Genomic DNA, 71,306 nt, shown 5'->3' on the forward strand with positions numbered 1-71,306 from the left:
CGGACTGTCCCACGACCAACTGCTCTGGTGGCTCCGTCTGTCCGTATGACAACTCGATCTTCTCCATCGAGGGCACTTTCGCTCAGGACGTGCTCACGGTGGCGCCGTCCGCGGCCGTCCACGACTTCACGTTCGTCTGCGTGGACGTAGACCATCCTTCTGATGACATGCCAGAGGCCGGGATCCTCGACCTCAGCCGCGACCGGAACTCGCTGCCATCGCGGCTGGCCGGCCCCGCCACCTTCTCTTACTGCCTACCGCATTCCCCGAGCTCCCCGGGCTTCCTCTCCCTCGGCGGCGACGCCACCGTCGGAGAAGACAACCGCACCTCGCACGCGCCGCTGGTGAGCAACGGCCACCCCGAGCTGGCGAACATGTACTTCATCGACCTCGTCGGGATGAGCCTCGGCGGCGACGACCTCCCGATCCCGACGGGCACCTTTGGCAACGCCAGCACCCTCCTGAACGTGGGGACCACCTTCACCATGCTGGCGCCGGACGCGTACACGCCTCTGCGCGATGCCTTCCAGGAGGAGATGGCGCAGTACAACCGCTCGTCGCCGGGGTTCGCCGGCTTCGACACGTGCTACAACTTCACCGGGCTAGATGTGATACAAGTGCCACTCGTCGAGTTCAAGTTCGGCAACGGCGAGAGCTTTCTCATCGATGGGGACCAGATGCTGTACTTCGACGACCCCGCCGTCGGTCCTTTTGGTATGACCTGCCTCGCCTTCTCCGCCTTGAAAGACGGCGGCGGTGTCCTGTCCGCCGTGATTGGGTCGTATACGCAGGTGTCCACAGAAGTGGTGTACGACGTGGCCGCAGGAAAGGTTAGCTTCATCCCAGGGAGCTGTTAATCAACTTAGGGATTAAGGATTGGATGAGTTTAAATTCCAAACAAATTAAAATCCTTCACAATATTTTCCAATCTCATCTAATCTACATGGAACAGGAATGAGTGAACAAGGCCTTATATGGTGTTGTATTTTATACACCTTCCATTTAGGCTTCAACTTATATACTACTTATTTTCTAATTTCCACTTTGGTTCAACAATGTCGTTTACTATAATCTATTACCCCTTCCATATTAATAAAGGTTAATCTTTGCTTGTGAGTTGTGACGATGACTCATGTAACGTATTACTTGATTCATGCTTTTGGTTGATATAATCCGTATGGGACGACTGCAAGACTGCTATAGATGGAGCCATAGTGCACTGCACTCATCCCAAGCGCCAGAAAAAAGTTTAACGGGCGCTAAATTAAACTGGTACAGTATAAAAACTATTTCTATATTATATTGTGTATATTTTAGATTAGAAAAGACTCTAGTGAAGCTCCATAAAATCAGAAGCGGTAGGGAGGCTGGAGCCACGCCCACCCTACCGTTGGACCCGTCTCTGTAGCCAAGAGACAGACTTTTCATGAAGAGGTTGTCTCTACACGACCTTCCGTATATATTGTCTCTTAACTGCATTTATAATATTGTATTTATAATATGAGTGATTTTAAATACATTCTATTATATTATTCAGTTTATTAGGTTTCTCTTATTATTTTAAATACATTTCATTAAAATGAGTCTTTAACATTAACTATTATTAAATATTAATATAGATCAAATCCACGTTTATTGAACATTATATTTCACAAGTCTGAAATACATCGTTACGTCCGGGTACAATGATACTGCTCCCCATTTCGGTGTGCTTTATCGTGTCGCGCGCGCGTTACCAGATTACAATATTTCCCCGGCGGTACGCGCGCGCGCGCATGTACGTAGCCGGTCGCCGTCGCCGGTAGTACACGATCGACCCGGCTGGGCAAGAGGGAAATGACCCAGCCCCGGGTACTCTCGCGCTACCATTTCCCGGCGCCGGACCATGCTGCAAACCAACGCCTCTGCTCACGTACGTTCATGAAACTGTAGACTGTTTTGAGAGGTCTCGTCTCGTGGCTCTGCATGTCCAGCCGGCGCCCGGCGCGGGCACATGCATGACACGTACGTACGCGCGCCGCACCGGGGCTGAATAGCAAAAATCAGAGCAGCAGCATGGCCATGGTGTGGTGGTGCACTGCAGCATCCACGGCACAGGACGGCGGGTCAAAATAAAACCCGGGACGACGTGGTGTCGAAACGCGAACGGCAGGATTTATCCCACGGTGGGTACAGAGCCGTACAACACATGCACGATGCACAGGCACAGCAGCTCCCGGTGAAAAATGAAATGCTAGCGCGTGAGCCGCTGCCGCGAGCAGCAAGCAGACAGACGGAGGCAGCGTGGGCCCACCGTCAGGGAGATCGCCATGACCCACACCACGTCCCCACCCAGGCACCCACCCGCACGCCCAAACCGAATCATCCGGGCGCGGGGCGCCACACCCGTTTCGTTTGGACCTTCCCGTCGCGTCACTCCGCCCCGCCCCGCCGCTATATCTTCACGCCGCCGATCGCTTCTTCCCCCTCAGGCCCTCACCCACTCATGACACCCTTCCTCCCCAGCTTTCCACCACCTTGTATACAGCGCGCACGCTCGGCTCGCTAGCTACCGCCAAGCGAGCTCTCCTCCTCCACTTCTCCTGTTCCATGCACCGCCGCCCGTGCCAGGTTCCTAGCTAGGCGAGGCTCGCATTGAGGACTGAACGCGCTCCGCGTGTTTTGTTTCTGCGTGTCGGTTCACCGTTCACCTTGCTTGGATGGAGAGGTGGAGGGACAAGGACAAGGGAGCGGCGGCTCCGGCGCCAGGGAGGGCGCGGCGGTACGGCGACCAGCCGTCCTTCTCGTCCACGCTCCTCAACGCCATATACAAGTCCATGGACGAGCCTGACGACGGGGTAACATCGTCCTCCTCAACCGCCGCCAAGAAGCAGAACCAGGACCTGCGCCACAGCTGCTACTACTACAAGGCGTCGCTGGCGGCGGGGAGCTACCGCGGCAGCAGCAGGGCGGCGGCGCCCCGGGGGCCACAGGCCGCCACCACGTCGAGCTCCTCCGATCAGTGCTCCAGCTACGGCGGGTTCTCGTCGTCGGAGGCGGAGTCGTCGCAGCACCGGCGCCTGCGGCCCATACGCACGAGCCTCGCCACCACCGCGGTGGCCGTGGCCGCGCCCGCACTCGCGCCGGAGAAGAAGAAGGCCGGCGTCAGCATCCGCGCCAGGCTGAGGGACCTCCGCCGCAAGCCGGCGTCCCCCGGCCCCGGCGCGCGGCTGGCGGGGTTCCTCAACGCCATCTTCAGCGGCAGGCGCGCGCCGCCGTCGGCGTCCTCCTGCTCGCGCTCCTGCCTCAGCGAGACGCCGTCCACGCGGGGCCAGCCGAAGCGGACCGTGCGGTTCCTGGACAGCGACGGCGGCGGCGAGCGCCGGAGGACGGTGCCGGTCGGGGTGGCGCCGGAGCTGGAGCAGATGCTGCTCCACCGGATGGAGGTGGACAGCGGCGACGACGACGACGACGAGAGCAGCGACGCCAGCTCCGATCTGTTCGACCTCGAGAATTTCGCGGCCGTTGACCCGGACGGCGGCGCCGCGTACAGTGACGAGCTGCCAGTGTACGAGACGACGAGGCTGGTGCTGGGCCACCGCGCCATTGGCCACGGGTACGCGCGCACGGGAGGAGTACCCACCAGAGTGGTGTGAATTGTGATCTTGCTGCCGGCCGGGATCCATTCCGGTTCCTGAGCGCCAGGGGGTAACTGTAGAATACAAGTGAGCGGTTTGTGAGGGAAATGGCAAAGCGAGTTCCAATCAATATCTCAGGCTCTGCAGACAGCCTCTGCGCTGCATCTTCGTTTTCTCTGGGCAGAGCACGCACGACGTGTGCAAAAAGAGATGTGCAGATCCGTGGATCGCTATGGTGTGGTACGATCGGCGAGGCATCTCATCGGTTTGACACGCGCGCCGTCTCCTGCCGCCGATGCGCTAGTGCTCTGCAACGCGAATCGCCCGGTCAGGAATCATTCCCAGTCCCCCAGCAGGGGTTGTCACTTGGTGGTGTGGTGACTAGTAAAAATCAAAACCACTCTGGATTTTTTTTTAACTATAAGGACTAGTTCGTGAACTCTATTTTTTAAAGGGATTTCTATTTTTCTATGAAAAATTAGTTTATTTTTTTTTTTGGAAAAATGAAAATCCCTTAAAAAATGTGGTTCCTAAACTAGCCAGAAGGGATGTTCAGCTTTCACTCACTCGTACAGTAATAAATACCACCAGTCATGTCCGTCCGCAGATAACGATTACTATAGGCATAGGGGCAAAGAATTTAAAACCTAGCGATCGCTATTGTATACAGTACAGTATATAATAATACTCAGCGCCCGTTATCTGTTTTTGCTATGCGGATGATTCATGTACTGTCATCGAGAACTATTCGAAGTCGTGAAGAATTCACTTCAAGAATTTCATTTGTGATCCAGCTTCTTCTATCCAAACAAGTTCAAATTCGTGAGCTCTATCTTAAAAAAAAAAACTAGAACTTTAGGTCAATTTCATAAAATTTCCGAAGCTCTTCAAAGAATACTTCAAAAACAATATTTTCATACCCCCAGCGTGAAGTTGCAATAAAATTATCCAGCATGCCACCGGATACACACATAACGATTCGTCGCTCACGTTTCTTCACTCACGCCCCCTTTCTCAGTTCTGTTGGGGCTTGGGGTACGAAGGCGTCGTCTGCTGCTGCACGGTTCTTCGCACACGCACCCAAACAAACAGCCCACTGAACCACCAATTATCGAAGCTGATTTACGATGAAACTGCAAAACTAAATCTGGAATTATTGAAGCTCTTCCAAACAAGTCCTAAGCTTCAAACCTCTTTAGGCCACTCCAAATAATGTGATGTACTGATGTCCCCGACTCCCCGCCATTTACCTTCCCCGGTAAAAGTGAAATAAAAGAAAATTATGAAAAGAAAAATCTCACTTCGTATCGTCGCCTTTATCCGAAGTTATCTAGCTTTACCATTATTTTCCACCAAATATCTTTCACTTCTTCTCCATCCTTGGCGAGTCTCCAGTCAAAAAAGAAGAGAGTTGAGAGTTGAGAGGTAGCCATCGCAATCGAGATATTTTTCATTTGCTTGTTCAATCAATCGATTTCCGTACTTTTGTTGCGTCGTGCTACACTACTGTCTACTAATAATGGACCTGGGTACTTGGCAACAAGAAATTACAGTAAAAATACACTGCATCTCTACAGCCTTCTATGGGTATGGATTACAGTTGTGAACTGATTTTTTGCTCTACTTCACTTAAAAAAAATATGTATGCCTGTTCGGGTGAACTATAGTCATAGTTGCTACAGCTTTTCGGACTGCTACACCTGCAATATATAGAGATAAAATAATGTAGAAGTCGCAACGTCGACTGGATTAAAGCCGCAGCGAACATGATGCATTCATTTTTATTTATCAATCAGAATAGCAAATCAAATAGCGTACTTGGTTATTACTCCCTCCAAAAAATTTTAGTTGATGTATGTTAGTGTAAAAATATACTACACAGCGTCAAATAATAAAAACGGAGGTAGTATTATTTTTATTTGTTAGGCTTTACTCCGTATCTATTCTATGGATCTTATTCTTGTTTAAGGATGTACTACGTACTAACTAAAACCATAACGCCTGCTGCAAGCTAAACGACAACATTTGTGGGCGCACGCTCGGCTCGATGAGTCTTTGTGCAAAATGGAGTTGAGAGCTTATGTGAAATGACCACAATACCTAGACCAACCTGATCGAGCACACGCAAAGGCAGCTGCCGATGCAATACAACCAATAAGGCCCTCTTCGTTTCTCCGGGAATGGCTCTTGAATTTTTTTAGTTGATTAAAATTTATATAAATTAAAGAAGTAATCTGGCTCGGAATGGTTTCAGATCGTCATTCCTAGACAACCGAACGCTCCTAATGCAATTTGGTTGAGGCCAGATTAGCAACTGGCCGGTTTTGGGCATGCATAGAGAGTAGAAACAAAGACAACTAATATTAATATTTGTCATCCGTCAGTTTATTTTTAAACTAAAACACGATAAATAAAAAAGAACGAAGAGAGTACTTTAAGGTTGCTTAGAATTTAACTTAACCGATTGGTGGGGCTGAATTGCACTACAACTATATATGCGTTATGGACCACATACACATGCGATGCGACACTATTAGAGGCCGATATGCATTATGAGAAAAGCTAAGCGCTTTGATCAGCTCGGAGTGGCTGTATTGTTCTGTATTCTCCACACATTCTATAATGTCCTTGGATGTACACTTTGTCGGTGTTTCGACCCCGGGGTCTCTGGACCGACGAGTAAATTGTTGATGCGTGTCTCAGCCCAGATGGGTCGGCGCGAGACGGAACACAAGGAAAGAAAACAGTAAGGGGAAACCGCGGCCTCGTGTTGTCCTGCGCCCAGGGCGGATGCGCTTGTAGTAGGGGGTTACAAGCGTTCGCGAGGGAGAGAGAGAGCGTGAGCCTTGTGCGTCAGCCCGTTCTCCCGCGCGACCACCTTCTCGTACGAGAGCTCTTGACCTTCCTTTTATAGATGTAAGGAGAGGGCTCAGGTGTACAATGGGGGTGTAGCAATGTGCTAACGTGTCTAGCAAAGGGGAGTCAGAGCCCTATGTACATGTCGTCGTGGCTGTCGGAGAGGTGTTGCTGCCCTGTTCATGTGATGTCGTGGCCGTCGGAGGAGCGCTTGAGCCCTGTGGAAGTACAACTGTCGGGGCTGTCGGATCCTTGCCGACGTCTCCTTGCTTCCGTAAGGGGCTGAGAACCGCCGTCGTCATGGAGCACGCAGGGTGCCATCATTACCTGTTTTACCGGGGCGAGCCAGATGGGACGCCGGTCTTGTTCCCCGTAGCCTGAGCTAGCTAGGGGTAGGGTAATGATGGGCCCCCCTGTGACGTGGTCGGTCCGAGCCCGAGGTCGGGCGAGGCGGTGACTCCTCCGAGGTCGAGGCTGAGTCCGAGCCCTGGGGTCGGGCGAGGCGGAGACCGTCTTCCGGTGTCGAGGCTGAGTCCGAGCCCTGGGGTCGGGCGAGGCGGAGACCGTCTTCCGAGGTCGAGGTGGAGTCCGAGACCTGGGGTCGAGCGAGGCGGAGACCGTCTTCCGAGGTCGAGGCTGAGTCCGAGCCCTGGGGTCGGGCGAGGCGGAGACCGTCTTCCGAGGTCGAGGTTGAGTCCGAGCCCTGGGGTCGGGCGAGGCGGAGACCGTCTTCCGAGGCCGAGACGGGGGCCGAGCCCTGGGGTCGGGCGAGGCGGAGCTTCCTATGGCGCCCAAGGCTGGACTTAGCTGCTGTCGGCCTCACTCTGGCGAGTGGCACAGCAGTCGGAGCAGGGCAGGCGGCGCTGTTTTCCTGTCAGGTCAGTCAGTGGAGCGGCGAAGTGACTGCGGTCACTGCGGCCTTGTCGACTGAGGAGCGTGCGTCAGGATAAGGTGTCAGGCGATCCTTGCATTGATTGCTCCTGCGATATGGTCGGTTGGCGTGGCGATCTGGCCAAGGTTGCTTCTCCGCGAAGCCTGCCCGAGCTGGGCCTCGGGCGAGTCGAAGGTGCGCCTGTTGCTTGAGGAGACCCTCGGACGAGGCGTGAATCTGCCTTGGTCTACTGTTCCTTCCCGAGGCTGGGCTCGGGCGAGACGAGATCGTGTCCCTTGAGTGGACGGAGCCTTGACCGGAATCGTGCCCATCAGGCCTTTGCAGCTTTGTGCTGATGGGGTTAGCAGCTGAGATTAGGAATCTTGGGGGTACCCCTAATTATGATCCCCGACACACTTCTATATTGCACATACGTACGATGCCTTTTTCCGTGTAGGCTCTTCCTAGTGTCCCTAAAAATGGGGGTAGCTAGTACCATTGTCATCCTAGCTTAGCATATGCGGCCTCCTCTAACTCATATATTATTTCAAACTTCACTCTATAAACAGAGGGTGCAAAACGGTGTTTTATGTTACCATATACACGATATGCTACAAACAGACTAAGCGTTTTTTTTATTTGTCTTGTTAGATGTTCAAAGCTAGCTCTGACAACAACCAAACAAGCAGGTACGGAGGGATCTCATGGCAGAAAAAAAGTCTAGGGCCTATTTGGATCTTATGAGCTAACCAAAAGTGACTAAAGTTTAGTCACTTGAAAGCTAGATTCGAACAGGAAGACCTAAAAGTGACTAAATTGGTATTTCTTTACCATTTTAGTCACTTCTAACTCTTTATGCTTAGAATTTTAGCTTCTAAGTAACTAAACTTTAGTCACTTTTAGTTTAGGTTCTGGGATCAAAACAACCCCTTAGTCTCCCAGTAAGATTCTGGAGTCCAATTATATATATCAAAAAAGGTATAGCCTCTTATTGGAGAACGAAGCTAGGGGCTTAACTAGGATGAACATTGAATTAACAAAGAGAGGTTTTACTTGCGCATTAGCATTTGACTCTTGTTTATTTATCCACACACGAAGCAACCAGTAATCGTTTTAGCCCGATAATACAATTAATCGGGCTACGAAAGTATCTAGGGGTCAGAAAGTGGAGGAGGGCAGATTAAAGAGATGTTTGAATGCACTAGAGTTAACAGTTAGTTGACTAAAAAATTGGTTGTGAAATTAGCTAGCTAATAAATAGCTAGCTAACTATTAACTAATTTACTAAAAATAGCTAATAGTTGAACTATTAGATAGGGTGTTTGGATGTCTCAACTCTAATGCATTCAAATATTCCTAAAGAAATACTCATACATGAGACTTACTGATAGTCGCCTAGAGGGGGGTGAATAGGGCGAAACTGAAATTCTTAAAAATAATCACAACTACAAGCCGGGTTAGTGTTAGAAATATAAACGAGTCCGCGAGAGAGGGTGCAAAACAAATCGCAACCAAATAAAGAGTGTGACACGCGGATTTGTTTTACCGAGGTTCGGTTCTCGCAAACCTACTCCCCGTTGAGGAGGCCACAAAGGCCGGGTCTTTTTCAACCCTTTCCCTCTCTCAAACGGTCCCTCGGACCGAGTGAGCTTCTCCTTCTCAATCAAACGGGAACAAACTTCCCCGCAAGGACCACCACACAATTGGTGTATCTTGCCTTGATTACAATTGAGTTGTTTGCAAAAAAGAATGAAAGAAAGCACGATTGCAAAAGCCAAGCGACAAGAGCGGCAAATAACACACGGATCTTTCTCTCTCTCAAGTCACTAATCACTAATGATCACTTGTCTCAACTTTGGAACTTGGAGAGATTGGAGGCTTTGAATGTGTCTTGGAATGGATTGCTAGCTCTTGTATTGAATGTTGAAGGTTGGAATGCTTGGTTGTAGTGAATGGAGGTGGTTGGGGTGGTATTTATAGCCCCCAACCACTTCCTAGTCATTGCTCCATTCTGCTGACCGCGGACGGTCCGCCCGCCTGGTCCGGACGGTCCGCGCCTGTAGATCAACGGCTGAAAATGCAACGGTCAACAGTAACGGCTATATCAACGGCTATATTGCATTTAATGTGTCGTCATATGTCAGATAAAGCCAGTCGCGGACGGTCCGGTCGTGCACCCCGGACGGTCCGCGAGGACGCTATAATTCATTTTTCCGAACCCGTCACCTTCGGGTTTTTCGGTTCCTCACCTACCGGACGGTCCGCGCCTGAGGCCGGACGGTCCGCGCGAGGTCACAGACGGTCCGTGCTTTTCCTCCGGACGGTCCGTAGTGCAGACTCGGATTTTTGCATTGGTTCTGTCCGAGGGTCATCCTGGTGTTGCGGACGGTCCGCCGCAAGGGCCCGGACGGTCCGCGCTTGGTCTGTTTTTCCAAAAAGCTTCTCCTGTTCGGAATAATCTACGGTATCCCGGACAGTCGATTTAGTATAGTTGTAGATGAACCTTTGGCACCTGTAGAACATATAATCTAGAGCAAACTAGTTAGTCCAATTATTTGTGTTGGGCAATTCAACCACCAAAATTAATTAGGAACTAGGTGTAAGCCTAATTCCCTTTCAATCTCCCCCTTTTTGGTGATTGATGCCAACACAAACCAAAGCAAATATAAAAGTGTATATTTGAACTAGTTTGCATAATTGTAAGTGCAAAGGTTACTTAGAATTGCGCCAATATAAATTCTTGCATGGATTGTTTCTTCATTTTTAACATTTTGGACCACGCTTGCACCATATGTTTTGTTTCTGCAAATTCTTTTGTGAATCCTTTTCAAAGTCCTTTTGCAAATAATCAAAGGTAAATGAATAAGATTTCGAAAAGCATTTTCAAGATTTGAAATTCTCCCCCTATTTCAAATGTTTTTCCTTTGACTTAAACAAAACTCCCCCTAAATGAAATCCTCCTCTTAGTGTTCAAGAGGGTTTTGATATATCAATTTTGAAATACGACTTTCTCCCCCTTTTGAACACAATAGGGTACCAATTTGAAATTTCCAATTGAAAACATTTTAAAATTAGGTGGTGGTGCGGTCCTTTTGCTTTGGGCTAATATTTTCTCCCCCTTTGGCATAAATCACCAAAAACGGAATCATTAGAGCCCTTGATCTACTCTCTCCCCCTTTGGTCATAAATAAATGAGTGAAGATTGTACCAAAGACGAAGTCCTTTTGCTTTGAACTCTCCCCAAAAAGATGGAGAGATGCGCGAAGCGACGGCGAAGGATGAGTTACGGAGTGGAAGCCTTTGTCTTCGCGCACCAGCGCCTCGGCCGTCTCGCGGTCACGCGCCGACATCGCTGGGCTGTGTTGGCTTGGGTCTCGCCGCTGACGGCCCGTCGGCGATGCCCCCTTGCCGTGTGCGGTGCGGATCAGGAGTCAGGACCTGGCTCGGGTTCGAGCCGGAGATAACTCTTGGTGCTCCTCCAGTGGTTTTGCTTGAGGAGTACGGGTTCGAGCCGGAGATAACTCGCTCGACATCCTCTCCTCCCCAGTGTCACCCTGCAACGTTTGCCTCTACTACATGTACACCCCTTACCGGCTACAGTACTAAGGCGTCTACAGTCATCCGCCAGATGCAACATGAGGACGCCAGCCCCTTCCCTGCGCGTACAGCGACATGACAGTGCACGTTGGAGTTTAGTAGTTAGAAATAATTAATGTTAAATGATAAATAGGTGTAGAAACTGACATTTTATAATTAGAGTAGGGTATAGAGACAAAATTTAGGGGCAACAACTGCATGGCGTCTTCATCAGTTCACTCTACCAACACTTTAGTGCAAGCGTTTTTAATAATACACCACCAGATTAATTGCTACGCCTTTCAACCCTCTAGTCTCGTTTTCAGTGCACAGCTGTATTTTATAGTTGAGAAAAAATAGTAATAAATGTTGAATAGCATGGAAATGATATTTTTATGGTTGTTAGTGGGGGTATATTGAGATAGTATAGAAGGAACCGCTGCAGAGGATAGGGATATAGAGGAAGAGGGGTTATACGATAATGAGATATAGGAGAAAAATAGAGTGAAACGTTAAACTTAGTCTAAGTTGTCCCACAAGCGCTTCGAGGTCAGTGGTTTTGCTTGAGGAGTACAAATTCGATTTTAATTTGTGATTTTTCAGTAGATTTTTTGAAGTATAAGGCCGTTGAATAAGGCTCAAGATTATATGCAAACTGTGTCTACGAAGATAAGTGGAACTAGTGTTTAGTTCAAGAGTATTATGGAATAGAGTCACTCTGTTTTAGTATATAGAGTGTTTAGTTTAATTTTAAATAGAACTTAGCCGCTCAAAAAAAGAATATTTCCTCCGAAACGCGGTATCCGTAGCCTTAAAAAACACCTGAACCGGCCGCTATCTCCCCCATTGAACTGACAAAAATTGGGTCTGTTTGGTTCAGCTTTTTTCTGACCAGCTTTTCTAAAAAACTGGTTGTGGGGAGAATCTGACTGTGGGGAGAATCTGAGTATCATTACGATTATGTGTGGAGGAAGATAAAGTTGTTTATAGGGCTTAGGATCTAGAAAGTGACGGATTCCTGCTATTACAACGACTCAACTGATTATGTGTCTATGTTGATTTTGGATGGTTTTTGCCCCCAACGAATTTTATAGAAGCTGGCTGAAAAGCTGAGCGTTTGACAGTCCGCAACAGCTTTTGGTGGCCAGAAGCTGCCAGAAGCCGAAACAAACAGGGCCATTGTCTTCTCATGGCTATGTTTTTTCATCGTTTTGTGATTTGCTGACACCAGGAGAGCATACCTCCATATGTATTCCTTCTGCAATTAGTTCAATTATTAGAATGCACACTTTTTGGCTGAGCAGACCAACACTTTGCTCAATTTCTTGGCCGAGCAGACCAGCACTTTGCTCAGCTTAGGATTACAGGAAAATTATTATGCATCTCATGATCTATATTTATAATTGTAGCTTTAAGATATTATTAATGGTTGTATGAATGTGTCATGTTAGAATATTGTCTATTTGCACTCATTACGAAACACATAATAGAGACACTACATCTTGCTTCACTCCGAAACCAAACACAGGATGGAAACGCTCTGTTCTACTTTACTCTGGAACCAAACAAAAAATAGAGTGACTCTATTCTAATTGTCAAACACAGAACAGAACCGTTCTATCTCCAGAATCTAGAACAGAACCGCTCCGTCCAAATAGGTTCTGGAACCACACGCTACCCAAGACACGTATCTGACTCTATTCTCTATAGTTCTGTTTTTTTTAAGTTGTAGCTTTTATAGCTTTTGGGGGGAAAACTACTGTTGAGCTTTTGATGAGAAGTTAATAATAGCTTTTATGATATTATTAGTTTTCCAAACTCAGAAAGCTAAAAAACTCATAAACCAAGCTTTTCCGTTCATGCATAAATTCAACTTTTCTAAGTTTCTGGCTTTTGGCTTTTCATAAGCTAAACCAAAAAAGCTAATTGTTTGTTTCAACTTGTCTTTTCATACCAAAAGCTGCTCAGAAGCTGAATTGAACACGACCTAAGCTCATTACACGGCTTTACTAGTACAACACACATAAATAAATAGTGTCTTAGAAATTTTATTAAATAGTCCCTCTATCCCAAAATATAATTTTTCTAACCCTATTTTTTCCGTTCACATACATTCGAATAATAATGAATGTAGACATACATATAAACTATATTCATAGATTAATTAATTAATTAATTAATTAATGTTTGTTTGTTTAGTCTAAAATGAATTATATTTTGGGACAAATGGAGTAATATATAAGGTTTAGATTTACCCTATCGTACATACATACAACTATATAATACACCAATTTAAACTTTGCAAAACTCACACAACCAAATCACTCACATGCTCGTAACCTCCACTAAATCCACCAAACAAATTGTACCCAGACTTAACACAACATTAAAACAACGATTCATATAGCTAAAAAACTCTTTCTCCCATATTCACTCAAAACCCATGGACAATATTATATGAATCATCGCTCCCCCTATCCCTCCCTCCCCCTCGACCCTACCGCCCCAGCCTCCCCTCTCCCCCGCGACACCGCCCCCTTGCCTGTCGTTGTTGTCGTCGTCGATCCCTTCCCTCTCCGAGATCGTAGCGTTAGCATAGGACAATTGGCTAGTATATGTATGTTAACCGTGACTTTTACTTGAAAAAATGCATGACGATAGAATTATGCATGCCCTAATAAGTGATTTTTTTTAATTTGACCGATATTAAACAACCTAGAGCCCTTGAAACGTTTTTAGGTACAAGAGGTAGCTAAGAGACCGTATTTAACAACCCTGAGCTCTTAGATCATTAATGCAAATAAGCGACAACATGTATATAAATTTGTGAAGAGACAGACTCTTCACAGAAGCACGTCTTTTAAATTCTTTTCACTTAGACTGGCTCCAACAAGGTCCCCTAAAGGGTTCTCTACCCTAAATATAGAGGACCAAACGGTCCTCTACGCTCTCCAGCAACGTCCTCTAAACGGTCCTTTAAATTTAGAGGACGCTGCTGGATTCTCTATATATAGAGTTTCTCTAAACGAGCCTCTATTCATTTGACTACTTTAAATAACCGGTTTAGCAAAACTAAAATATGTACAATATATTTGAGAGTATGATAAATACGTATGTAAAAAAAATAAAATTAAAAAAATGTCTTTAATATGGGTATTTGAGTATAGAGAACGTGATTTAGAGGACGTTGTTGAAGAGAAATGAGATATAGAGGATGAAATCTTTTAGAGCAGACTGTAAAGAACAGATATAGAGGATGAATATAGAGGACGTTGCTGGAGACAGCCTTAATAGAAGACCCTCAATTATTGAGATTGTACATGCCCTAAAAGCTCGACACGAAGTACGACATTCATCTCAAGGTTTATTACATAGATTTATGACATTAAAAATTATAGTATAGAGATAGAATTAAAGAAGAAATTATTAATACCTATTTAATGTAAATATTGTTATTTTATTATATAAATTTAATCAAAATTTGAGATACATTCTACATGAAAGGTAATGAGAGTATAATACAACAGATTCGATCTGTGCATGTATCTATCATAAAAGCATTAAGGTTGTGTTGGTATGAGCTACAGCTTTTAGAGCCTTTTCAAAATGTTGTTGCTGGACTTTTGATCCTCGAAAGCCAATTAGAGGTGGGCAAAATAGTCGATACCCAAACCCGAAGTACTCTATCATAATTTTGGATAGCAATTGTAAAAATCCAAATTTAGTTTGGATAGTTTAAGTAATGTTACCTGGTACCCAAAATAATATGAAGCTATTATTTCGAATAAATTAATATAGATTTATGCTAACTTAATAATTGGTTTGTTCTTAGTTAATATGAAGACATGATTTGATTTAAAAAATATTTGTTTATTGCTTTAAATGCTATTAGGATTCCTTTAAAATGGTTGGTTTTATCGATTTTGGTATACCAGGTAAAACACGAACCCGAACCTGAATTATCGAGTATCCAAAATTGTGCGTAATGTTTTTAGGCAAAAATCGAATAGATGTTTTTAATACCCGAAATTGTATTTACCCAAATTAATGATCCAGATATTTTAGGTAATCCGAATGTCCAGACCTAAAGCCAATAATAATTTTTTGATGATGTTATTAGCTTCTTAACTCATAAAGCTATACAAAGCCTATAAAATCATGTGTCTCATGTTTCTATATAAACTCAGCTTTTCTAAGCTTCTGGCTTTCCGGAAGCTAAATAAAGCTAGTTGTTTATTTCAGCTTCTGTTTTTTCACACCGAGAAGCTCAAACAAATAAATCTGTTTATTAGACATGGAAGACATTTATGTTCATGTGTTGCTCAATGACTTGACAATTGTATATGGCCAGCAACAAGAGCACAGTCACAGTATCAGGTACCGACATCATGTATTTTCAATTTTTCATTGCCGAATCACAGGGGCAACGAAGAAACATTTGCTCTTTGCTGACTGCACAAACTATACACGACAGAAGCTTTTGATGTATTCAGATACCTCAAACATTCTGGTGGATCTGAACTGCCACCGATCTAGTGACAATCTCGAAAGCCGCAAACATTTGGAAACACTTTCATCATATACAAGGTGGTGAAGGTATTACTTGGCACATACCATCCCGCCTTTCCAAATCGCGAGGACTGATGGCATTTCCCTGGACAGGGAGATGGAACTAGGGGCCATGTCCCTTCTATTCCTATCTAGTCAGCAAGCCTTATGAACTGAAGGAGAGTAAGCACAGGTCTGATGAACGACAATCGTCATCCTGATCAACGATCTACAGACAAATAGCATGCGTGTTATTTTCAATTTAGACTTCCGTACTGTTGGGGTCGTGCTTCGGTACGCCGAAGGTCTCACACGAAGAAGCAGCTTCGGCCAAAGTCGTTTCTAAGAGATGGCCGAAGGTCCCTTTTCATGGAGCTTCGGCGTATTAAACCGACATAGAGGCAGAATGACCTTTTTATACATGTATGTCCGAGTCAATGTTGTAAACTTCCGCAAGGGGCATAATTGTAATTTGTCACAGGCTGCGACCTGTGTCTATAAATAGATGAACAGTACCTCTGTACTGTTCACGCGAACCTGCTTTTTGCCTTCGCATCACATTCGTACTTTTTGCCTTCCGCAAGACCGAAGGTACATTTGTACTTCAAAGTCATTTATATTCATTAATACAAGTAAAGATAATTCTATGATAATATTTACATGTTTATTTCATGATTTATATGAATGCTTTATTCTTCGTTGTTATGCTTACGAAGGTATGTTCTTTGTAATCTTCGTCCGAGATGCTATATATCCCGAAGGGATATATCGTTATGAAGGACGAAGGACCTTAATACTTAACATTTTCCGTGTTGCCTTGTTCTTAATTCGAAGCATTTGAGAACAAGTCCCCAACATTGGCGCCCACCTCCGGTCAACTCACTTCCACCTTTCTGAGCTGATGGCTTCGTTCAACACTCAAGCTGGAGCTGCTTCGGCTTCGAAGCTGGTGCTCCCGATAACAGGCGGTTCTTGCTCAGAGCCAGCTAACAAAAAGCAGAAGAAGGAGGCTCAGAGAAGGGTGCAGCATGTTGGAGTGCAGGGACCCTTCATTAAGTCAAAATGGTCTCACATTCCAATTACCTTCTCTCAGGAAGATCTTCAGCTCAAGGACTATCCTCACAATGATGCTATGGTCATTTCTTGTGTGATCAAAGGGTTTCTGGTTCACAATGTCCTAGTTGACACAGGCAGTGCAGCTGACATTATATTTGCCAAAGCCTTCAGACAGATGCAAGAGCCTGAAGACAAGATTCATGATGCTACGCACCCTCTTTGTGGCTTCGGAGGGCGGCAGATTGTGGCACTCGGGAAGATTACCATGCCGGTAACCTTCGGATTTGTTAATAACACAAGGACTGAGCAAATTGTGTTTGATATTGTTGACATGGAATACCCCTACAACGCCATCATTGGTCGTGGTACCCTAAATGCTTTTGAAGCAATTCTTCACCCAGCTTATCTCTGCATGAAGATACCTTCGGACCAAGGGCCTATTGCTATTCATGGGAGTCAGGAAGCTGCCAGAAGGGCCGAAGGAAGCTGGACTGATTCCAAGGCAATCCATAATATAGATGGAGTTGAAGCTTGTGAACAGTACAAGTTCAGGAGGGAAAAAGCAGCTTCGGCTGATCAGCCGAAGCCCATGCTGCTGTGTGAGGATATAGCAGAGCAGAAGGTGCTATTGGGCTCGCAATTATCTGAAGATCAAGAGAAAACCTTGATAAGGTTTTTATTCAACAATAAAGATGTTTTTGCATGGTCAGCCAATGATCTTTGTGGAGTGAATCGGGATGTTATTGAACATTCGCTCAATGTTGACCCATCCTTCAGACCCCGCAAGCAGAGGCTTCGGAAAATGTCTGATGACAAGGCCGAAGGGGCTCGCAACAAAGTAAAAAGACTCCTAAGTGCAGGAGTTATCAGAGAAGTGAAGTATCCAGAATGGCTAGCTAACACTGTTATGGTGAAGAAGGCCAATGGAAAGTGGAGAATGTGTATTGATTTCACAGATCTCAACAAGGCTTGTCCGAAGGATGAGTTCCCGCTGCCAAGGATAGACTCTTTAGTTGATGCAGCAGCTTCTTCGGAACTCATGAGTCTCCTGGATTGTTACTCAGGTTATCATCAAATCTGGATGAAAAAGGAGGATGAGCCGAAGACTAGTTTCATAACCCCAAGTGGTACATATTGCTATCTTCGGATGCCTGAGGGGCTTAAGAATGCGGGAGGGAGTTTCAGCAGGATGACTGCGAAGGTTCTCCAATCTCAGATAGGCAGAAATGTGTTGACCTATGTTGATGACATTATTGTAAAAAGCACGAAGCAAGAAGACCATATTGCTGATCTGCAGGAGACCTTCGCCAGCTTCAGACAAGCTGGTCTGAAGCTGAATCCAGAAAAATGTGTCTTCGGAGTAAAGAAGGGTAAGTTCCTTGGATGCTTGGTTTCAACAAAGGGAATTGAAGCTAACCCAAATAAAATCGAAGCTATACTTCGAATGGAGCCACCAACCACAAGAAAGGGGGCCCAAAGATTGACAGGAAGACTGGCTTCTCTTAACAGATTTATATCCAGATCAGCGGAAAGAAATCTACCCTTCTTCGAGGTGCTAAAATCAGCTGAAGTCTTTCAATGGGGCCCAGCTCAACAAAAAGCTTTCGAAGAACTCAAGCAATACCTGATAGATCTAACAACATTAACTCCACCAATGCCAGGGGCTCCTCTGTTGTTGTATGTGGCAGCTTCGCACTCAGCAGTAAGTGCGGCTCTTGTGCAGGAGAAGTTTGATGGACAAATCAAGAAGCAGGTCCCAGTATATTTTGTATCTGAGGTCCTTAGTGTCTCAAAGAAAAATTATACAGAACTGGAGAAGGTGTTGTATGCCGTTCTAATGGCATCCAGGAAGCTTCGGCATTATTTTCAGGCATATAATATTATTGTTCCTTCTTCGCAGCCGTTGAAAGATATCATGAGAAATAAAGAAGCTACTGGCCGAATTGGAAAATGGGCTGCGGAGCTTAATGAATTTTACATTGATTATGTGCACAGATCCTCGATCCAGTCTCAAGCATTGGCAGATTTTATTGCCGACTGGACGCCAGGGGCTCAGGGCGAAGAAGCGAATAAAGATGCCGAAGCATGGACAGTGTTTTGTGATGGCTCCTGGGGAACCTTCGGAGCAGGAGCAGCTGCTGTTTTGGTTTCACCGTCCAAGGTTAAAACTTGCTATGCAGCAAGACTGGACTTCAGCTGCACAAATAATATTGCTGAGTACGAAGCCTTGCTCCTGGGTCTTCGGAAACTAAAGGCGATGGGGATCAGGAGGGCGATCCTTAAAACTGATTCTCAGATTGTTTCGGGTCATATTGACAAAAGTTGCAAGGCTAAAGACCCGAAGCTTGAAAAATACCTAGACACAGTCCGAAGGATCGAAGCTTCCTTCGAAGGATTTTCTGTTAAGAATATCCCTCGAGGGCAAAATGAACATGCTGATTTGTTAGCCAGGTCTGCAGCACAGGGGCTGCCGCTACCTTCGGATGTATTCTTCGAAACAATAAAGGCACCTTCAGTGGAGTTACTTGAAAGAGCAGTTCTTACTATTTCTCCTGTGTACAGTGAAGATTGGAGAACTGAAATAATTTCTTACCTTCAGGGCAACTTCCTATCAGATGACGAAGCTTATAATAAAAGGATAGAGGCAAGAGCTCGTCCGTATATTATTATAGAAGGGGAGTTATACAAGCATGGAGTTTGTGCCCCGCTGCTCAAGTGCTTGTCTAGAGCCGAAGGTATAGAGTTGATGAAGGAGATACATGCAGGCCTTTGTGGATCCCACATCGGATCCAGGCCGTTACTTGGAAAAGTGTTCCGTCAAGGATTTTATTGGCCGAAGGCAGCTTCGGATGCAGCTGAGTTAGTTCAAAAGTGCGAAGGTTGTCAGAAATGTGCAAGAGATCAAAAACAACCTTCGTCTTTGACACAGCTAATACAACCCATCTGGCCATTGCAAAGGTGGGGCCTCGATTTGCTGGGCCCATTACCACCGGCTCAAGGCAATCTGAAATATGTTGTAGTTGCTGTGGAATATTTTTCCAAGTGGATTGAGGCGAAGCCATTAGCTACAATAACTTCGGCCACTGTCCAAAAATTTTTCTGGCAGAATATTGTCTGTCGCTTCGGAGTGCCGAAGGCTATAACTGTAGATAATGGAACACAATTCGACTCCGAAGAATTCAGAAATTTTTGTGATCAAATTGGCACGAAGATCCACTTTGCGTCAGTCAGGCACCCGGAGTCGAATGGGCTTGTTGAAAGGGCCAACGGCATCATAATGACAGGAATAATGAAGCTAATCTTTAATCAACCAAGGGGAAAGTGGCCAGATCAGCTTACCAAAGTGGTATGGAGCCATAACACAACAACATCAAGATCTACAGGCTTTACCCCATTTAAGTTGTTATTTGGTGACGAAGCAATAACCCCGGAAGAAGCCAAAGCTGGATCAATAAGAGTGGTAGCTTCGGCAGAATCAGGTCCCGAAGATACTTGTCTCGTGGAAAAAGATGCCTTAGAAGGGATCAGGCTTCAGGCCGTGGAGAATATCAATAAGTACCAGGCTGAAACAGTTAAATGGCGAGATAGAAAGGTCCGGCTAAAAAATATTGAGCCAGGACACTTGGTGCTTCGGAGAGTGGCCAATCCGGATACAGTGGGCAAATTGCAACTGAAATGGGAAGGGCCTTTCTTAGTAGCATCTTCGTCAAGGCCTGGTTCGTACAGACTGAAGGACATGGATGGCAATGAAATTCCAAGATCTTGGAATGCGGATGAGCTTCGGCGGTTTTATGTATAACTCGATGTAATTTTAACTTTTCTTTTCTTTTTCATGGCACCCTTTTCCTTTCTAAAGGGGGAGAAAGGTTTTTAATGGGGCCATCATATGTAATTTCCTTTTTTAGTTTTATAAGAGCAAAATCCCCCAAAGAATGTAAATGTAAAAGCTGAGAGCGCACCATCGAGTGCCGAAACTAAAAAAGAGAAGAAGCTCCAAAGACGTCCCTAAGGGGATGCAGAGCTCACAGCGAAAAGTCAACGCTGATTCCGCTGAAAGTAAAAGGCGAAGAAGCTCCAAAGTCGTTCCTAAGGGAATGCAGAGCTTATACCGTCTAAGTAAAAGACGAAGAAGCTCCAAAGACGTCCCTAGGGGGATGCAGAGCTTACAGCGAAAAGTCAACGCTGATACTGCCTAAGTAAAAGGCAAAGATGCTCCAAAGTCGTTCCTAAGGGAATGCAGAGCTGACGTGTGTTTGCTCCTAAGAAAATGATGGATGAGTGTGGCTTCGGACATACGCTTCGGACATTCATTTGCACATTACATCATGGCATTTGCATGCATAAGCATTCATTCATAGCATTTGTGTTCCTAAATGGTTGCTTCGGCACAGAGAAAAGTTTCGGATAAATGGTTTGTTATGATTCGTTATGTAAAAGAAAAGTTTCGAAGAAGTGGTTTTTTATGAATCGTTGTGTATAAGAGTAGCAGTCTTTTATGTTTTGTTATGTAAGGAAAAGCTTCGGCAGATAAGAGTAGCAGTCTTTTATGTTTTGTTATGTAAGGAAAAGCTTCGGCAGATAAGAGTAGCAGTCTTTTATGTTTTGTTATGTAAGGAAAGGCTTCGGCAAAAAGAGGAAGCGGCCTTTTATGCTTCGTTGTGTACGAAAAGAAGGGAAGGTGTTTTTTCGCCTTCGGCTCAAAAAACTGATTTCGTCCACATCAAAGCACCTCAATCGAAGGGTAAGAATATATTACAAGGTATGTACAAAGTTCCTTGAAGAACAGTTTAATTCTATTTACAAGAGTTGTTACAAAATTATCCTGAGTTTTTCTAAAGCACACTTCTGCTAGTCTTCATTAAGCTTCAGCTTCGACGACAACTTCGGCGACATATCCTAGGCATCATCTTCACCTTCGTCATCCTACATGAGTCAAGGAATCATAAGAATCAAGCCCAAAGGAAAAGGTAAGCACGAAATGTCATTTCTTACTGGTTCAAGATGACTTCGGGCTTCGTCTCCAGCTTTCTCTCGCCCGCCCTTTGTCCATACCATTTTTATAAATCTATTGGAGATACTTCGGGCGAGGTCGGGCATATCATCCAGGATTGATGAAGATAAGGTGAAGTTGGGCCTGTTGACAACCTTTCCATGTTCGCAGCCGGCCTTCAGAAATGCAGCAGCGGTACCCCGAGAAGCTACCCAGGCACAGAAGTCGCCGTGCCCGGCTATAACTTCGTCAAGCTCTTCGATTTCAGCTTCAATATGATCGAAGGCCTGGGGTAAATTTTCCGCCGAAGGGGTAAATTTCCCACTGCTGGCTCCAACAGAGTAAAATATCTTCTTTAATCGTCCAATACAATTATTGCCAAAGTTCAAGCATTTGTCTTGAAGGCTTGTTAATGCTTTCTTCAATTCTGAACTGGTCTGGACTTCGGCTTTAAGCTTCGAATTCAGTTCTAGCTTCTCCTGATCAAATTGTTTTGATTGATTGATAAGCTTCGAATTTAACTCTAATATTTTAGCCTCAGTTTCAGCCAGCAAGCCTTCGGTCGATTGGAGCTCGAAGTCTTTCTTTTCAATGATGGCAGATTGCTCTTTTATTTTGCTTTCCAAGTTTTCAATTATAGCTTCGTGCTTTTTGTCCTCCAAGTCTTGTTGCATCTTCAGAGCTTTGCTCAGTAGCATGCTCTGAACAGAAACAACTTATGTTAAGTAATATTTTCATTGTTAACGGCAATAAAAACCAGAGAAAAAGGTTGTTTACCTTGAAGTTAGAATAAAACAAGCTGCCGACGATATGTTGTCGTCGGTAGCGGCTGATGTCTGTCTCTAACTTCGGAAAACCGATACTCTTCGATAGAGTACAGATTACCTTAGCTCCAGTCTGGTCTCGAATACAGCCTAGTTTTTCATCATCTACACCCCCAAATAGAAGGGCTCCTGGCTTGTAGCCGCAAGATTTGGCATAGTCTTTGAGTTCTTCTATTTCGTCCTTCGTCAGTTTCTGCCCAATTAGATTCTGGAAAGAATAGGCTTCGTCGTCCGGAGTTTCTTCGACTATTTCTTTCCCTTTCCCTGGCACTGTGGCCAGGATTTCTTCAGTAACGGTGGCAGCTTCTTCAAAGTTTTCCGTCAAAATTTTGTCAATATTTTCAAGAGTAGTTTCTAAATTTACATCTTCGGGTGTGGCAGCTTCGGTAGCCGTGACTTCCGAAGCTCTACCTTCAGCAGCTGCCGTTTTCTGAATTGACAACCTAGGTGGAGTTTTGTCGATAACCTCAGTTACCGCAATAATTCTTTGCCGTTTGGGTTTGTTTATCTTCGGTTGATCCGGCTCGTCCACCTTTTCAAAAAGCTTCGTCAGTTGGAGCCCTAGTGGACTTAGCTTCGTAGGCATGGGTTCAGTCATTACCTTTAAAATTTCCTCCACGTCGCTGGTAGAAGGCGGTGTGGGGGTCTCCTCTTCTTCGGGTGATTTGCGCTTCGGAGCAGATATTTTTCTTTTCTTGAGAACTTTCTTCTCCTTTGCTGGTATTTCTTCATCCCTGATCAGAGCTTCGGCTACTCTTTTTCTTTTGAGGCCCTCGGCGCCCTTGTTCAATTGTTCGTAGTCTGGGTATTCGAAGCCTAGGGCGTCAAGCACTCGGTTCAGCCTTCGTTTCGGTCGGGCACCGAAGGCTGCTGTCATTAGTTGATCCTCTTTTTTGGAGTAATTCCCCTAGGATTTCGTTGCACATCACCTCAACAGTGTCTAACCATTCTTTGCAGGGTTTTTTGAAGAACTTCTTGAACTTGAAGTAATAGGGAAGCCGGACAAGCTCCCCCTTCTTCTTCTCTCCCTCCAGCTTCGGCATCTCCCACTCTTTTAGAGTAGGGAAAACTCTGAATGCCAAGAACTCTTGAACTAGATCCCTGGTGCCAATATGTTCTGAGATAATTTCAAATTCACCCAGAGCAGCCCAGGTGGGACCTTTTAGGTCGCCAATGTGGCATTGTGGTCTTGTCTCTCCGAAGATTAACTCCAGAGGGCTTTGTACCAATTTTTCTTTGTCTTCATCGACTTTTACATAAAACCACTCAGATTTCCAACCTGCTGGCCATTTGCTTCGGTAGCTGATGACAGGGCACTTTGTTGTCTTCCGGTAGGCAAAATTATAGCAACCGAAATTATCATGTAGCCCATCTTTTCTGGCCTTTGTTTGGTAATGTAATTCGTGAGCTCGGCAGAAGCTGTCAGCAAATGGTTCCACAGCTTGGCTTCGGAGGGCCCAGATATAAACATTGAGCCTAACGATGGCGTTAGGAGTCAATTGATGAAAGTAGATACCAAACCTCCTTAGTATCTCCGCAACAATATCGTGGAGAGGGAATCTAAGCCCGGCTTTTAAAAAACTCTTGAAAATAACAATCTCATCCTTCCTTGGCTTCGGGGTGGTTTCTTCTTCCCCGAAGCGGAGTAGCTTCTTCTGGTCCTCATTGAAATAACCTGCTTTCACCATCTTCGAAAGGTCAGCTTTTGAAACAGTTGATTTCCCAAAATCCAGGTGACTGGGCTTGCTGGGCATAGCAAGGTGATAGTCATCTTCGGAGTCAGTCCCTTCAATGTTTTCTTTTCCTTCGGCAGTTGTTGGGCCTGCTTCAGCAGCAGGCATTTCTTCTGTAGTCAGTAGACCGGAACGCTGCATTGCTTCGGAGATGGGCACAGTGTCTGAACCTTCGGCTTCGTCTCCCTCACGTACAACTTTGGCAGTAGATCGTATTCTCGCCATTTGATTCTAAGTTTGGGAAGTCAAAAACTTTTTCCTTTTTTCTTTTCTCCGAAGCTCTTCTTTCTGACGAAGCGGACGTTGAGAAGCACCTTCGTTCGATTCTGAGACTTAAGCTTCGGCTATGGTGAAAAATTTTGGCAGCGAAACAGTGCAAATAGCAATGAATGCTGTGGTAACTTCACACCCACCTGTTTGTTTATATAGTGCTGCAGGTAGGAAGGCGAAGCGGTGGAACTGTTACACCAGGCGCACAGTAACTCATACCCGCTGTGCAGTGGACCGCAAAGACCAAACAGTAACTCTACAAAGTGGGCTTGGCACGCGCTCGGAAGTCGGATCGTTTCTCCGCAACGAGCTCAGGGAAGGTGTTTTTTGGACCTTCGGCTTCCCGAAGCTGAAGAGGTTTTTTTTCACGGGCCAAGCTCGTTACGAAGAACGATCTAGCACCGCGAAAGGGGCTACTGTTGGGGTCGTGCTTCGGTACGCCGAAGGTCTCACACGAAGAAGCAGCTTCGGCCAAAGTCGTTTCTAAGAGATGGCCGAAGGTCCCTTTTCATGGAGCTTCGGCGTATTAAACCGACATAGAGGCAGAATGACCTTTTTATACATGTATGTCCGAGTCAATGTTGTAAACTTCCGCAAGGGGCATAATTGTAATTTGTCACAGGCTGCGACCTGTGTCTATAAATAGATGAACAGTACCTCTGTACTGTTCACGCGAACCTGCTTTTTGCCTTCGCATCACATTCGTACTTTTTGCCTTCCGCAAGACCGAAGGTACATTTGTACTTCAAAGTCATTTATATTCATTAATACAAGTAAAGATAATTCTATGATAATATTTACATGTTTATTTCATGATTTATATGAATGCTTTATTCTTCGTTGTTATGCTTACGAAGGTATGTTCTTTGTAATCTTCGTCCGAGATGCTATATATCCCGAAGGGATATATCGTTATGAAGGACGAAGGACCTTAATACTTAACATTTTCGTGTTGCCTTGTTCTTAATTCGAAGCATTTGAGAACAAGTCCCCAACACGTACCTTCACGAAGTTTTTCAGGATTAAACTGAAACAAGGCACATACCTTGAATCCAATCTGATCATAGAGCCTCCATGCTGGTAAGTTATCTTTATGCACATGAATGTAAATATTTTCAGCACCTGTCATGGGTTGCAGATATCAGTGGATCGTGCATTGTCATTTGGGACATGCTATTCTAGAATAGCTCTATTTTTTTTGTACCGTTAAGTTTTGCAGCATCTATGGCCAATAACAGCATGTTGCTAGCAATCCCTTGACGCCTTGCATATTTAGCAACACATACATTTGTTACATACCCAAATTTTGGCTGATCAGGCTGATAAATTCGACAGTGAAGAGACGGTTTTCCAGGCTCCTGTGAATAACTTCTAGATATAACTTCTAAATACAACAGCAAAAAAGACACATAGAGAAGGTGCAATTACACCCTACCTCAGGAAATTTCTCCCCATATAGAGGATGCCTTACACATACATCTAAGGTACCAACAACACTATTCAGGACAGTTCGCCTGATGTCATCGTTCTTTACCTGCAATATTAAGCATAAGACACCAAAATTTTCAGCGGGAAAAAGATGAAGAAAATATCAGTAAAGGCAGCTTTAACAGAATGTAAAGTGAGATACTCCCTACGTCCCAAAATAAATGCACATCTCGCTTATCAAGGAGTCAAATTCCTTTTAAGTTTAATTAAGTATATAGAAAAAATATCGATATTTATATCTTCAAATAAATTTATTATAAAATTGCATAATCAATCTAACAATACGTATTACACATATACTTGGTCAAACTTAGAAAATTTGACTCCTTGAAACGAGATGTGCATTTGGTTTAGGATGTAGTAGTTGGCAAGAGTGATGGTGTGAGGCTTTCATTAATCATTGGTTAATGGGAAGAGAGACCAGTTGGTTTGTTCATGATTCTCTGTGACATACTTTATGAACAAAACATACTGCAACCAAGATCTAGTGACAAATCTAATGAACAAATCAAACGGAGATTTTTATCTCATACCGCGACAAGACAGATATACTTCTCTCTATGTTGTGTGTTGCATCTCTTCTTTAATGCATGGAATTCCTGCAATGAGATGACAGACTCTCATACATGTGAGCCAGAATAGAAACTATTAGGATGTGACAAATTAATGTGAATATTTTATAACGTGCGTCAACAAATCTTTTTGAACAGAGGTTATTGTAATTTCTTAACATTACTTGCTACAAATAAGATGTACATCATATCTCAATTATGTTTAAGCACATAGAAAACACTACTAAGTTGTTTACACAAGTACCTTTGATGCAAACTTTCTTTTAAAGCTTTCAACATAGCTGCAGGAAAAAAATGATAAAGTAGCTCAAAGGACCATGCTAACAGTAAATGTATATAACAGTGCAGACAATAAGAAACACTAAAGAATTTTCCCTTAAAAACAAATGCCTTACCGATTGCCTGACTCATTTTCATACTGATCTTCTGCTCTCAACCATGCAGCGATCTATCAATCATCAGTAAGGAGAGATGTTACTTGTATGGCATAGTGGGAGGTAGAGTAATAAATCATAAGAGGTGACGTTATGTAAGCTATAAATATCTAGTATATGTTAGTAATCAATAGTTAGCAAGCAGTTCATCACAAGTACATGTGGAAGTTATGTCTGCAAAACAGAACAAATGAACAATATGCTCTAACAACTTAACAAGTTTATTACCCAGTATTCCTCATCGATCACAGCCTCACGAGCAACATAGCAGCCAAATAATCTTTTGTATTTGCAATCACTTTCATCAATTGAGGGTCGAAGACGATTGAACCGGAGATCAGATTGTCCAGAAGGAAGCAAAGGGGTTGGGACCACTGATGCCTTATTGGATAAACTTGACGAAAGCCCAGGATGAGACAATCCTCTAGCAACATGGAGGCTGTCAGTGTCTGTCTCCTCATTTCCACCATCTGTGGAAATCACAGATTCATCTTTCCTGGGAGAGAAAAATGACTGTGCGTGAAATTGAGGAACAATAAGCATACGATCCAAGCATGAAGTTATGCTCGACGCTAGCTCTATGACAGCAAAGCAAGAACATAAACACTGAATACTTCAATTCAGTGGAACCTAATAAGTTCAATTTGTGGTCTTAATGTTGCGTATTCCATTCGAACTACACCATACCAAGCCATAAGAATCACCGAAAAAGCCAGTAAGATCATTGTTACTTTCTAAACATACAAGACCCTATAATAGCTCCACCACATATTTTCCTTCTTATTTTCTATTTTTTATAACCAAAGGACAGGCCTAGCATAGTGGTGCACACTGAGCCAAAGATCCTAGGTTTGATGCAGTCTCTCTCCATAAAATGCAGAGTCCGGCCGCGATTGTTCCTTGCCCAGACCATGGGAGCCGCTAACACTGGGTCAGTCTTTTCTATTTTTACAACCATAGTATCCCCCTTTCTTTCCTTTTTTTACAGAAACAAAAAACAGAGTGCCGCAGCATATTTATGTTTCCCCTATTTTGGATTGAACGAACACGTGCCATGAGAACCAGCGCAATGAACCAGTACCAGCCAAATTTTGCGCAAAGAAAGGAAATGGAGACAGTGTGATCCTGCATTGAACTGATTGGGTGGTCTTTCCAGTCACAAAGTCTATAGCGTGAAGATGCAACTGAACCAAACTAACCCAATGCCTAAACGACGCCCTGAAATCCCATGGTTCCTTTCTGCGTTCGTTTATTTCGTTATCCCCATTTCCTTCCTCCATTGCGGTTATTATTAGCAAATAAAAACTACCACGAGAGTTCCTCCAACAACAGAAAATCGGATGTGTAATAGCGAATTAACCAAAACACAACAAATAAAGTGCTCACATAGGCGAGGTAGCGAGGCGCCGGTGGAGGAAGCTTCGTCCACGGGGGAATCGCCGCGCGCCAGCCAGCGGCGGCGGCGTAACGGCGCCGGTGGCCATGCTCGCGGTCACGGCAGCAGCAGCAGCAGTCCCCGCGACGAGGGAGGAGGAAGGGATCGAGCCGCCTGCCGGCACCTGCCCGCTGCCCCCTAGTTCGCGAGAGGAGAGGCGGGGTATCGAGTCCGCCGCGGGAGGGAGCGGCGGCAGAGAGAGAAAATGGGAAAATGCCGAAGCGCGGCGGGGCGGGCGCTGGCCGCTGGCTGGCGTGCGGCGTGGTCTACCTGCCTGCCTCGCGGCCGCGTCGCCCGCTACTACTAGTATTCTTCCTCCTTTTTTTGGTCTATCCGTTTCGCTTGTTCTGTGGGCCAGACGGGTGTGGTCCGGTGGTTTGCTGGTCGTGTTTCGCCGGTGGCGGATGGCCACTTCCATTTCCATCCCACTGCAGTGCTATGCTTCGGCCGCACGCGCAAAAAGCCTCGTCACGCTGGCCCGCCGTCTTCCATACGGATCCGGCAGCTACTACATGATTGGCCTACACGATGTAGATACCATTTTTCTCTGTGTACTCACTCCGTGTGACGACCGACAAGTTTCGGTATTTTTCTACGCAACCGTTCTATTTTTTTAAAAAAAACTCTGCGTTGGTTGATTTAGGCATGATAATTGTCGAATAACAATCGTTTTCGCGTGATTGGTTGGGGGCAGCCTAGGCTGATGGTTCACGAGGGCCTGCATCCGTTCCAACGCGCGCCTCTCGCCACGCGTGCAGCCAAATGTGCGGTTTTATAATTGACATTCACTCGTGTATACAGACTCAGCGGTGCCGTGTACGTTACCAATCGAATGTACGTCCACGATCAACGCATCTGGCGGTTTTGAATGTGGCCGATCGAGCAACCAATCAGTCGTTTTAGAATTTATCCAGTTAATCTCTTCTCCATGGGATTTTTACTTCGAGCCGAAACAAGTCTCCATTTGTAAGCATATGCTTCCTCACCAAAACAACCCCTCTGTTGTATACTAATATGATGCACTGAATTCTATCTTTATTTGAAACTCGGTTGGATTAGAACGTCTCCAACATATTACCGAAAAGTATACCAAAAATAAGTAAGTTTGAAATAACTTCTTTATAATTGATTTAAGTCATATTAATTATATAGTTCAAATTGTTTAGGACAATGGCACATATAGATGCCAAAATCCAAATTATATATGCCTTATCTTATATTAATATCATCTACAAGTGATATTTACATTCACGTGGCATTATCTTTCAAGTGGTATTTTGATTTAAAAGTCTAAGTGCATGTAATCTATAAGTATTCAAATACTTGTATGTATATTTTTAGAGAGTGCTCTTCCTACAAGTTGACAACTTTAATACTACCATTCTTAGGTTTTTCATGTATGTAGTAGTCTCATTGAAAGAAAATGAGGTCCCCAGGGATAAGCATATATGATCACTTATAAGTTGTATTTCATATCCTTTGTGGTATCCCTAAACTGATGTTGTTATTGTGGAACAACACTAGGGTACACAAACTATCAAAAAGAAGAGTTTTAGGAGAGAGCAGGGCATATGGCATATATCAGTGGTGTGTTGAACCCGGGTACAACTAAGAGCCAACACGCGTGCAGTTAAAGAGGTTCATGTTGTCGTGTGTGTAATATCCTATGTCATCTTCCTACTCATCGATGGATAAATACACAAGTAAAGAAGATTATAGAGGCTCAACGCAACTGAGCATCAAGACCTCCTAGCTCCCTTGTCTCTAGGTTGTGGTGGGAGTTTTAGATAAACAGTCATAATCCACATTTATATCTACCCTCTATATTGAGTGAACTCTTATGTAAGAGAATATCGTGGCTAATAAGTTATTGAAAGATCGATGTTCGGCATTTATGATAATAGGTTTATGATAATTTGAGATAGACTGTTAAGTATCTATTAAGTTAGAGATGAAAAACAAATATTTAGTATATAAAAAACCATATTTATTAGTAAGATATGTTAGACAGCATATCTTTTAAAATTCTAGCCCATACGAAACCACGAGCTTATGTACTAATGTATCTAATAATGCACATATATAGCATAGCGTGGATATATATGTGATATTTTGTTTGTTACATTATATTATCCGCTTTCCCTTGCTAGATCCGGCGATTATATTCCTGCTTTGCAATTGCATCGCATTGAGGATTTATGCTAGCAATGCAAAAGTCGTGACTTCCAATAGCCCTTTTGCAAGAAACATGCCAGCGAGTCGATCGTGACTTCCAACAATAATAGTCCTTTGCATATGCTTTATTTCGTGGTTACCGATTTCGTTGCTTGGTGATTTCCGCGACGTATTTTGTGAGGTGTGCGATGCAGGATATTCACGACGATTATTCGTAAAGCGTCATTGCTTTTCTCTCTCTATATATATACGAGACCTGGCTCTACCTAGACTACGTAGCAGTAGCTAGCTAGCTAACACTGGAGCATGTACACCACAATGACTCCCTCCTCCGTTGCTTTTCTCTTCTTCTGCGTGCTTATTATTCTGCTTCCTGCTCAACATGGGCATGCCGCCTCCTCCCATGCAAGCTACAAGCTAGGGTCAAGACAAATCTTTTTCAAGACACCCAGCAAGTCACCTGCCAACTCAAAGCAGGCCTCCACTGCAACCACCTGCTCGTCCTTCGCAAATGGTACAAATATATAGACAGAGCGCGCGCTGTAAGCTAAAACTATACTTCTTAGATATTTTAGTTTAGTAGATGATTTTGCGAAAGGGCCTCTAGCCTTCAAATCGGTTAGGCCTTGTTTGGATACTCTAGTATTGAAGTGGTTTGGAGGGATTGGAGAGTGTATAAATCCCTAATAGGTCAAAAACTCCCATAATACATCTCAATCCACTCCAATCCCTTTCATTACTAGATTAGCCAAACTAGGCTAGAGTTTCCGAGTAGCACCTTCAAATTCTAGGTTTGTTTTCCTCGCTTTTTTAGGTTTGCTTAAAAAAATTCTCTCGCTGTGCTCCATCCGCTCTTGGGTTACGATGTCATGTGCGTCAACCAAAGTGGTTGGACCGTTGCAGAGTGGATGGTTGACGTTGACCCATTAGTGATGATGGGTCAGAGTTTCGGAGATTTTCTCAATCGGGACCATTGTTTCGGTCTCTTTTTAATATAATACCGGAAAGTTGGTCTTTTCCTTCCGACCGAGTTTTTTTAGTGCTATATAATTTTTAAGCAGTGAACAACTAAATATGTATTATATTAAATAATATAGTTTGTTGATGTGAATACCTTTAAAAAAAGCACATATACTAGCGGGATGTGCTATTGGAAAAATACAGTGTTCGTTTGTTCTATTAATTGGTTTTTTTTATTTTCTACTAACAAAATATATTCCCGTACGTGTTGCGACGAGATTTACATCATCCGTTCTAATATGCTTGTTTACGAAGTTTATATATTCTGAACTTTTTATTTACAGGCCTCGCCAACAACAAGCTACCCGTGGTACACCGGCAGAGCCCATGCTCGCCGTTGCACGGGCTGCCGTCCCTAACAGCGGCAGATGTCTTGCGTCGTGACACCTCTCTCATCCGGCGCCGTTTCGCCTTGCAATCCTCTGCGGTGTCTGCTCCGGCATCAGCCCCGGCCCCGTCGCCGGCACCCACCATAATCCCAGTAAACGGCTCGTCGGACGGGAGGACGCTGACGGGCGCGCTGGACTACAGCGTGCTCGTCAGCTATGGCACGCCAGAGCAGCAGTTCCCGGTGTTCCTGGACACCTTCCTCGACGTGTCCCTGCTCCGGTGCAAACCGTGCGCCTCAGGTTCCAACAGCTGTGACCCGGCGTTCGACACGTCACGGTCCACGACGTTCACCAATGTCCCCTGTGGCTCGCCGGACTGTCCCACGACCAACTGCTCTGGTGGCTCCGTCTGTCCGTACGACAACCCGATCTTCTCCATCGAGGGCGCTTTCGCTCAGGACGTGCTCACGGTGGCGCCGTCCGCGGCCGTCCACGACTTCACGTTCGTCTGCGTGGACGTAGACCATCCTTCTGATGACATGCCAGAGGCCGGGATCCTCGACCTCAGCCGCGACCGGAACTCGCTGCCATCGCGGCTGCCCGGCCCCGCCACCTTCTCTTACTGCCTACCGCATTCCCCGAGCTCCCCGGGCTTCCTCTCCCTCGGCGGCGACGCCACCGTCGGAGAAGACAACCGCACCTCGCACGCGCCGCTGGTGAGCAACGGCCACCCCGAGCTGGCGAACATGTACTTCATCGACCTCGTCGGGATGAGCCTCGGCGGCGACGACCTCCCGATCCCGACGGGCACCTTTGGCAACGCCAGCACCCTCCTGAACGTGGGGACCACCTTCACCATGCTGGCGCCGGACGCGTACACGCCTCTGCGCGATGCCTTCCAGGAGGAGATGGCGCAGTACAACCGCTCGTCGCCGGGGTTCGCCGGCTTCGACACGTGCTACAACTTCACCGGGCTAGATGTGATACAAGTGCCACTCGTCGAGTTCAAGTTCGGCAACGGCGAGAGCTTTCTCATCGATGGGGACTCCAACAGAGTAAAATATCTTCTTTAATCGTCCAATACAATTATTGCCAAAGTTCAAGCATTTGTCTTGAAGGCTTGTTAATGCTTTCTTCAATTCTGAACTGGTCTGGACTTCGGCTTTAAGCTTCGAATTCAGTTCTAGCTTCTCCTGATCAAATTGTTTTGATTGATTGATAAGCTTCGAATTTAACTCTAATATTTTAGCCTCAGTTTCAGCCAGCAAGCCTTCGGTCGATTGGAGCTCGAAGTCTTTCTTTTCAATGATGGCAGATTGCTCTTTTATTTTGCTTTCCAAGTTTTCAATTATAGCTTCGTGCTTTTTGTCCTCCAAGTCTTGTTGCATCTTCAGAGCTTTGCTCAGTAGCATGCTCTGAACAGAAACAACTTATGTTAAGTAATATTTTCATTGTTAACGGCAATAAAAACCAGAGAAAAAGGTTGTTTACCTTGAAGTTAGAATAAAACAAGCTGCCGACGATATGTTGTCGTCGGTAGCGGCTGATGTCTGTCTCTAACTTCGGAAAACCGATACTCTTCGATAGAGTACAGATTACCTTAGCTCCAGTCTGGTCTCGAATACAGCCTAGTTTTTCATCATCTACACCCCCAAATAGAAGGGCTCCTGGCTTGTAGCCGCAAGATTTGGCATAGTCTTTGAGTTCTTCTATTTCGTCCTTCGTCAGTTTCTGCCCAATTAGATTCTGGAAAGAATAGGCTTCGTCGTCCGGAGTTTCTTCGACTATTTCTTTCCCTTTCCCTGGCACTGTGGCCAGGATTTCTTCAGTAACGGTGGCAGCTTCTTCAAAGTTTTCCGTCAAAATTTTGTCAATATTTTCAAGAGTAGTTTCTAAATTTACATCTTCGGGTGTGGCAGCTTCGGTAGCCGTGACTTCCGAAGCTCTACCTTCAGCAGCTGCCGTTTTCTGAATTGACAACCTAGGTGGAGTTTTGTCGATAACCTCAGTTACCGCAATAATTCTTTGCCGTTTGGGTTTGTTTATCTTCGGTTGATCCGGCTCGTCCACCTTTTCAAAAAGCTTCGTCAGTTGGAGCCCTAGTGGACTTAGCTTCGTAGGCATGGGTTCAGTCATTACCTTTAAAATTTCCTCCACGTCGCTGGTAGAAGGCGGTGTGGGGGTCTCCTCTTCTTCGGGTGATTTGCGCTTCGGAGCAGATATTTTTCTTTTCTTGAGAACTTTCTTCTCCTTTGCTGGTATTTCTTCATCCCTGATCAGAGCTTCGGCTACTCTTTTTCTTTTGAGGCCCTCGGCGCCCTTGTTCAATTGTTCGTAGTCTGGGTATTCGAAGCCTAGGGCGTCAAGCACTCGGTTCAGCCTTCGTTTCGGTCGGGCACCGAAGGCTGCTGTCATTAGTTGATCCTCTTTTTTGGAGTAATTCCCTAGGATTTCGTTGCACATCACCTCAACAGTGTCTAACCATTCTTTGCAGGGTTTTTTGAAGAACTTCTTGAACTTGAAGTAATAGGGAAGCCGGACAAGCTCCCCCTTCTTCTTCTCTCCCTCCAGCTTCGGCATCTCCCACTCTTTTAGAGTAGGGAAAACTCTGAATGCCAAGAACTCTTGAACTAGATCCCTGGTGCCAATATGTTCTGAGATAATTTCAAATTCACCCAGAGCAGCCCAGGTGGGACCTTTTAGGTCGCCAATGTGGCATTGTGGTCTTGTCTCTCCGAAGATTAACTCCAGAGGGCTTTGTACCAATTTTTCTTTGTCTTCATCGACTTTTACATAAAACCACTCAGATTTCCAACCTGCTGGCCATTTGCTTCGGTAGCTGATGACAGGGCACTTTGTTGTCTTCCGGTAGGCAAAATTATAGCAACCGAAATTATCATGTAGCCCATCTTTTCTGGCCTTTGTTTGGTAATGTAATTCGTGAGCTCGGCAGAAGCTGTCAGCAAATGGTTCCACAGCTTGGCTTCGGAGGGCCCAGATATAAACATTGAGCCTAACGATGGCGTTAGGAGTCAATTGATGAAAGTAGATACCAAACCTCCTTAGTATCTCCGCAACAATATCGTGGAGAGGGAATCTAAGCCCGGCTTTTAAAAAACTCTTGAAAATAACAATCTCATCCTTCCTTGGCTTCGGGGTGGTTTCTTCTTCCCCGAAGCGGAGTAGCTTCTTCTGGTCCTCATTGAAATAACCTGCTTTCACCATCTTCGAAAGGTCAGCTTTTGAAACAGTTGATTTCCCAAAATCCAGGTGACTGGGCTTGCTGGGCATAGCAAGGTGATAGTCATCTTCGGAGTCAGTCCCTTCAATGTTTTCTTTTCCTTCGGCAGTTGTTGGGCCTGCTTCAGCAGCAGGCATTTCTTCTGTAGTCAGTAGACCGGAACGCTGCATTGCTTCGGAGATGGGCACAGTGTCTGAACCTTCGGCTTCGTCTCCCTCACGTACAACTTTGGCAGTAGATCGTATTCTCGCCATTTGATTCTAAGTTTGGGAAGTCAAAAACTTTTTCCTTTTTTCTTTTCTCCGAAGCTCTTCTTTCTGACGAAGCGGACGTTGAGAAGCACCTTCGTTCGATTCTGAGACTTAAGCTTCGGCTATGGTGAAAAATTTTGGCAGCGAAACAGTGCAAATAGCAATGAATGCTGTGGTAACTTCACACCCACCTGTTTGTTTATATAGTGCTGCAGGTAGGAAGGCGAAGCGGTGGAACTGTTACACCAGGCGCACAGTAACTCATACCCGCTGTGCAGTGGACCGCAAAGACCAAACAGTAACTCTACAAAGTGGGCTTGGCACGCGCTCGGAAGTCGGATCGTTTCTCCGCAACGAGCTCAGGGAAGGTGTTTTTTGGACCTTCGGCTTCCCGAAGCTGAAGAGGTTTTTTTTCACGGGCCAAGCTCGTTACGAAGAACGATCTAGCACCGCGAAAGGGGCTACTGTTGGGGTCGTGCTTCGGTACGCCGAAGGTCTCACACGAAGAAGCAGCTTCGGCCAAAGTCGTTTCTAAGAGATGGCCGAAGGTCCCTTTTCATGGAGCTTCGGCGTATTAAACCGACATAGAGGCAGAATGACCTTTTTATACATGTATGTCCGAGTCAATGTTGTAAACTTCCGCAAGGGGCATAATTGTAATTTGTCACAGGCTGCGACCTGTGTCTATAAATAGATGAACAGTACCTCTGTACTGTTCACGCGAACCTGCTTTTTGCCTTCGCATCACATTCGTACTTTTTGCCTTCCGCAAGACCGAAGGTACATTTGTACTTCAAAGTCATTTATATTCATTAATACAAGTAAAGATAATTCTATGATAATATTTACATGTTTATTTCATGATTTATATGAATGCTTTATTCTTCGTTGTTATGCTTACGAAGGTATGTTCTTTGTAATCTTCGTCCGAGATGCTATATATCCCGAAGGGATATATCGTTATGAAGGACGAAGGACCTTAATACTTAACATTTTCCGTGTTGCCTTGTTCTTAATTCGAAGCATTTGAGAACAAGTCCCCAACACGTACCTTCACGAAGTTTTTCAGGATTAAACTGAAACAAGGCACATACCTTGAATCCAATCTGATCATAGAGCCTCCATGCTGGTAAGTTATCTTTATGCACATGAATGTAAATATTTTCAGCACCTGTCATGGGTTGCAGATATCAGTGGATCGTGCATTGTCATTTGGGACATGCTATTCTAGAATAGCTCTATTTTTTTTGTACCGTTAAGTTTTGCAGCATCTATGGCCAATAACAGCATGTTGCTAGCAATCCCTTGACGCCTTGCATATTTAGCAACACATACATTTGTTACATACCCAAATTTTGGCTGATCAGGCTGATAAATTCGACAGTGAAGAGACGGTTTTCCAGGCTCCTGTGAATAACTTCTAGATATAACTTCTAAATACAACAGCAAAAAAGACACATAGAGAAGGTGCAATTACACCCTACCTCAGGAAATTTCTCCCCATATAGAGGATGCCTTACACATACATCTAAGGTACCAACAACACTATTCAGGACAGTTCGCCTGATGTCATCGTTCTTTACCTGCAATATTAAGCATAAGACACCAAAATTTTCAGCGGGAAAAAGATGAAGAAAATATCAGTAAAGGCAGCTTTAACAGAATGTAAAGTGAGATACTCCCTACGTCCCAAAATAAATGCACATCTCGCTTATCAAGGAGTCAAATTCCTTTTAAGTTTAATTAAGTATATAGAAAAAATATCGATATTTATATCTTCAAATAAATTTATTATAAAATTGCATAATCAATCTAACAATACGTATTACACATATACTTGGTCAAACTTAGAAAATTTGACTCCTTGAAACGAGATGTGCATTTGGTTTAGGATGTAGTAGTTGGCAAGAGTGATGGTGTGAGGCTTTCATTAATCATTGGTTAATGGGAAGAGAGACCAGTTGGTTTGTTCATGATTCTCTGTGACATACTTTATGAACAAAACATACTGCAACCAAGATCTAGTGACAAATCTAATGAACAAATCAAACGGAGATTTTTATCTCATACCGCGACAAGACAGATATACTTCTCTCTATGTTGTGTGTTGCATCTCTTCTTTAATGCATGGAATTCCTGCAATGAGATGACAGACTCTCATACATGTGAGCCAGAATAGAAACTATTAGGATGTGACAAATTAATGTGAATATTTTATAACGTGCGTCAACAAATCTTTTTGAACAGAGGTTATTGTAATTTCTTAACATTACTTGCTACAAATAAGATGTACATCATATCTCAATTATGTTTAAGCACATAGAAAACACTACTAAGTTGTTTACACAAGTACCTTTGATGCAAACTTTCTTTTAAAGCTTTCAACATAGCTGCAGGAAAAAAATGATAAAGTAGCTCAAAGGACCATGCTAACAGTAAATGTATATAACAGTGCAGACAATAAGAAACACTAAAGAATTTTCCCTTAAAAACAAATGCCTTACCGATTGCCTGACTCATTTTCATACTGATCTTCTGCTCTCAACCATGCAGCGATCTATCAATCATCAGTAAGGAGAGATGTTACTTGTATGGCATAGTGGGAGGTAGAGTAATAAATCATAAGAGGTGACGTTATGTAAGCTATAAATATCTAGTATATGTTAGTAATCAATAGTTAGCAAGCAGTTCATCACAAGTACATGTGGAAGTTATGTCTGCAAAACAGAACAAATGAACAATATGCTCTAACAACTTAACAAGTTTATTACCCAGTATTCCTCATCGATCACAGCCTCACGAGCAACATAGCAGCCAAATAATCTTTTGTATTTGCAATCACTTTCATCAATTGAGGGTCGAAGACGATTGAACCGGAGATCAGATTGTCCAGAAGGAAGCAAAGGGGTTGGGACCACTGATGCCTTATTGGATAAACTTGACGAAAGCCCAGGATGAGACAATCCTCTAGCAACATGGAGGCTGTCAGTGTCTGTCTCCTCATTTCCACCATCTGTGGAAATCACAGATTCATCTTTCCTGGGAGAGAAAAATGACTGTGCGTGAAATTGAGGAACAATAAGCATACGATCCAAGCATGAAGTTATGCTCGACGCTAGCTCTATGACAGCAAAGCAAGAACATAAACACTGAATACTTCAATTCAGTGGAACCTAATAAGTTCAATTTGTGGTCTTAATGTTGCGTATTCCATTCGAACTACACCATACCAAGCCATAAGAATCACCGAAAAAGCCAGTAAGATCATTGTTACTTTCTAAACATACAAGACCCTATAATAGCTCCACCACATATTTTCCTTCTTATTTTCTATTTTTTATAACCAAAGGACAGGCCTAGCATAGTGGTGCACACTGAGCCAAAGATCCTAGGTTTGATGCAGTCTCTCTCCATAAAATGCAGAGTCCGGCCGCGATTGTTCCTTGCCCAGACCATGGGAGCCGCTAACACTGGGTCAGTCTTTTCTATTTTTACAACCATAGTATCCCCCTTTCTTTCCTTTTTTTACAGAAACAAAAAACAGAGTGCCGCAGCATATTTATGTTTCCCCTATTTTGGATTGAACGAACACGTGCCATGAGAACCAGCGCAATGAACCAGTACCAGCCAAATTTTGCGCAAAGAAAGGAAATGGAGACAGTGTGATCCTGCATTGAACTGATTGGGTGGTCTTTCCAGTCACAAAGTCTATAGCGTGAAGATGCAACTGAACCAAACTAACCCAATGCCTAAACGACGCCCTGAAATCCCATGGTTCCTTTCTGCGTTCGTTTATTTCGTTATCCCCATTTCCTTCCTCCATTGCGGTTATTATTAGCAAATAAAAACTACCACGAGAGTTCCTCCAACAACAGAAAATCGGATGTGTAATAGCGAATTAACCAAAACACAACAAATAAAGTGCTCACATAGGCGAGGTAGCGAGGCGCCGGTGGAGGAAGCTTCGTCCACGGGGGAATCGCCGCGCGCCAGCCAGCGGCGGCGGCGTAACGGCGCCGGTGGCCATGCTCGCGGTCACGGCAGCAGCAGCAGCAGTCCCCGCGACGAGGGAGGAGGAAGGGATCGAGCCGCCTGCCGGCACCTGCCCGCTGCCCCCTAGTTCGCGAGAGGAGAGGCGGGGTATCGAGTCCGCCGCGGGAGGGAGCGGCGGCAGAGAGAGAAAATGGGAAAATGCCGAAGCGCGGCGGGGCGGGCGCTGGCCGCTGGCTGGCGTGCGGCGTGGTCTACCTGCCTGCCTCGCGGCCGCGTCGCCCGCTACTACTAGTATTCTTCCTCCTTTTTTTGGTCTATCCGTTTCGCTTGTTCTGTGGGCCAGACGGGTGTGGTCCGGTGGTTTGCTGGTCGTGTTTCGCCGGTGGCGGATGGCCACTTCCATTTCCATCCCACTGCAGTGCTATGCTTCGGCCGCACGCGCAAAAAGCCTCGTCACGCTGGCCCGCCGTCTTCCATACGGATCCGGCAGCTACTACATGATTGGCCTACACGATGTAGATACCATTTTTCTCTGTGTACTCACTCCGTGTGACGACCGACAAGTTTCGGTATTTTTCTACGCAACCGTTCTATTTTTTTAAAAAAAACTCTGCGTTGGTTGATTTAGGCATGATAATTGTCGAATAACAATCGTTTTCGCGTGATTGGTTGGGGGCAGCCTAGGCTGATGGTTCACGAGGGCCTGCATCCGTTCCAACGCGCGCCTCTCGCCACGCGTGCAGCCAAATGTGCGGTTTTATAATTGACATTCACTCGTGTATACAGACTCAGCGGTGCCGTGTACGTTACCAATCGAATGTACGTCCACGATCAACGCATCTGGCGGTTTTGAATGTGGCCGATCGAGCAACCAATCAGTCGTTTTAGAATTTATCCAGTTAATCTCTTCTCCATGGGATTTTTACTTCGAGCCGAAACAAGTCTCCATTTGTAAGCATATGCTTCCTCACCAAAACAACCCCTCTGTTGTATACTAATATGATGCACTGAATTCTATCTTTATTTGAAACTCGGTTGGATTAGAACGTCTCCAACATATTACCGAAAAGTATACCAAAAATAAGTAAGTTTGAAATAACTTCTTTATAATTGATTTAAGTCATATTAATTATATAGTTCAAATTGTTTAGGACAATGGCACATATAGATGCCAAAATCCAAATTATATATGCCTTATCTTATATTAATATCATCTACAAGTGATATTTACATTCACGTGGCATTATCTTTCAAGTGGTATTTTGATTTAAAAGTCTAAGTGCATGTAATCTATAAGTATTCAAATACTTGTATGTATATTTTTAGAGAGTGCTCTTCCTACAAGTTGACAACTTTAATACTACCATTCTTAGGTTTTTCATGTATGTAGTAGTCTCATTGAAAGAAAATGAGGTCCCCAGGGATAAGCATATATGATCACTTATAAGTTGTATTTCATATCCTTTGTGGTATCCCTAAACTGATGTTGTTATTGTGGAACAACACTAGGGTACACAAACTATCAAAAAGAAGAGTTTTAGGAGAGAGCAGGGCATATGGCATATATCAGTGGTGTGTTGAACCCGGGTACAACTAAGAGCCAACACGCGTGCAGTTAAAGAGGTTCATGTTGTCGTGTGTGTAATATCCTATGTCATCTTCCTACTCATCGATGGATAAATACACAAGTAAAGAAGATTATAGAGGCTCAACGCAACTGAGCATCAAGACCTCCTAGCTCCCTTGTCTCTAGGTTGTGGTGGGAGTTTTAGATAAACAGTCATAATCCACATTTATATCTACCCTCTATATTGAGTGAACTCTTATGTAAGAGAATATCGTGGCTAATAAGTTATTGAAAGATCGATGTTCGGCATTTATGATAATAGGTTTATGATAATTTGAGATAGACTGTTAAGTATCTATTAAGTTAGAGATGAAAAACAAATATTTAGTATATAAAAAACCATATTTATTAGTAAGATATGTTAGACAGCATATCTTTTAAAATTCTAGCCCATACGAAACCACGAGCTTATGTACTAATGTATCTAATAATGCACATATATAGCATAGCGTGGATATATATGTGATATTTTGTTTGTTACATTATATTATCCGCTTTCCCTTGCTAGATCCGGCGATTATATTCCTGCTTTGCAATTGCATCGCATTGAGGATTTATGCTAGCAATGCAAAAGTCGTGACTTCCAATAGCCCTTTTGCAAGAAACATGCCAGCGAGTCGATCGTGACTTCCAACAATAATAGTCCTTTGCATATGCTTTATTTCGTGGTTACCGATTTCGTTGCTTGGTGATTTCCGCGACGTATTTTGTGAGGTGTGCGATGCAGGATATTCACGACGATTATTCGTAAAGCGTCATTGCTTTTCTCTCTCTATATATATACGAGACCTGGCTCTACCTAGACTACGTAGCAGTAGCTAGCTAGCTAACACTGGAGCATGTACACCACAATGACTCCCTCCTCCGTTGCTTTTCTCTTCTTCTGCGTGCTTATTATTCTGCTTCCTGCTCAACATGGGCATGCCGCCTCCTCCCATGCAAGCTACAAGCTAGGGTCAAGACAAATCTTTTTCAAGACACCCAGCAAGTCACCTGCCAACTCAAAGCAGGCCTCCACTGCAACCACCTGCTCGTCCTTCGCAAATGGTACAAATATATAGACAGAGCGCGCGCTGTAAGCTAAAACTATACTTCTTAGATATTTTAGTTTAGTAGATGATTTTGCGAAAGGGCCTCTAGCCTTCAAATCGGTTAGGCCTTGTTTGGATACTCTAGTATTGAAGTGGTTTGGAGGGATTGGAGAGTGTATAAATCCCTAATAGGTCAAAAACTCCCATAATACATCTCAATCCACTCCAATCCCTTTCATTACTAGATTAGCCAAACTAGGCTAGAGTTTCCGAGTAGCACCTTCAAATTCTAGGTTTGTTTTCCTCGCTTTTTTAGGTTTGCTTAAAAAAATTCTCTCGCTGTGCTCCATCCGCTCTTGGGTTACGATGTCATGTGCGTCAACCAAAGTGGTTGGACCGTTGCAGAGTGGATGGTTGACGTTGACCCATTAGTGATGATGGGTCAGAGTTTCGGAGATTTTCTCAATCGGGACCATTGTTTCGGTCTCTTTTTAATATAATACCGGAAAGTTGGTCTTTTCCTTCCGACCGAGTTTTTTTAGTGCTATATAATTTTTAAGCAGTGAACAACTAAATATGTATTATATTAAATAATATAGTTTGTTGATGTGAATACCTTTAAAAAAAGCACATATACTAGCGGGATGTGCTATTGGAAAAATACAGTGTTCGTTTGTTCTATTAATTGGTTTTTTTTATTTTCTACTAACAAAATATATTCCCGTACGTGTTGCGACGAGATTTACATCATCCGTTCTAATATGCTTGTTTACGAAGTTTATATATTCTGAACTTTTTATTTACAGGCCTCGCCAACAACAAGCTACCCGTGGTACACCGGCAGAGCCCATGCTCGCCGTTGCACGGGCTGCCGTCCCTAACAGCGGCAGATGTCTTGCGTCGTGACACCTCTCTCATCCGGCGCCGTTTCGCCTTGCAATCCTCTGCGGTGTCTGCTCCGGCATCAGCCCCGGCCCCGTCGCCGGCACCCACCATAATCCCAGTAAACGGCTCGTCGGACGGGAGGACGCTGACGGGCGCGCTGGACTACAGCGTGCTCGTCAGCTATGGCACGCCAGAGCAGCAGTTCCCGGTGTTCCTGGACACCTTCCTCGACGTGTCCCTGCTCCGGTGCAAACCGTGCGCCTCAGGTTCCAACAGCTGTGACCCGGCGTTCGACACGTCACGGTCCACGACGTTCACCAATGTCCCCTGTGGCTCGCCGGACTGTCCCACGACCAACTGCTCTGGTGGCTCCGTCTGTCCGTACGACAACCCGATCTTCTCCATCGAGGGCGCTTTCGCTCAGGACGTGCTCACGGTGGCGCCGTCCGCGGCCGTCCACGACTTCACGTTCGTCTGCGTGGACGTAGACCATCCTTCTGATGACATGCCAGAGGCCGGGATCCTCGACCTCAGCCGCGACCGGAACTCGCTGCCATCGCGGCTGCCCGGCCCCGCCACCTTCTCTTACTGCCTACCGCATTCCCCGAGCTCCCCGGGCTTCCTCTCCCTCGGCGGCGACGCCACCGTCGGAGAAGACAACCGCACCTCGCACGCGCCGCTGGTGAGCAACGGCCACCCCGAGCTGGCGAACATGTACTTCATCGACCTCGTCGGGATGAGCCTCGGCGGCGACGACCTCCCGATCCCGACGGGCACCTTTGGCAACGCCAGCACCCTCCTGAACGTGGGGACCACCTTCACCATGCTGGCGCCGGACGCGTACACGCCTCTGCGCGATGCCTTCCAGGAGGAGATGGCGCAGTACAACCGCTCGTCGCCGGGGTTCGCCGGCTTCGACACGTGCTACAACTTCACCGGGCTAGATGTGATACAAGTGCCACTCGTCGAGTTCAAGTTCGGCAACGGCGAGAGCTTTCTCATCGATGGGGACCAGATGCTGTACTTCGACGACCCCGCCGTCGGTCCTTTTGGTATGACCTGCCTCGCCTTCTCCGCCTTGAAAGACGGCGGCGGTGTCCTGTCCGCCGTGATTGGGTCGTATACGCAGGTGTCCACAGAAGTGGTGTACGACGTGGCCGCAGGAAAGGTTGGCTTCATCCCAGGGAGCTGTTAATCGACTTAGAGATTGAATTGAATGAGATTAGATGGATTTAAATATCAGACAAGTCAAAATCCTTCATAATTTTTTTTTAAATTCATCTAATCTACGTAGAGCCAGAATAAATGAATAAGGCCTTATATAATGTTGTATTTTATACACCTTCTATTTTGCCTTCAACTTATATACTGCTTATTTTCTAATTTCCACTTTGGTTCAACAATGTCGTTTACTATAATCTATTACCGTTTCCATATTAATAAAGGTTAATCTTTGCTTGTGAGTTGTGACGATGACTCGTGTACGTATGACTTGATTCATGCTTTTGGCTGATATCATCCGTATGGGACGACTGCAGCTATACTTGAGAGTTGAACCTATTGCAGTGCATTCATCTAGCTAAGAAGGGATGTAGTCAGAAAAAAGTTTAGAAGGCGCTAAGCTAAACTGCTACAGTATAAAATACTAGTACAGAGAAGCTTTGAAGTAGTGGTTTTAGAGCTATTTGTACTGATATTTTTTATGCCGCTAATGCTAGGGACCAATGGAAATCGATATTTCGCTGGCGATTATTTTTGAACCGTCAGTGGAAATGTTATTTTCACTGGCGGTTGTTTTTCAGTGCTGCCAGTGCTATGGGCTAGTGAAAATATGTTTCACTGGTAGTTCCTTAAGACGACTTCACCTGTCTGGCATGCGTTAACTAAAACCGTCATTACAAAATTGTGTGTGCCGTTAGCTTAAAGCTCTTCCCTACTTGTGAAAGCTCCTTCTACGTTATATTATTGTTGGGGACCATAATTAGGGGTACCCCCAAGACTCATAATCTCAGCTGGTAACCCCATCAGCACAAAACTGCAAAGGCTTGATGGGCGCGATTAAGGTCAAGGCTCAGTCCACTCAAGGGAAACAATCTCGCCTCGCCCGAGCCCAGCCTCGGGCAAAGGCAGCCGAGCCCGGAGGATTCACGTCTCGCCCGAGGGCCCCCTCAAGCAACAGACACACCTTCGGCTTGCCCGAGGCCCAGTCTTCGCAGAGAAGCAACCTTGGCCAGATTGTCACGCCAACCGACCGTATCGCAGGAGCATTTAATGCAAGGATCGCCTGACACCTTATCCTGACGCGCTGTTCAGTCGACAGAGCCGAAGTGACCGCAGTCACTTCGCCGCTCCACTGACCGACCTGACAAGAAAACAACACTCTCGCTATATTGCACGAACTGTGTTAAATGGATTATTGCACCAGCTGTGTTAAATGGGCTGGTACTAAACATGACACGATTAAACACTATAGTGTATTGTCTAAGTTGCTGGTTAGACACTAGTGTCGGTACGACACGATTACTAATAGTGTCTTGTCTAATAGTGCTAGTGTCGTTTGACCATCTATACCGCACTCTCGCTATATTTCACAAGTCTGAAATACATCGTTTCGTCCGGGTACAATGATACTGCTCTCCATTTCGGTGTGCTTTATCGTGTCGCGCGCGCGCTACCAGATTACATTTTTTTCCCCGGCGGTACACGCGCGCGCGGATGTAAGTAACCGGTCGCCGTCGCCGGTAGTACACGATCGACCCGGCTGGGCAAGAGCAAGAGGGAAATGACCCCGCCTCGGGTACTCTCGCCTCTCGCGCTACCATTTCCCGGCCGGCGCCGGACCATGCTGCAAACCCAACGCCTCTGCTCACGACCTCACGTACGTTCATGAACTGTATGTAGACTGTTTTGAGAGGTCTCGTCTCGTGTCTCTGCATGTCCAGCCGGCGCCCGGCGCGGGCACATGCATGACACGTACGTACGCGCGCCGCACCGGAGTTGAACAGTAAAAATCAGAGCAGCGGCATGGCCATGGTGTGGTGGTGCACTGCAGGTCTGCAGCATCCACGGCACAGGACGGCAGGTCAAAATAAAACCCGGGGCGACGTGGCGTCGAAACGCGAACGGCACGATTTATCCCACGGTGGGTACACAGAGCCGTACAGCACAGGCACAGCAGCTCCCGGTGAAAAATGAAATGCTAGCGCGTGAGCCGCTGCCGCGAGCAGCAAGCAGACAGACGGGGGCAGCGTGGGCCCACCGTCAGGGAGATCTCCATGACCCTCCCCACGTCCCCACCCAGGCACCCACCCGCACGCCCAAACCGAATTATCCGGGCGCCACACCCGTTTCGTTTGATCGTTTCCACCTTTCCGTCGCGTCACTCCGCCCCACCCCGCCCGCCGCTATATCTTCACGCCGATGGCCGATCGCTTCGTCCCCCTCACCCACTCATGACTCACCCTTCCTCCCCAGCTTTCCACCACCTTGTATACAGCGCACGCTCGGCTCGCTAGCTACCGCCAAGCGAGCTCTCCTCCTCCACTTCTGTTCCATGCACCGCCGCCCGCTCCAGGTTCCTACTTCCTAGCTAGGCGAGGCTGGCATTAAAGACTGAACGCGCTCCGCGTGTTTCGTTTCTGCGTGTCGGTTCGCCTTGCTGGGATGGAGAGGCCGTGGAGGGACAAGGACAAGGGAGCGGCGGCTCCGGCGGCGGGGAGGGCGCGGCGGTACGGCGACCAGCCGTCCTTCTCGTCCACGCTCCTCGACGCCATATACAGGTCCATGGACGAGCCTGACGACGGGGTAACATCGTCCTCCTCAACCGCCGCCAAGAAGCAGAACCAGGACCTGCGCCACAGCTGCTACTACTACAAGGCGTCGCTGGCGGCGGGGAGCTACCGCGGCAGCAGCAGGGCGGCGGCGCCCCGGGGGCCACAGGCCGCCACCACGTCGAGCTCCTCCGATCAGTGCTCCAGCTACGGCGGGTTCTCGTCGTCGGAGGCGGAGTCGTCGCAGCACCGGCGCCTGCGGCCCATACGCACGAGCCTCGCCACCACCGCGGTGGCCGTGGCCGCGCCCGCACTCGCGCCGGAGAAGAAGAAGGCCGGCGTCAGCATCCGCGCCAGGCTGAGGGACCTCCGCCGCAAGCCGGCGTCCCCCGGCCCCGGCGCGCGGCTGGCGGGGTTCCTCAACGCCATCTTCAGCGGCAGGCGCGCGCCGCCGTCGGCGTCCTCCTGCTCGCGCTCCTGCCTCAGCGAGACGCCGTCCACGCGGGGCCAGCCGAAGCGGACCGTGCGGTTCCTGGACAGCGACGGCGGCGGCGAGCGCCGGAGGACGGTGCCGGTCGGGGTGGCGCCGGAGCTGGAGCAGATGCTGCTCCACCGGATGGAGGTGGACAGCGGCGACGACGACGACGACGAGAGCAGCGACGCCAGCTCCGATCTGTTCGACCTCGAGAATTTCGCGGCCGTTGACCCGGACGGCGGCGCCGCGTACAGTGACGAGCTGCCAGTGTACGAGACGACGAGGCTGGTGCTGGGCCACCGCGCCATTGGCCACGGGTACGCGCGCACGGGAGGAGTACCCACCAGAGTGGTGTGAATTGTGATCTTGCTGCCGGCCGGGATCCATTCCGGTTCCTGAGCGCCAGGGGGTAACTGTAGAATACAAGTGAGCGGTTTGTGAGGGAAATGGCAAAGCGAGTTCCAATCAATATCTCAGGCTCTGCAGACAGCCTCTGCGCTGCATCTTCGTTTTCTCTGGGCAGAGCACGCACGACGTGTGCAAAAAGAGATGTGCAGATCCGTGGATCGCTATGGTGTGGTACGATCGGCGAGGCATCTCATCGGTTTGACACGCGCGCCGTCTCCTGCCGCCGATGCGCTAGTGCTCTGCAACGCGAATCGCCCGGTCAGGAATCATTCCCAGTCCCCCAGCAGGGGTTGTCACTTGGTGGTGTGGTGACTAGTAAAAATCAAAACCACTCTGGATTTTTTTTTAACTATAAGGACTAGTTCGTGAACTCTATTTTTTAAAGGGATTTCTATTTTTCTATGAAAAATTAGTTTATTTTTTTTTTTGGAAAAATGAAAATCCCTTAAAAAATGTGGTTCCTAAACTAGCCAGAAGGGATGTTCAGCTTTCACTCACTCGTACAGTAATAAATACCACCAGTCATGTCCGTCCGCAGATAACGATTACTATAGGCATAGGGGCAAAGAATTTAAAACCTAGCGATCGCTATTGTATACAGTACAGTATATAATAATACTCAGCGCCCGTTATCTGTTTTTGCTATGCGGATGATTCATGTACTGTCATCGAGAACTATTCGAAGTCGTGAAGAATTCACTTCAAGAATTTCATTTGTGATCCAGCTTCTTCTATCCAAACAAGTTCAAATTCGTGAGCTCTATCTTAAAAAAAAAAACTAGAACTTTAGGTCAATTTCATAAAATTTCCGAAGCTCTTCAAAGAATACTTCAAAAACAATATTTTCATACCCCCAGCGTGAAGTTGCAATAAAATTATCCAGCATGCCACCGGATACACACATAACGATTCGTCGCTCACGTTTCTTCACTCACGCCCCCTTTCTCAGTTCTGTTGGGGCTTGGGGTACGAAGGCGTCGTCTGCTGCTGCACGGTTCTTCGCACACGCACCCAAACAAACAGCCCACTGAACCACCAATTATCGAAGCTGATTTACGATGAAACTGCAAAACTAAATCTGGAATTATTGAAGCTCTTCCAAACAAGTCCTAAGCTTCAAACCTCTTTAGGCCACTCCAAATAATGTGATGTACTGATGTCCCCGACTCCCCGCCATTTACCTTCCCCGGTAAAAGTGAAATAAAAGAAAATTATGAAAAGAAAAATCTCACTTCGTATCGTCGCCTTTATCCGAAGTTATCTAGCTTTACCATTATTTTCCACCAAATATCTTTCACTTCTTCTCCATCCTTGGCGAGTCTCCAGTCAAAAAAGAAGAGAGTTGAGAGTTGAGAGGTAGCCATCGCAATCGAGATATTTTTCATTTGCTTGTTCAATCAATCGATTTCCGTACTTTTGTTGCGTCGTGCTACACTACTGTCTACTAATAATGGACCTGGGTACTTGGCAACAAGAAATTACAGTAAAAATACACTGCATCTCTACAGCCTTCTATGGGTATGGATTACAGTTGTGAACTGATTTTTTGCTCTACTTCACTTAAAAAAAATATGTATGCCTGTTCGGGTGAACTATAGTCATAGTTGCTACAGCTTTTCGGACTGCTACACCTGCAATATATAGAGATAAAATAATGTAGAAGTCGCAACGTCGACTGGATTAAAGCCGCAGCGAACATGATGCATTCATTTTTATTTATCAATCAGAATAGCAAATCAAATAGCGTACTTGGTTATTACTCCCTCCAAAAAATTTTAGTTGATGTATGTTAGTGTAAAAATATACTACACAGCGTCAAATAATAAAAACGGAGGTAGTATTATTTTTATTTGTTAGGCTTTACTCCGTATCTATTCTATGGATCTTATTCTTGTTTAAGGATGTACTACGTACTAACTAAAACCATAACGCCTGCTGCAAGCTAAACGACAACATTTGTGGGCGCACGCTCGGCTCGATGAGTCTTTGTGCAAAATGGAGTTGAGAGCTTATGTGAAATGACCACAATACCTAGACCAACCTGATCGAGCACACGCAAAGGCAGCTGCCGATGCAATACAACCAATAAGGCCCTCTTCGTTTCTCCGGGAATGGCTCTTGAATTTTTTTAGTTGATTAAAATTTATATAAATTAAAGAAGTAATCTGGCTCGGAATGGTTTCAGATCGTCATTCCTAGACAACCGAACGCTCCTAATGCAATTTGGTTGAGGCCAGATTAGCAACTGGCCGGTTTTGGGCATGCATAGAGAGTAGAAACAAAGACAACTAATATTAATATTTGTCATCCGTCAGTTTATTTTTAAACTAAAACACGATAAATAAAAAAGAACGAAGAGAGTACTTTAAGGTTGCTTAGAATTTAACTTAACCGATTGGTGGGGCTGAATTGCACTACAACTATATATGCGTTATGGACCACATACACATGCGATGCGACACTATTAGAGGCCGATATGCATTATGAGAAAAGCTAAGCGCTTTGATCAGCTCGGAGTGGCTGTATTGTTCTGTATTCTCCACACATTCTATAATGTCCTTGGATGTACACTTTGTCGGTGTTTCGACCCCGGGGTCTCTGGACCGACGAGTAAATTGTTGATGCGTGTCTCAGCCCAGATGGGTCGGCGCGAGACGGAACACAAGGAAAGAAAACAGTAAGGGGAAACCGCGGCCTCGTGTTGTCCTGCGCCCAGGGCGGATGCGCTTGTAGTAGGGGGTTACAAGCGTTCGCGAGGGAGAGAGAGAGCGTGAGCCTTGTGCGTCAGCCCGTTCTCCCGCGCGACCACCTTCTCGTACGAGAGCTCTTGACCTTCCTTTTATAGATGTAAGGAGAGGGCTCAGGTGTACAATGGGGGTGTAGCAATGTGCTAACGTGTCTAGCAAAGGGGAGTCAGAGCCCTATGTACATGTCGTCGTGGCTGTCGGAGAGGTGTTGCTGCCCTGTTCATGTGATGTCGTGGCCGTCGGAGGAGCGCTTGAGCCCTGTGGAAGTACAACTGTCGGGGCTGTCGGATCCTTGCCGACGTCTCCTTGCTTCCGTAAGGGGCTGAGAACCGCCGTCGTCATGGAGCACGCAGGGTGCCATCATTACCTGTTTTACCGGGGCGAGCCAGATGGGACGCCGGTCTTGTTCCCCGTAGCCTGAGCTAGCTAGGGGTAGGGTAATGATGGGCCCCCCTGTGACGTGGTCGGTCCGAGCCCGAGGTCGGGCGAGGCGGTGACTCCTCCGAGGTCGAGGCTGAGTCCGAGCCCTGGGGTCGGGCGAGGCGGAGACCGTCTTCCGGTGTCGAGGCTGAGTCCGAGCCCTGGGGTCGGGCGAGGCGGAGACCGTCTTCCGAGGTCGAGGTGGAGTCCGAGACCTGGGGTCGAGCGAGGCGGAGACCGTCTTCCGAGGTCGAGGCTGAGTCCGAGCCCTGGGGTCGGGCGAGGCGGAGACCGTCTTCCGAGGTCGAGGTTGAGTCCGAGCCCTGGGGTCGGGCGAGGCGGAGACCGTCTTCCGAGGCCGAGACGGGGGCCGAGCCCTGGGGTCGGGCGAGGCGGAGCTTCCTATGGCGCCCAAGGCTGGACTTAGCTGCTGTCGGCCTCACTCTGGCGAGTGGCACAGCAGTCGGAGCAGGGCAGGCGGCGTTGTTTTCCTGTCAGGTCAGTCAGTGGAGCGGCGAAGTGACTGCGGTCACTGCGGCCTTGTCGACTGAGGAGCGTGCGTCAGGATAAGGTGTCAGGCGATCCTTGCATTGATTGCTCCTGCGATATGGTCGGTTGGCGTGGCGATCTGGCCAAGGTTGCTTCTCCGCGAAGCCTGCCCGAGCTGGGCCTCGGGCGAGTCGAAGGTGCGCCTGTTGCTTGAGGAGACCCTCGGACGAGGCGTGAATCTGCCTTGGTCTACTGTTCCTTCCCGAGGCTGGGCTCGGGCGAGACGAGATCGTGTCCCTTAAGTGGACGGAGCCTTGACCGGAATCGTGCCCATCAGGCCTTTGCAGCTTTGTGCTGATGGGGTTAGCAGCTGAGATTAGGAATCTTGGGGGTACCCCTAATTATGATCCCCGACACACTTCTATATTGCACATACGTACGATGCCTTTTTCCGTGTAGGCTCTTCCTAGTGTCCCTAAAAATGGGGGTAGCTAGTACCATTGCCATCCTAGCTTAGCATATGCGGCCTCCTCTAACTCATATATTATTTCAAACTTCACTCTATAAACAGAGGGTGCAAAACGGTGTTTTATGTTACCATATACACGATATGCTACAAACAGACTAAGCGTTTTTTTTATTTGTCTTGTTAGATGTTCAAAGCTAGCTCTGACAACAACCAAACAAGCAGGTACGGAGGGATCTCATGGCAGAAAAAAAGTCTAGGGCCTATTTGGATCTTATGAGCTAACCAAAAGTGACTAAAGTTTAGTCACTTGAAAGCTAGATTCGAACAGGAAGACCTAAAAGTGACTAAATTGGTATTTCTTTACCATTTTAGTCACTTCTAACTCTTTATGCTTAGAATTTTAGCTTCTAAGTAACTAAACTTTAGTCACTTTTAGTTTAGGTTCTGGGATCAAAACAACCCCTTAGTCTCCCAGTAAGATTCTGGAGTCCAATTATATATATCAAAAAAGGTATAGCCTCTTATTGGAGAACGAAGCTAGGGGCTTAACTAGGATGAACATTGAATTAACAAAGAGAGGTTTTACTTGCGCATTAGCATTTGACTCTTGTTTATTTATCCACACACGAAGCAACCAGTAATCGTTTTAGCCCGATAATACAATTAATCGGGCTACGAAAGTATCTAGGGGTCAGAAAGTGGAGGAGGGCAGATTAAAGAGATGTTTGAATGCACTAGAGTTAACAGTTAGTTGACTAAAAAATTGGTTGTGAAATTAGCTAGCTAATAAATAGCTAGCTAACTATTAACTAATTTACTAAAAATAGCTAATAGTTGAACTATTAGATAGGGTGTTTGGATGTCTCAACTCTAATGCATTCAAATATTCCTAAAGAAATACTCATACATGAGACTTACTGATAGTCGCCTAGAGGGGGGTGAATAGGGCGAAACTGAAATTCTTAAAAATAATCACAACTACAAGCCGGGTTAGTGTTAGAAATATAAACGAGTCCGCGCCTGTAGATCAACGGCTGAAAATGCAACGGTCAACAGTAACGGCTATATCAACGGCTATATTGCATTTAATGCGTCGTCATATGTCAGATAAAGCCAGTCGCGGACGGTCCGGTCGTGCACCCCGGACGGTCCGCGAGGACGCTATAATTCATTTTTCCGAACCCGTCACCTTCGGGTTTTTCGGTTCCTCACCTACCGGACGGTCCGCGCCTGAGGCCGGACGGTCCGCGCGAGGTCACAGACGGTCCGTGCTTTTCCTCCGGACGGTCCGTAGTGCAGACTCGGATTTTTGCATTGGTTCTGTCCGAGGGTCATCCTGGTGTTGCGGACGGTCCGCCGCAAGGGCCCGGACGGTCCGCGCTTGGTCTGTTTTTCCAAAAAGCTTCTCCTGTTCGGAATAATCTACGGTATCCCGGACAGTCGATTTAGTATAGTTGTAGATGAACCTTTGGCACCTGTAGAACATATAATCTAGAGCAAACTAGTTAGTCCAATTATTTGTGTTGGGCAATTCAACCACCAAAATTAATTAGGAACTAGGTGTAAGCCTAATTCCCTTTCAATCTCCCCCTTTTTGGTGATTGATGCCAACACAAACCAAAGCAAATATAAAAGTGTATATTTGAACTAGTTTGCATAATTGTAAGTGCAAAGGTTACTTAGAATTGCGCCAATATAAATTCTTGCATGGATTGTTTCTTCATTTTTAACATTTTGGACCACGCTTGCACCATATGTTTTGTTTCTGCAAATTCTTTTGTGAATCCTTTTCAAAGTCCTTTTGCAAATAATCAAAGGTAAATGAATAAGATTTCGAAAAGCATTTTCAAGATTTGAAATTCTCCCCCTATTTCAAATGTTTTTCCTTTGACTTAAACAAAACTCCCCCTAAATGAAATCCTCCTCTTAGTGTTCAAGAGGGTTTTGATATATCAATTTTGAAATACGACTTTCTCCCCCTTTTGAACACAATAGGGTACCAATTTGAAATTTCCAATTGAAAACATTTTAAAATTAGGTGGTGGTGCGGTCCTTTTGCTTTGGGCTAATATTTTCTCCCCCTTTGGCATAAATCACCAAAAACGGAATCATTAGAGCCCTTGATCTACTCTCTCCCCCTTTGGTCATAAATAAATGAGTGAAGATTGTACCAAAGACGAAGTCCTTTTGCTTTGAACTCTCCCCAAAAAGATGGAGAGATGCGCGAAGCGACGGCGAAGGATGAGTTACGGAGTGGAAGCCTTTGTCTTCGCCGAAGACTTCAATTCCCTTTCAATATACCTATGACTTTGTTTGAAATTGACTTGAAAACACATTAGTCATAGCATATGAAAGAGACATGATCAAAGGTATATAAAAGAGCTATGTGTGCAAATCAACAAAAGAAGTTGCGCGAATCAAGAATATTGAGCTCATGCCTAAGTTTGTTAAAAGTTTGTTCATCAAGAGGCTTGGTAAAGATATCGGCTAATTGATCTTTAGTGTTAATGTAAGAAATCTCGATATCTCCCTTTTGTTGGTGATCCCTAAGAAAATGATACCGAATGGCTATGTGTTTAGTGCGGCTATGCTCGACGGGATTATCCGCCATCTTGATTGCACTCTCATTATCACATAGCAAAGGGACTTTGGTTAATTTGTAACCGTAGTCCCGCAGGGTTTGCCTCATCCAAAGCAATTGCGCGCAACAATGGCCTGCGGCAATGTACTCGGCTTCGGCGGTGGAAAGAGCTACCGAATTTTGCTTCTTTGAAGCCCAAGACACCAAGGATCTTCCCAAGAACTGGCAAGTCCCCGATGTGCTCTTCCTATTGATTTTGCACCCCGCCCAATCGGCATCCGAATAACCAATCAAATCAAATGTGGATCCCCGAGGGTACCAAAGCCCAAACTTAGGAGTATAAGCCAAATATCTCAAGATTCGTTTTACGGCCGTAAGGTGAGATTCCTTAGGGTCGGATTGGAATCTTGCACACATGCAAACGGAAAGCATAATGTCCGGTCGAGATGCACATAAATAGAGTAATGAACCTATCATCGACCAGTATGCCTTTTGATCCACGGACTTACCTCCCGTGTCGAGGTCGAGATGCCCATTTGTTCCCATGGGAGTCTTGATGGGTTTGGCATCCTTCATTCCAAACTTGCTTAGAATATCTTGAGTATACTTCGTTTGGCTTAGGAAGGTGCCTTCTTGGAGTTGCTTCACTTGAAATCCTAAGAAATACTTCAACTCCCCCATCATAGACATCTCGAACTTTTGTGTCATGATCCTACTAAATTCTTCACATGTAGACTCGTTAGTAGACCCAAATATAATATCATCAACATAAATTTGGCATACAAACAAGCCATTTTCAAGAGTTTTAGTGAATAGAGTAGGATCGGCCTTTCCGACTTTGAATCCATTAGTGATAAGGAAATCCCTAAGGCATTCATACCATGCTCTTGGGGCTTGCTTAAGCCCATAAAGCGCCTTAGAGAGTTTATAGACATGGTTAGGATACTCACTATCTTCAAAGCCGGGAGGTTGCTCAACATAGACCTCTTCTTGATTGGTCCATTGAGGAAGGCACTCTTTACGTCCATTTGGTAAAGCTTAAAGCCATGGTAAGTAGCATAGGCCAATAATATACGAATTGACTCAAGCCTAGCTACGGGTGCATAGGTTTCACCGAAATCCAAACCTTCCACTTGAGAGTATCCTTTGGCCACAAGTCGAGCTTTGTTCCTTGTCACCACACCATGCTCATCTTGCTTGTTGCGGAACACCCATTTGGTTCCTACAACATTTTGGTTAGGACGTGGAACCAAATGCCATACCTCATTCCTAGTGAAGTTGTTGAGCTCCTCTTGCATCGCCACCACCCAATCCGAATCTTGTAGTGCTTCCTCTATCCTGTGTGGCTCAATAGAGGAAACAAAGGAATAATGTTCACAGAAATGAGCAACACGAGATCTAGTAGTTACCCCCTTATGAATATCGCCGAGGATGGTGTCAACGGGGTGATCTCGTTGGATTGCTTGGTGGACTCTTGGGTGTGGTGGCCTTTGTTCTTCATCCTCCTTGTCTTGATCATTTGCATCTCCCCCTTGATCATTGCTGTCATCTTGAGGTGGCTCATTTGCTTGATCTTCTATTTCATCAACTTGAGCTTCATTCTTATTTTGAGTCGGTGGAGATGCTTGCGTGGAGGAGGATGGTTGATCTTGTGCATTTGGAGGCTCTTCGGATTCCTTAGGACACACATCCCCAATGGACATGTTCCTTAGCGCGATGCATGGAGCTTCTTCATTACCTATCTCATTAAGATCAACTTGCTCTACTTGAGAGCCGTTAGTCTCATCAAACACAACGTCACAAGAAACTTCAACTTGTCCAGTGGACTTGTTAAAGACTCTATATGCCCTTGTGTTTGAGTCATATCCTAGTAAAAAGCCTTCTACAGTCTTAGGAGCAAATTTAGATTTTCTACCTCTTTTGATAAGAATAAAACATTTGCTACCAAAGACTCTAAAATATGAAATATTGGGCTTTTTACCGGTTAGGAGTTCATAGGATGTCTTCTTGAGGATTCGGTGAAGATATAACCGGTTGATGGCGTAGCAGGCGGTGTTGACCACCTCGGCCCAAAACCGATCCGAAGTCTTGTACTCATCAAGCATGGTTCTTGCCATGTCCAATAGAGTTCTATTCTTCCTCTCCACTACACCATTTTGTTGTGGAGTGTAGGGAGAAGAGAACTCATGCTTGATGCCCTCCTCCTCAAGGAAGCCTTCAATTTGAGAGTTCTTGAACTTCGTCCCGTTGTCGCTTCTAATCTTCTTGATCCTTAAGCCGAACTCATTTTGAGCCCGTCTTAAGAATCCCTTTAAGGTCTCTTGGGTTTGAGATTTTTCCTGTAAAAAGAATACCCAAGTGAAGCGAGAATAATCATCCACAATAACTAGACAGTACTTACTCCCGTCGATGCTTATGTAAGCAATCGGGTCGAATAGGTCCATGTGAAGGAGCTCCAGTGGTCTGTCAGTCGTCATGATGTTCTTATGCGGATGATGAACACCAACTTGCTTCCCTGCTTGGCATGCGCTACAAATCCTGTCTTTCTCAAAATGAACATTTGTTAATCCTAAAATGTGCTCTCCCTTTAGAAGCTTATGAAGATTCTTCATCACAACATGGGCTAGTCGGCGGTGCCAGAGCCAACCCATGTTAGTCTTAGCAATTAAGCAAGTGTCGAGTTCAGCTCTATCAAAATCTACCAAGTATAGCTGACCCTCTAACACTCCCTTAAATGCTATTGAATCATCACTTCTTCTAAAGACAGTGACACCTACATCAGTAAATAGACAGTTGTAGCCCATTTGACATAATTGCGAAACGGAAAGCAAATTGTAATCTAGAGAATCTACAAGAAAAACATTAGAAATGGAATGGTCAGGGGATATAGCAATTTTACCCAAACCTTTGACCAAACCTTGATTTCCATCCCCGAATGTGATAGCTCGTTGGGGATCTTGATTTTTCTCATATGAGGAGAACATCTTCTTCTCCCCTGTCATGTGGTTTGTGCACCCGCTGTCGATTATCCAACTTGAGCCCCCGGATGCATAAACCTACAAAACAAGTTTAGTTCTTGACTTTAGGTACCCAAACGGTTTTGGGTCCTTTGGCATTAGAAACAAGAACTTTGGGAATCCAAACACAAGTTTTGGAGCTCTTGTGTTTGCCCCCAACATACTTGGCAACGACCTTGTCGGATTTGTTAGTCAAAACATATGATGCATCAAAGGTTTTAAATGAAAAGCTATGTTCATTTGATGCACTAGGAGTTTTCTTCTTAGGCAACTTAGCACGGGTTGGTTGCCTAGAGCTAGATGTCTCACCCTTATAATAAATGCATGATTAGGGCCAGAGTGAGACTTCCTAGAATGAATTCTCCTAATTTTGCTCTCGGGGTAACCGACAGGGTATAAAATGTATCCCTCGTTATCCTGAGGCATGGGAGCCTTGCCCTTAACAAAGTTTGACAATCTTTTAGGAGGGGCATTAAGTTTGACATTGTTTCCCCTTTGGAAGCCAATGCCATCCTTGATGCCAGGGCGTCTCCCATTATAAAGCATACTACGAGCAAATTTAAAATTTTCATTCTCTAAGTTATGCTCGGCAATTTTAGCATCTAATTTAGCTATATGATCATTTTGTTGTTTAATTAAAGCCATGTGATCATGAATAGCATTAATATCAACATCTCTACATCTAGCACAAATAGAAACATGCTCAACAATAGATGTAGAGGGTTTGCAAGATTTTAACTCTATAACCTTAGCATGTAATATGTCATTTTCACTTCTAAGGTTAGAAATAGTAATATTGCAAACATCAAAATCTTTAGCCTTACCAAGCAATTTTTCATTTTCATTTTTAAGGCTAGCGAGTGAAATGTTCAATTCTTCAATCCTAGCAAGTAGATCATTATTATCATCTCTAGAATTGGAAGTTGAAACATTACAAACATGAGAATCAACCTTAGCTAATAAATTAGCATTTTCATTTCTAAGGTTGGCAATAGTGTCATGGCATGTGCTTAGCTCACTAGTTAATTTCTCACATTTTTCTATCTCTAGAGCATAAGCATTTTTAACCTTAACATGTTTCTTATTTTCTTTAATTAGGAAGTCCTCTTGGGAATCCAAAAGGTCATCCTTTTCATGAATGACACTAATTAATTCATTTAATTTTTCCTTTTGTTCCATGTTAAGGTTGGCAAAAAAGAGTACGCAAATTATCTTCCTCATCACTAGCATTATCATCACTAGAGGACTCATATCTAGTGGAGGATTTAGATTTAACCTTCTTCCTTTTGCCGTCCTTTGCCATGAGGCACTTGTGGCCGACGTTGGGGAAGAGGAGTCCCTTGGTGACGGCGATGTTGGCGGCGTCCTCGTCGTCGGAGGAGTCGGTGGAGCTCTCGTCGGAGTCCCACTCGCGGCACACGTGGGCAAAGCCGCCCCTCTTCTTGTGGTACCTCTTCTTTTCTCTCCTCTTGCCCTTCTTGTCGTTATCCCTGTCACTGTCACTTGATAATGGACATTTAGCTATAAAGTGACCGGGCTTACCACACTTGTAGCAAACCTTCTTGGAACGGGATTTGTAATCCTTCCCCTTCCGTTGCTTGAGGATTTGGCGAAAGCTTTTGATGATTAAAGCCATCTCCTCATTGTCGAGCTTTGAAGCGTCGATTGGTTGTCTACTTGGTGTAGACTCCTCCTTGTTCTCCTCCGTCGCCTTGAATGCCACCGGTTGTGCTTCGGATGTGGAGGGATCATCAAGCTCGTTGATCTTCTTTGAGCCCTTGATCATACATTCAAAGCTCACAAAATTCCCGATAACTTCCTCGGGAGTCATTAGTGTGTATCTAGGATTACCACGAATTAATTGAACTTGAGTGGGGTTAAGGAAGATGAGAGATCTAAGAATAACCTTAACCACCTCGTGGTCATCCCATTTCTTGCTCCCGAGGTTGCGCACTTGGTTCACCAAGGTTTTGAGCCGGTTGTACATATCTTGTGGCTCCTCCCCTTGGCGAAGACGGAAGCGACCGAGCTCCCCCTCGATCGTTTCCCGCTTGGTGATCTTGGTGAGTTCATCACCCTCGTGCGCGATCTTGAGTAGATCCCAAATCTCCTTCGCATTCTTCAACCCTTGCACCTTGTTATATTCCTCTCTACTTAGATAGGCGAGGAGTATCGTTGTTGCTTGGGAGTTGAAGTGCTCGATTTGGGCTACTTCATCCTCATCATAGTTCTCATCCCCTACGGATGGTACTTGTGCACCAAACTCAACAACATCTCATATACTTTTGTGGAACAAGGTTAGATGAAATCGCATTAGATCACTCCACCTAGCGTAATCTTCACCATCAAAAGTTGGTGGTTTGCCTAATGGGACGGAAAGTAAAGGTGTATGTTTAGAAATGCGAGGGTAGCGTAGGGGAATCTTACTATACTTCTTACACTCTTGGCGTTTAGAAGTGACGGACGCCGCGTCGGAGCCGGAGGTGGATGCCGATGAAGAATCGGTCTCGTAGTAGACCACTTTCCTCATCCTCTTTTTTTCCCCACTCCGATGCGGCTTGTGAGAAGAGGATTTCTCCTTCTTCTCTTTGTGGTGTGAAGAAGATCTCTTCTCCTTCCCTTTGGAGGAGTCCTTCTTCTTCTCCTTCCTCTTGGTGCGGGACTTTTCCGATGAAGTGCTCCCGTGGCTTGTAGTGGGCTTTTCGCCGGTCTCCATCTCCTTCTTGGCGTGATCTCCCGACATCACTTCGAGCGGTTAGGCTCTAATGAAGAACCGGGCTCTGATACCAATTGATAGTCGCCTAGAGGGGGGGTGAATAGGGCGAAACTGAAATTCTTAAAAATAATCACAACTACAAGCCAGGTTAGTGTTAGAAATATAAACGAGTCCGCGAGAGAGGGTGCAAAACAAATCGCAATAAAATAAAGAGTGTGACACGCGGATTTGTTTTACCGAGGTTCGGTTCTCGCAAACCTACTCCCCGTTGAGGAGGCCACAAAGGCCGGGTCTTTTTCAACCCTTTCCCTCTCTCAAACGGTCCCTCGGACCGAGTGAGCTTCTCCTTCTCAATCAAACGGGAACAAACTTCCCCGCAAGGACCACCACACAATTGCCTTTATTTTAGCTCCCGGGAGTCCAAACAGCCCCTTAGTCTCCGAATAAGATTCTGATTCCAATTATATATCAAAAAAGGTATAGCCTCTTATTGGAGAACGAAGCTAGGGGCTTACCTAGGATGAACATTGAATTAACAAAGAGAGGTTTTACTTGCGCATTAGCATTTGACTCTTGTTTATTTATCCACGCACGAAGCAACGAGTAATCGTATTATGATACAATTAACCGGACTACGAAAGTACCTAGAGGAGGCCAGACTAAAAGGGTGTTTGAATACACTAGAGCTAATAGTTTGTTGACTAAAAAATTAATAGTGAAATTAATTAGCTAACAAATAGCTAACTAACTATTAACTAATTTACTAAAAGTATATAATAGTTGAACTATTAGTTAGGGTGTTTGAATGTTTAGCTCTAGTGCATTCAAATATCGTTAAAGAACTACTCATACACGAGACTCACTAGCTTTCGTTAAGCATATAACAATGTTGGATCAAGTACTGCAGTGCCATCTTTAAAAAAAAAAACAAGTACTTCAGTGCCTTGTCTTTTGAATTCTGTAGTGTTCCTACGTCATTATATACTATCGTTATGGTTTGGTTGTGTTGTGACGTGAGGTAGGTATAGTTGGGAGGGATCTAGGGCATATAGAAGATGCAAGGCCTATGAACCTAGCTACGATGTTTCTTATTACGGCATGATGGAGCAACGTTTGCGTGGCCTTACATTCAGCACCTACTAGTTTATTGCGTCACTCGCATATATATGTCCAGGGCCCATGACCAGCCCATATGCCTTTGAAGAATGAAGAGAGAAAATAGTTTAAAAATGATTATAAATAGTGGCATTTATACATTTTTTTGGACATTATTTGGTCATGGAAGAAACCAACATGCCTTTGTTTTGGTAATAATTTGGTCGTGCACTCGTGCGTGAGGCAAATCGATGGCATCATCATCTTCTTTGGGTACACGCGTGAGTCTGAAAAAGGTGCAACGATGCCGGCATGCCGCGCGCAGAAACTATGGCTCAACTGACGGCGCGCGGAGTTATGCTGGAGGCGCCCGGGCCCGGCCGTGTGCAGGCACCACTCATTGGCGAAGCTAGATTGAATTAGAGAGAGTACATATGACTTGAGAGTGTATATTAATATTCTATCTCTAAATGATGTATATATAGTGAAAATTTAGTCGTTTTCACTAGTTTTACAAATTTTTATGGGTGCACGGTGCACCCACACCTCACCACCTAGCTTCGCCCCTGGCACCATGTACCGTAGCGAGCGCAGCAGGTGGCAGGTACACAACTGTTTCTATATGCATGCATTATGGATCAGCCACGCGCGTCGCGTTCATGGCTCCAGTACCCGTCGAATCCTTATCCGCCGGCCGAAATATATCGGTCGAAATTCACTAACGCTCTCATTAGTTGCCTGCGCACCCGCAACCGCACTCTCCAAGTGCGTTGACCGACCGGCAGGCTTTGCTGGGTTACCTGCGATCGTGGGGCCAAAGCTGCACCCGTGGCTATAATACTGGCTCTCTCGTGACTACATGCGGAGGTACAAGCGAACACCAGCGGGTCAAGCTCGCACGAGCTCAATCACGCCCGTTCACCCAACCAATCAGACGATAAACTTCTCTTAGATTTAGGTATTCATTTTCCATATATTGGGCAGAATTTATAGGTATCATTCATCAAACATTCTATAATCTCTACTACTCCTTATGTGTTTAGTGTAGGCGTCCACAGTTGTGTGTTCTGCCATCGCGCGTTTCGATTCTCCTCCCCGCGCCCGCAGTCTCCGACGCCGTCCTCGCGCTAGCAACGCCCGCAGTCCCTGCCGCGCCTGCATTCTCCTCCCCACGCCCACACCCGCGTGCGCCAGTTCTGCCACCGCGCCTCCCCCACCGCCGCTCCCTCCGCGCACAGACGCCTCCCCCACAAATCGCGCTCTTTCACCACGGTCAGTCGCGCTCCCTCGACCCCCTCCCCCCGGAAATCTCGCCTCCTCCACCCACGCCATCAGCGCTGCCTTCCACCCTCGCCCTCACCCCGCCTTCTCGCCTCCTCACCCAACTATAATGGCGCTGGGTCGATGGAAAGACAGCCTCTGCGCTGTCGATGGAAGGTCCGTCTCCGCTCCGCTCGCGTCCACACCTCCATATGCCCCCGCCCCCGAGTTCCAGCGTCGTCCGGACCCTCTCCCATCCCGCACCCATTCCTGTCCGTCTTTGCGATGCGCTTGGCACCCTCACCACCTCCACCTCTAATCCACCTCCCCAGCCGCCTCCGACCTCACCGCGTTCCCCCCTAATCCGAACGGGATCTTCCCGTCTGACCCGCCATGGCGCCATCGACACGCCGGACCAAGCTCGTTTGCACCATGGCGCGGAGGCTCTTGACCGGGCGCGGTTCTCCGTGACGCTCACGAGCGAGGAGATCGAGGAGGACATCTACTCCGTGACGGGCGCGCGGCCTCGCCCCGTGCAGAAACAGCTCGATGTGAGTACCCGCTCCCTCTGGCCTCCTCCGTCCCTTTACCCTGTTCCACTCCAGGGACTCGTATGTAAATTTCGTAAAACCTTGCGTCCCCATATGCTACTCCCCGGCTTGTGGCTGTCGGAGATCACCGTCGAGACCTACCGGGTGCCTGACCACCGGTGAGAGACTGCGTTGCCGGCCCATCAAGCACCGTGGAGTCGTCGTCCCATCGGCGAGGGCGCAGGAACCCTGAAAGGCAAATTGTCCAAATTCATAATATCTGGTGCTGTCATTCTTTATTTTAACTCATCTTCTGCTGGTGATGTTACCAAGCTGCTAAAAACGATTTGGCTGCTTTGGCTGCATTGTCCAAATTCACAATATCCGTCGTCCCCGAAGCTGTTGGTGGTAGCGGTGCCTCTGCCCATGGGGATACGACATGGTAGGAGAGAGAGTGTGTGCCATCGCTCAAGGGTGCGGGGGCACCGTTGGTCTCTGTCGCGCCGCCGCAGTGGCGACACACCGTGCTGGCGATGTTGGTAGGACCGTAGGAGGGCCTCGCCGCTCGCGAGCGGGGTCGGTGGCCAACGACGCACACACGGGGCTCTAAGGTTCGTGTCAATTGTCAACTCTCTGCTTCACATTTCACTCATAACTTGCGTCTTAAGAAAAGCTCTCTGTTTTTTTATATAATCTTGGGCCGGTAAACTTTCCATGTTTTTTCCCTTTTTATTTATGGTCAAAGCAATATCATGCGCCAACTTTAAAAAAATCTAGATTGATGATTTTGAAAAAAAAACAATGGTGTATGCGTTGTCTCAAGTAGTGTCTAAGTTCTTGGCAGCTATTGTTAATGATTCGTGAATAATATCAACTGATTGTTTTCCTTTTCTTTTTAAAGTTTTACAAGATCATGCGCCAACACAAAGATATGCCAGTTTTGGGTAGCGGTTACTCTGTTACTGGACAATGTAGTGAGGATGTATAAACCTTGATGGCTATTTACTTTACAAAACATTGTAGAATGACATCCCATTCCCTTTTGTTATCATTTATTCCGTCAGCATTCCAAAAAAAAAGAATTTGATGGCTCATTTTGAAAGTATGGCTTTACAGCTTTAACATGGTGTTTTTGGCTTTCCGCGTGCAATTTGGTGAGCCTCAAGCAATGCTTGTGCAGTCCTTTGTTTCTTGATTTTCACCGCTTACATTTTTTTTGTTTGTTCTTAGCATTGTTTCAGGTAATCAGGCATGCACCGCTGCATCATGTATTTTTTTGGGTGCATCATTTTTTGATTTTGCCCTTGATTAATCAAGATGTGTAGCTATGCCAGTGTTAATCACCTATAGTCCAGATTATGGTAGTCCTTTTAGAGGAAAAAACTCAAGCAAACTTCCCAAAAATTTTGAACCTAAACAACCCTCAATGCTCTGCAGTCTGCATTTATTATGGCTATAACACAAATTAGTTAATTGGGATTCAGTTCCCGAGCCCAGAGGTATCTGTGGACTTTTTTGTTCACCGCCTTCACTGTAGTACTATGCTATAGTAGTATTGTTGAGTTAACCATACTCTCTAGATCTTTGATTTTAGAGCACGACCAGGAACCGCCGACCATGCCCAATCGGGAGCTCTATCTTGGTAAGTGTATTGTCGGGCTCTTGAGTGAATCTCTCACGCGTGTCTGCGGGTTCGTATACACTGTTGTTTTGGTTATCTGAAAGTTTATGTAAAGGACAACCATCTCATTTATTAGGATTAATATATTATAGTTCAGTGATAGCAAAATTTTCAAATTGCTTTACGCCCAAAAGAGAGGCATCTCCGTGGGGGCTGGTTGTTTTGCTGAGAAAAAATACCGATCATGGAGGTGTGTCCACACATTTCTTGGCCTGGGGATCTTTCTGTGCCTGCTGGTGGTCACTGCAAATGGTCACTGCCTCTATTGTGTTATAGCCATTAGTTGATAGATACATGTTAGACGTTGCTTAATATACCATATTATATTGATTGAGTTTGCTTGCTGACTACATATGGTTAATTGCTAGATACATGGAGCCAAATGTTATCTGATATACCAGCTTCCATCACTTGGGTTTTGCTTGTTGGCTACCTGCTGGTTTATTCAAGGTTTTGCTTGTTGAGAATTGTTTTTGCTGAGATCGGAATATGGGATGCTGGCATGCTGCTACTGCTTTTGCTGTGCAGATCAATATGGTGTGGCATGGCCGCGTAGGGTTGTGATCCAGCTTGGCGCTCGAGCATGCAGGGTGGGTGTGCGCGGGTATTGCAGCTCGCGATCGCGGCGGCTTTGGCCATTTGGGTGGGGGTGCGGGGTGCCTGTGTTCGTGGGATCGTGGGAGCAAATGGCCCGTTTGATCCGTTTACACGGTAACCGCTCCTCTCCTCCTCCTCATCCTCCTCCCTCTCTCTCTCTCTCTCTCTCTCTGCGCAGACAACCTTTCCTCTCCTCACCTTGTCTCGTACTCCTCCATTGGCTATAAGGTCACTGATTATTTTGCAGTAGGACTTTGGATGTGAACTCCTGAAATGATGAAACCTTTTGCTTTGAACCACTCCTCAGTTAAGATGTTTTCAACGTAATGGGTTTTGTTTAATATTTTTATGTAATTTATGTGCAGAAAGAGATCTCTTTTGTTTGATGCCAACTGGTGGTGGAAAGTCCATGTGCTATCAGATTTCAGCTCTGGTGAAAACATGCATTGTTCTTGTCATTTCATCTATGATAGGTCACATGTGAACTGATCAGTATATTATGCAGATGTCTATATTAACAGATCCCTAATTTGAAAAATCTGCTAACCGGCACTGATGGTAAGATTTATTAGCTATAGTTCCTCTTCTGTTCATCTAATAATCAGAGGCATGATCGTTTTGATTGGATGCTTTATTTTTTCCCATATAGCTTTGTGGGTTTGTATGTTGGAGTTAGCTAAAAATACTAATGATTTTACCATGTATTTGGCCTTTTGTTCTGTCAGATGGGCTCACAAATTCTATAAGGATTCTTCTTGAGTTGGCAATCAGAAACTGTGATAATTTCCTTGGACTGGGAGAGAAGTCACTGAAACAAGTCAAAATCTCATTCAAGCGCGCGTGCAACGTTTTTTTCCAGTTTTTTTCTTATTCTATTTTGTACCATCGCAACAGCTACCTCTCTGCAGTACCATGAAACAAACAAATGCACACAATGATCCCACCAATGGTTTAAAAGGTGAGCTATTCCCCACAGATAAAGGCAAACCTCCGGTCTTAAGATGTCGTATCAAAAACAGAAGCTGTCCATATCTTTGCTGACTTTCATAGAATGATACTCATTGTAGTTCTGATACCCCCAGAAACAGGAAAGACCAAGCTCCCCATATTTTGAAGATTTCGAATGCAAAACATACAAATCTTTGATGTTACCCTCGAACTTTGTTCTAATTACGTCCACCTCATTGAAAAGCATACAGTGACCAAAAGGGTGGAGATTTGGAGGAAATGAATATCCTCTAAACTACCGCGGCAGGTAACAATGAACTATCTACAAAGATTAGCGAATCTTAGCAACTAAGAAAAGTCAAAGTGCTACAGAGTGACAGAACAAAGGCTACACATTTCACCAGACCAGTTGGACAATTTTTAATTGGCATGCTGGAGTTGGAAGGCTGAATCAAGGCAAAAATAAAATTACATTGCTTGTATGAAACTGAGAGAATACCTGAGAGAAGTTTATAAGGTATTGCAGATTACTGAGTTGATTTACTGGTAAATCTCAAGTGTCACCAATACTTTGAAATCATGATCGTAACTCCAAAGACAGTTGCAGCATGCTTTTGATTATCGTGGCAACTTGTTTTGACTCATCAGATAAAGAACATGTCATCATCAGTAATAAACGAACACAAATATGTCATGCTAAGTTGAAAACGAGCACATCAACAAATCAGATAACAATTGGCACATTGTGAATCATACTCCATCCAGTTCAATCCTGTATTATTAAGTTGTACAACTATTTGTGATTAGTTGGCAATTAGTTGCCAGTCGGTTGGTGGGCATTGACATGGATCAACAACTCCACTAGACTACTAGAGTTTGGGGATCAAGGAGAGGACTCCATTATCTTGTCACCGCGGCTGAAGGAGATTAGTACTCATGACCGCCCCGCTGCCCTCCGTTTCCTAGGTACACGCATAATAGCCATTGGTATGGTACTGCTGTCAGTTTTTACTCTGACAGACTCCTAATTTTTAGTCTATCAGACTCCTAATTTTTATCCTCCATTTAGTTATAAGATTAAGCTTGTTCTGTGTATTTTACTCTGTCAGGCTCCTAATTTGTATCGACCAAGCAGAAAAGCCCCATATTTAATTTGTATACCATGTTATAGGGAAATAAACGATGCCTTTAGATGATATTCGTGTACAATCCTTTTGTAACTTGGTACTAATGTTTTGGTCACCATGCATAACAGCCATTGGTATGGTACTGCTGTCAGTTTTTTTGGTTGTTTTGTTTGATTTCATCACTGTCAGTTTTGTTAGATTTCATCACATGTCAATTTTTTTCTGTCATTTAGTTAGATGGTATGGTTAGACTATGGTAGAGAAGGCAAATATAGAGAGAGTTTTAACTTAAAACTCGTACAGTTTCAACATAGCATGGATTTCTCTACTGTCTGATTGTATGAAATATAGGAAGACCTCTTTGTAGAGGATGTTCCTTAATGGTATGAAATTGTTCAGGTGGGATTTCCTACTGCAAGCAAACAAAAATAATATAAGTAGAGGCCTAAATGTCATCAAGTTCAACCATTTATAGGGAGAGGACATGTCACTTTGGTAGAATGGTTGTTACAAGGAGAGGACATGTCACATTCATTGTTGTCTAAATAGATTGAAATAATGTGGTGAAGCCGTTATGGAAGGATACCTGAATATATGGACCCTTAAGTAGCTTAGCCACTACAAAGGATACAATTGAAATCCATTACAACAACTAAGTAACGTACCAATGTATCAATAAAAAAGTTTCCTCTATTGACACAAGTAATTATAAAACATTCTATCACGTGGCTACTTTTGTTCACTACAATCAAACATCAACTAAACTCTATATCTATATTTTATACTAATTTTTAAATCCCGTTGCAACGCACGGGTATATACCTAGTTAACTTAATATTTAGGGTATGTTTGTGTGGTTCAAAATAATTTAGATTATATAATCTGGGCAGACGTCGCAACGAGGCCGGGCTTGTACCTATACATACGTCTGTACTTAGACAATCTTCAAGCATATTTTTCATATTCCTCCCATATATCCCACTTTTTCTAAAAGATCCTCTCGTCAATATATCATTTATTTTTAGCATTGTTCTTTATGTCTCATTCTCTATCAGCTAAATACATATATTAGAGATATATTTTACTCTAGATTTTTGTGCATGAGTACTTATCGTATTTTCAAATATCTTATATAGATACATTTTACTCTAGATTTTTGTGCATGTGTATCTATCATATTCGCAAATGTCTTGTACAATTTAGTTTTGCTTAATAAAATATAAAAATAGATAGAGAAACAAAAATAGTCTATATATAGAGGATGGAGGAGCGTCATGTATATTTAGAGGACATCGTTACAACGTATAGAGGAGGGTAATCTTATCTAATGTAACTTATCTTATGCATATGACTCATCCGTGCACATATATACAGATTAAATCTAGATCACCCTTCGTCCAATGATCAACGTAGGTAAGGTGATTCACGCACTAATGACTAATCGTCATCACACAACAAGCCCACAATAAGGGCACCTTTAGACGCGGTGTCGGTGCATTGCTACTGCTGCAGCCCACTCTCTGCAGTATCGCCAGGATCCTGCTTCCCGGCTTCACAGGTTGGCCCTATACCCTGCCATGATACCCATAGTACTGTGGCTGTTGATGGGATGGCCAAACAAATGGGAGCATCCATCGCCACATCAGGTCGCACACAAGCTAGTTCAAAGTAACTTCAAGCTGGCACGGCCCAAAAGGAAAACGGGGCAAATCTTCCGTTTATCTTTGTTTCATGGAGAGGTGTTACTTCATAAAGTGAAGTAATCAATTTATTTGACAACTAGAGACACTTACAGTGAAGGTACAAAAACATCGTCGCCTTATTATTCGTCCTCTTCTCTTCTGCTCTCCACCACCTTCACACAACGTCAGGCTGGCTGCAGCGCACCCCCTCCCCTAGCACTGTAGACGCGTAGAGGCGCTCTACGCCCGCAGCGGTGGCCTTCAAATGGCCCCCTACGCGCTACAGTGCTAGGGGAGGCCGCACAGGACCTCTAGATCAAGGGGAGCACTCTTCACAGTGCTCCCCTATTTAATAGTTGAAAAAAAAATTGTAATAAAAGATGAATATGATAATAATATTTTATAGTTGTAGTGGGGTATAGGGGGATAATATAGGGGGAAACGCTGCGGGAGATGAAAATTTAGGGGATAAAATATTGATGACGTGACACAAAAAAGTGATATAGAGGGAAAAATTTAGAGGGAACCGCTGCGGATAGCCTCAGGTCGATCGATATCTAGACATGGGCATCGACACATGTCAACAAGTAATACAAGCAAGCCTGCAGAGTCAACTACTCTCCTGTAGGGCATTTCAGCTGTTATATTTCCCTTGCATAATTTACCATAACTTGAGGTGCAAAGTCATTTACTCCGTTTGTCCAGATTTATAATTCGTTTGACTTTTTTGCCAAATTTGAACGGCTCATCTTAATCAAATTTTTATGAAAAATGCAAAATTCAAGGCTATACTTAAATTATATATTATATAGTAGACAATATTACGGTAAAAATTAACAGTGATTATAAAAAAATTAATAAGACGAACCAATTAAACTTGGGATAAGAAAAGTCAAACGAATTATAAAGTAAAACGGATGGAGTATTACCTTACCTTTGCATCAACTCCCAGTGCAGTGGTCTAGTAGTTAGTCATGTTGAATGCACGAAGCACAACAAAGGAGCACTTGCAGTTCCACTCAATGTTTTCTTAAAAAACCACAGGTGCAAATATAATTTTCAGTGGAATTCACTAGCGATTTTTTATTAGACCGCCAACGGTAGTTTTTTTCAATTTCCAAACAAAATTGAATTTTATGTATATTAACATACAAACATATATATACACACACTAATCTATTAAGAACCACAATGTAAGCACCTGGTGATACCACGACTTCACCCTCCGCGCTACCACACCGTGCAAAAAATAGTGCAAAGCGAGCACTCAAACTCTCACCTCTTTGGTCCAAACATTTAGGGATAACCACCATACCACACATACCTTAGTGTTTGTAAGTATCTCAATACCTATTTATCTATACTACTCTATTAAGAACCTAATATGCGCATCTGATACTACCACAACTTCACCCTCCATGCTCACACTCTGAGCCTGCCCCACACGCAGCCAGCTACTACGCCTGCTCAGCGCCCGACCCCACCTAGCTACCACATCGCGCAAAAAAGTGTAGAGCGAGCACTCGAACCCACACCCTCAGCTCCGTAAATCTCGGGATGGGTGAATGATCCACTCGAGTGGATTCAATTTGGTTCACCCCGGCCCCTGTTTAGCTCCACCGCGCCGACCCTAGGCTCGTTGTCGCAGGGCTTGTTCGGGGACATGTTCATCCAGGGTAGACGTTACCTATCTCCTCTAGTTGACCGATGGGCCTAGTTACCAGAGGCTTTCCCCAATGCGCTCACTGACTGATGGGCCCTATGGTCCCGGGATCTTATCCTCGACACATCATTTTTTATGGTCAGAACTATCCAGAGTGGGCTTTGTGTTCAGATTGCACTGTGTGGTCATGGTTTACTTTTTCACTTAACCGAGGATCCACCTGCTCTACATGAGGACCATATGCCGATATCAAAACTTGCCAGATTAATGGGGGCAAATTGATGGCTACCATGGACAATAGCACTAAACTATCCATGGTTATGAGCGTGGGGAGGAAATCCCCTGTTATTCATTTCCTCTCCCTCAACCCCCTCCAATTTCCTTGCCATAAAACCAGTCCTTAGGCACTATTTGAAGGAACCTTTCTACAATTAGCATAGATTCCTACAAAAACTAGATATTTTGCATTGTATTGTAGCACAAAAAACACGTTGTCTTAAATCATTCCATTGTATTTAATTATAGGATCCATCCCACATGTTAGGGATAATATCCCTGGACCCTGGGGCCTACAAGTCAGAGGAAGGACGAAGGAAGAGTCTGTCCCGGAAGGACCCGCCCAGGCGTAACCTCGAGGCACCGAGCCCGGGGTCGAGCGAGGCGGAGCCAGAACGGGGTCAGACGAACCAAAAAAGAATCCACTCGAGTGGATTCCGCATCTGACCTGGGACTGCCCCGTCATAAATGACTAACCACATTAAATACGTTTGGCGCCGAGCCATGGTGGGGAAGTCGGTCCTCCTTCCACC

At 45.2% G+C, this 71,306-nt stretch overlaps 4 protein-coding genes across 7 annotated transcripts; 2 read left to right on the top strand and 2 right to left on the bottom strand.

Moving 5' to 3' along the window:
* The first annotated feature begins 2,478 nt into the window (after positions 1-2,478).
* Positions 2,479-3,722, top strand: LOC103639522 (uncharacterized). The gene has a single exon (NM_001319736.2). It carries the CDS (start codon positions 2,700-2,702, stop codon positions 3,633-3,635), a length of 936 nt encoding a protein of 311 aa, NP_001306665.1. The 5' UTR covers positions 2,479-2,699; the 3' UTR covers positions 3,636-3,722.
* A 25-nt stretch (positions 3,723-3,747) lies between these two features.
* On the bottom strand, positions 3,748-28,720 carry LOC118473416 (uncharacterized). 4 transcript variants are annotated; one of them, XM_035962757.1, is made up of 9 exons: positions 28,222-28,709; positions 27,064-27,331; positions 26,797-26,849; positions 26,646-26,682; positions 26,363-26,428; positions 25,777-25,875; positions 25,546-25,699; positions 25,387-25,463; positions 3,748-3,925 (listed from the first exon to the last, which is right to left on the bottom strand). In XM_035962757.1, exons 1-9 carry the CDS (start codon positions 28,692-28,694, stop codon positions 3,848-3,850), a joined length of 1,305 nt encoding a protein of 434 aa, XP_035818650.1. In that variant the 5' UTR covers positions 28,695-28,709; the 3' UTR covers positions 3,748-3,847. The 4 variants fall into 4 exon arrangements, with proteins under 4 accessions (XP_035818650.1, XP_035818653.1, XP_035818651.1 ...); XM_035962760.1 differs by lacking the exon at positions 3,748-3,925 and adding an exon at positions 4,452-5,317; XM_035962758.1 differs by lacking the exon at positions 3,748-3,925 and adding an exon at positions 15,188-15,697 and having other exon boundaries at positions 28,222-28,720.
* A 4,119-nt stretch (positions 28,721-32,839) lies between these two features.
* Positions 32,840-39,703, bottom strand: LOC118473417 (uncharacterized). The gene is made up of 8 exons (XM_035962761.1): positions 39,216-39,703; positions 38,058-38,325; positions 37,791-37,843; positions 37,640-37,676; positions 37,357-37,422; positions 36,771-36,869; positions 36,540-36,693; positions 32,840-36,457 (listed from the first exon to the last, which is right to left on the bottom strand). Exons 1-8 carry the CDS (start codon positions 39,686-39,688, stop codon positions 36,273-36,275), a joined length of 1,335 nt encoding a protein of 444 aa, XP_035818654.1. The 5' UTR covers positions 39,689-39,703; the 3' UTR covers positions 32,840-36,272.
* Positions 39,704-46,285: 6,582 nt separating this feature from the next.
* On the top strand, positions 46,286-47,570 carry LOC100280045 (uncharacterized). The gene has a single exon (NM_001152986.1). The coding sequence runs from the start codon at positions 46,486-46,488 to the stop codon at positions 47,422-47,424; it is 939 nt and encodes a 312-aa protein (NP_001146458.1). The 5' UTR covers positions 46,286-46,485; the 3' UTR covers positions 47,425-47,570.
* The last annotated feature ends 23,736 nt before the right edge of the window (positions 47,571-71,306 follow it).

This window comes from Zea mays, chromosome 9 (genome assembly GCF_902167145.1).
Source record: "Zea mays cultivar B73 chromosome 9, Zm-B73-REFERENCE-NAM-5.0, whole genome shotgun sequence".
Lineage (NCBI taxonomy): Eukaryota > Viridiplantae > Streptophyta > Magnoliopsida > Poales > Poaceae > Zea > Zea mays.

Excerpts from the sequence above, each read along its gene's own strand:
- LOC100280045 (NM_001152986.1), top strand. The coding sequence starts at position 46,486 with ATGGAGAGGCCGTGGAGGGACAAGGACAAGGGAGCGGCGGCTCCGGCG.
- LOC118473417 (XM_035962761.1), bottom strand. The coding sequence starts at position 39,688 with ATGGAAATGGAAGTGGCCATCCGCCACCGGCGAAACACGACCAGCAAA. Across the intron at positions 37,844-38,057 it reads TGATCGATGAGGAATACTGG|ATCGCTGCATGGTTGAGAGC; the intron begins GTAATAAACTTG and ends GATGATTGATAG. Across the intron at positions 36,870-37,356 it reads AGTATATCTGTCTTGTCGCG|GTAAAGAACGATGACATCAG; the intron begins GTATGAGATAAA and ends TTAATATTGCAG.
- LOC118473416 (XM_035962757.1), bottom strand. The coding sequence starts at position 28,694 with ATGGAAATGGAAGTGGCCATCCGCCACCGGCGAAACACGACCAGCAAA. Across the intron at positions 26,429-26,645 it reads AAAGAAAGTTTGCATCAAAG|GAATTCCATGCATTAAAGAA; the intron begins GTACTTGTGTAA and ends ATCTCATTGCAG. Across the intron at positions 25,700-25,776 it reads ATGGGGAGAAATTTCCTGAG|GAGCCTGGAAAACCGTCTCT; the intron begins GTAGGGTGTAAT and ends AGTTATTCACAG.
- LOC103639522 (NM_001319736.2), top strand. The coding sequence starts at position 2,700 with ATGGAGAGGTGGAGGGACAAGGACAAGGGAGCGGCGGCTCCGGCGCCA.